This window comes from Lactuca serriola, chromosome 9, assembly GCF_051521515.1.
Source record: "Lactuca serriola cultivar US96UC23 chromosome 9, Lser_US96UC23_V15, whole genome shotgun sequence".
In the NCBI taxonomy this organism is placed as follows: domain Eukaryota; kingdom Viridiplantae; phylum Streptophyta; class Magnoliopsida; order Asterales; family Asteraceae; genus Lactuca; species Lactuca serriola.
In genome coordinates, this window is record NC_136416.1 from 59452 (window position 1) to 131540 (window position 72089).

Here is a 72089-nt window from a genome sequence, read left to right on the forward strand (position 1 = left end):
CTTGTAATTTTTTTGGGATTAAAATTACTATTGGGAGGTGAAATCAATGTTTTTATAAGTATGCACACCAAGTGTTTGTGCTTTTGCCTCTATGAAATCAATAATTCCTCTGCCTTTACCAAGTCTACGTGCAATATGCATACCTTCTTATTTGCCCATTTAGTCCACTCCTGCAAATGGTTCTGAAGCTTATATACCCTTGGAACCAGTTATATAACTTTTTCATCTTTTTAGCACGTGAAATCCATTTGTCATATGGGTTGGTTGAAAAACTAGGATTGGAAGAAACAGTAACATCATTTTGTTTTGATGGGGTTGAAAGAGATAAATCATGTACAGATTTCATCATGTAATCTTTTGGTAGTAGCAATCTTCCTACATTACCAAAAACTAATAATACCCATATTAACCTTCTTACGTTGTTTGCAGCATCTCAAATTGAGTCATGCCTTTCAAACCCACCAATGTAAATTCACAAAATGATGTTGGCAGATTTGTTACTTTCATGTATTTACAATTTGATTAACATGTTGGTTGATTTCTTTATTTAACCAAATAACAAATATAATGTGAAAAACTTTATGTTGTACACGAGATGAGGAAAAGAAAAAAAGCTATATGTAGCCTTTCATACACCATACAATGCTACAGGTTGTTTGATTGAATTTTGTCTTTTTTACTTATTGCATCATATGCATCATATGCCTTCTAAATATGTTAAATACAAATTTACTCCCTTGAATTTATATTTACCCATGAAGTCTTCTATTGAATTATTTTTCTAGTCGTTTGATCATGTGTTGTACTAATGGACACCATCTTTTTTGTATAATGTGACAATTAATTAACGATTAAAGTAATAATATTATGTCTTTTAAGTGAATAATTTTCTTTTTTATGGGAGATGATCAGGAAATGGCACGACTTAGTCTAACTATAAGCAAACATCAAAAAGTATAAGTCAAATAGTCGTTACATTTTGGAATGAAGTTATGACAATTGTTACATGGTTTTTTTTTATCACGGTATGCAAGTTACTACAAATATATAGGAGTGGTAAATCACGTATCAAAAACATATCGACGAATGTGGATCGGCAAGCAATATTGCATAAATATGCTTACAAAAGCGACACGACATGCATATCACACCTTAGGATGACCCGCAGTTGTTTAACAAAGTTGTGTGAAATGCTTCACACATTAGGTGGGTTAAGAACAACTAGACATACGGATATTTATGAGTAAGTGGCCATATTTCTTCACATTATTGCACATAATGTGAAGAATTAGGTCATGATAGGTCGTTTCCAGCGTTCGGGAGAAACAATTAGCAAAATTGTCACCAGAGTTTGCAATGCGGTGAAAAGGTTGCATCCACATTTGCTTAAGAAACCCGAAACTGTTACAGAAAACTCTACAGATCAAAGATGGAAGTGGTTCAAGGTATAAGTACCCATTCTAAAATTTTCAATCAGTACACGAGTTGCTTGATATGACATAAAACCATTTTTTGTATTTCGTGTAGAACTGTCTAGGAGTTTTAGATGGAACACACATAAAGTGCTTAGTGCCACTTAAAGACAAGCCTAAATACAGGACAAGAAAAAATGATATTGCCACAAATGTCTTAGGGGTGTGTTCACAAGATATGCAATTTATCTATGTTTTACCGGGATGGGAGGGCTCAGCTGCGGATGGTAGAGTGCTTCGAGATGCCCTACTTAGGCCACATGGATTGAAGGTCCCGAGACCAGGTATGTATAATAATTGGTTTTGTAGATAACTATTAGTTATTAATTATTAGTTACACTAACTATACTACATATATAGGTTATTATTTGGTAGATGTTGGTTATACAAATGGTGAAGGTTTCTTAGCCCCGTATAGATGTCAAAGATATCATTTGAATGATTGGCGTGCTGGACACCAACCAACTACACCTAAAGAATTATTTAACATGAGACATTCATCTGCGAGAAATGTTATAGAAAGATGTTTTTGTATTTTGAAGGCAAGATGGGGAATTTTAAGGGACAACTCATATTATCCAATTGATCTAAAAAATAAGATTATAACGGCATGTTGTCTTCTTCATAATTATATAAGGAAGGAAATGACAATTGATCTAATTGAGAACCGATTTGAAGTAGACGAGGGAACCGGAGATGTCGGCGGTGGAGACGATGATCATATCACTTATGTAGGTGTATCAACCGAGTGGACTACATTTAGAAACAACTTAACGCAAACTATGTTTGATTCTTGGAATACTACACATTGATCCTTCCTCCTTTTTTTATGTTTATCATTTACTATGAACGAATATGTGCCACATTTGTTATTTTTAATAATGAACTTTAATTTGTTTTGTCTATTTATATTTGTTATATATATGGTTGGGTATTTTTTTATTGCATTCATTGTTTCGTCTAATTTTTTTGTTTATAATTGTAGGTGTGATGGAAAAAGGCAGAAACTATCGCAACTGGACAATAACCGAAGATGCCAAGCTGGTGGAAGCATTGGTAAATATGGTGAACATGGGAGGTTTTAAAGCTGATAATGGTTTTAAATCTGGATACTGACAATATCTAGAAACTGCATTGAAGGAAAAAAATTCCTAACTCTGGCATATTGGATAAACCCCACATTGAGTCAAGGATCAAAACCATGAAAAAAGATTGACAAGTCGTTTATGATATGGTGAATGGTACGAACACTAGTGGTTTTGGCTATGATAGCTCCACTCATTCTATAATAGCTGAACCAGCGGTTTGGGATTCTTACATACAGGTACATTATTAAATTTTTTTTATCTATTTGTTACTTCTTAATTATTTTATATTATAATTTAATGTGCTAACCTTTTATGATACAAAATAGGTTCATAAAGAGGCAGGAAAATGGAGAAATAAGATATTTCCTCATTACGAGGATTTATGTATCATCTTTGGGAAGGATAGAGCTCAAGGGAATAAAGCCAAGGATTTTGCCCAAATGGAAGAAGATGCAAACAATGAAGAACAATCTGAACAAATAGAAGGTGGTTTTGAAGAACAAACCACAGAAAATGAAGATTCTCCAAACATAGGCTCAAAGAAGAGAAAATAAGTTGATGATGTTATTAAGGGAATAACTATTGCAGCTAACCTTCTTCGAGAAAAACTTGAAAAAGCAGCGAATAGCATGAATCAAGCAATACTAGGAGAAATAGAAGTACAAAAAAAGCTTTGATGGTGATTCCTGAAATTTCAAAGATGCAATCATTGAGTGCCTTGGATAGGTTCAAAGCAAGTAGGAAAATAATGCGTGATCCGGAAACCGTGTTAAGTTTTTGGAATTTGGAAGGATAAGATCGGGAGGATTTTGTGAGGTTCATGTTGGAAGAGTGATATGATTATGAACTAGGTATCCAGACATTATTTTCAATATTGCTTGTTTAACTTTTTTTTTCTTTTTTTAATTTTAGATTGGAAATAATGAATGACATTTGTTGCTTTATATTATATATAATCGGTTTATTTGTTTTAAAAAAATATTTTTATGATTTTTATGTGTTCGATGAAATACAAGTTAGTTATTTTTTTATTTATATTTTATAGAAGAGTTCAATAAAAAATGTTGTAATTATATAAAATTTTGCTATGTTTATTATAAATATGAATAAGGTACAAAAAAAATCACTACAAAGTGTATTTTTGTCAAATTACTAAAATCATTTTCCAATTCCTTTGGCAATCAACAAACAAAACAGAAAACAGATTCCATTCCATGTCAACCAAACGCATTTAAGTTTCTGGTACAATCAAATTCCAATTCCTCCAGATTCCAATTCCTTTGACAGATTTCATTTATTTCAAAAACATTCTGCAAAACAAACCCAACCTTAAGGGTTTTACCTTTTGAAGTGGATTTAATAATGCAAAAGGGTTTTTCCCCATTATTTGTTGTTTTACTCCTAGGCAACTAAGAATCTCCACCTCGTTGGGTGTCACTGTTGTTTCTATTAGCAAGTTGTGGGATATTTGCCCGTCGGTACACGGGCTTGAGTACGTCATCCTTAGACTGTACTACTTTTGGGTTAGTTTTTTCCTTTTTTATGATAAAAACAACCATTTATTGATCTTTTAGTTTTTCCTAAAGATTTTTTATGTCCGGTTTATCCCAAATAATTGGATTTTTATCCTTTAATGTGGAAATTAAGGGATCTAATTCTATTTGTTTTGGATTTAGGTTTCTTGGATATTATTTGAATATCTTTAAAATAAAAGGAATTGACGGCAAACGGTTTAGCAATTTTCCTTCAAAATTTGCTTTGCATGTCGGTATGATCCCGGTTTTCTTTAGGTTCTTTCCTTTTGAAGTGGTTCTTATCTTATTGCAAATGGGTTTTAACCCCATTATTTGTTGTTTTCTTCCTAGGCAACTAGGAATCTCCATGTTTGTGGATGCCACTGCTATTTCCGTTAGCAAGTGGTGGGATATTCCTAACTCTGGCATATTGGGTAAACCCCACAATATCTAAATCCTAAACCCTAAACCCTAAATCCTAAACCCTAAACCCTAAACCCTAAACCCTAAACCCTAATCCCTAAACCTTAAACCCTAAACCCTAAACCCTAAACCCTATGGTTTCTTTGGATAAAGTATCAAGAATTCTCTATACATGTATACAGACTTGTAATTTTTTTGGGATTAAAATTACTATTAGGAGGTGAAATCAATGTTTTTATAAGTATGCACACCAAGTGTTTGTGCTTTTGCCTCTATGAAATCAATAATTCCTCTGCCTTTACCAAGTCTACGTGCAATATGCATACCTTCTTATTTGCCCATTTAGTCCACTCCTGCAAATGGTTCTGAAGCTTATGTACCCTTGGAACCAGTTATATAATTTTTTCATCTTTTTAGCACGTGAAATCCATTTGTCATATGGGTTGGTTGAAAAACTAGGATAGGAAGAAACAGTAACATCATTTTGTTTTGGTGGGGTTGAAAGAGATAAATCATGTACAGATTTCATCATGTAATCTTTTGGTAGTAGCAATCTTCCTACATTACCAAAAACTAATAATACCCATAATAACCTTCTTACGTTGTTTGCAGCATCTCAAATTGAGTCATGCCTTTCAAACCCACCAATGGAAATTCACAAAATGATGTTGGCAGATTTGTTACTTTCATGTATTTACAATTTGATTAACATGTTGGTTGATTTCTTTATTTAACCAAATAACAAATATAATGTGAAAAACTTTATGTTGTACACAAGATGAGGAAAAGAAAAAAAGCTATATGTAGCCTTTCATACACCATACAATGCTACAGGTTGTTTGATTGAATTTTGTCTTTTTTACTTATTGCATCATATGCATCATATGCCTTCTAAATATGTTACATACAAATTTACTCCCTTGAATTTATATTTACCCATGAAGTCTTCTATTGAATTATTTTTCTAGTCGTTTGATCATGTGTTGTACTAATGGACACCATCTTTTTTGTATAATGTGACAATTAATTAACGATTAAAGTAATAATATTATGTCTTTTAAGTGAATAATTTTCTTTTTTATGGGAGAAGATCAGGAAATGGCACGACTTAGTCTAACTATAAGCAAACATCAAAAAGTATAAGTCAAATAGTCGTTACATTTTGGAATGAAGTTATGACAATTTGTACATGGTTTTTTTATCACGGTATGCAAGTTACTACAAATATATAGGAGAGGTAAATCACGTATCAAAGACATATCGACGAATGTGGATCGGCAAGCAATATTGCATAAATACGCTTACAAAAGCGACACTACATGCATATCACACCTTAGGATGACCCGCAGTTGTTTAACAAAGTTGTGTGAAATGCTTCACACATTAGGTGGGTTAAGAACAACTAGACATACGGATATTTATGAGTAAGTGGCCATATTTCTTCACATTATTGCACATAATGTGAAGAATTAGGTCATGATAGGTCGTTTCCAGCGTTCGGGAGAAACAATTAGCAAAATTGTCACCAGAGTTTGCAATGCGGTGAAAAGGTTGCATCCACATTTGCTTAAGAAACCCGAAACTGTTACAGAAAACTCTACAGATCAAAGATGGAAGTGGTTCAAGGTATAAGTACCCATTCTAAAATTTTCAATCAGTACACGAGTTGCTTGATATGACATAAAACCATTTTTTGTATTTCGTGTAGAACTGTCTAGGAGTTTTAGATGGAACACACATAAAGTGCTTAGTGCCACTTAAAGACAAGCCTAAATACAGGACAAGAAAAAATGATATTGCCACAAATGTCTTAGGGGTGTGTTCACAAGATATGCAATTTATCTATGTTTTACCGGGATGGGAGGGCTCAGCTGCGGATGGTAGAGTGCTTCGAGATGCCCTACTTAGGCCACATGGATTGAAGGTCCCGAGACCAGGTATGTATAATAATTGGTTTTGTAGATAACTATTAGTTATTAATTATTAGTTACACTAACTATACTACATATATAGGTTATTATTTGGTAGATGTTGGTTATACAAATGGTGAAGGTTTCTTAGCCCCGTATAGATGTCAAAGATATCATTTGAATGATTGGCGTGCTGGACACCAACCAACTACACCTAAAGAATTATTTAACATGAGACATTCATCTGCGAGAAATGTTATAGAAAGATGTTTTTGTATTTTGAAGGCAAGATGGGGAATTTTAAGGGACAACTCATATTATCCAATTGATCTAAAAAATAAGATTATAACGGCATGTTGTCTTCTTCATAATTATATAAGGAAGGAAATGACAATTGATCTAATTGAGAACCGATTTGAAGTAGACGAGGGAACCGGAGATGTCGGCGGTGGAGACGATGATCATATCACTTATGTAGGTGTATCAACCGAGTGGACTACATTTAGAAACAACTTAACGCAAACTATGTTTGATTCTTGGAATACTACACATTGATCCTTCCTCCTTTTTTTATGTTTATCATTTACTATGAACGAATATGTGCCACATTTGTTATTTTTAATAATGAACTTTAATTTGTTTTGTCTATTTATATTTGTTATATATATGGTTGGGTATTTTTTTATTGCATTCATTGTTTCGTCTAATTTTTTTGTTTATAATTGTAGGTGTGATGGAAAAAGGCAGAAACTATCGCAACTGGACAATAACCGAAGATGCCAAGCTGGTGGAAGCATTGGTAAATATGGTGAACATGGGAGGTTTTAAAGCTGATAATGGTTTTAAATCTGGATACTGACAATATCTAGAAACTGCATTGAAGGAAAAAAATTCCTAACTCTGGCATATTGGATAAACCCCACATTGAGTCAAGGATCAAAACCATGAAAAAAGATTGACAAGTCGTTTATGATATGGTGAATGGTACGAACACTAGTGGTTTTGGCTATGATAGCTCCACTCATTCTATAATAGCTGAACCAGCGGTTTGGGATTCTTACATACAGGTACATTATTAAATTTTTTTTATCTATTTGTTACTTCTTAATTATTTTATATTATAATTTAATGTGCTAACCTTTTATGATACAAAATAGGTTCATAAAGAGGCAGGAAAATGGAGAAATAAGATATTTCCTCATTACGAGGATTTATGTATCATCTTTGGGAAGGATAGAGCTCAAGGGAATAAAGCCAAGGATTTTGCCCAAATGGAAGAAGATGCAAACAATGAAGAACAATCTGAACAAATAGAAGGTGGTTTTGAAGAACAAACCACAGAAAATGAAGATTCTCCAAACATAGGCTCAAAGAAGAGAAAATAAGTTGATGATGTTATTAAGGGAATAACTATTGCAGCTAACCTTCTTCGAGAAAAACTTGAAAAAGCAGCGAATAGCATGAATCAAGCAATACTAGGAGAAATAGAAGTACAAAAAAAGCTTTGATGGTGATTCCTGAAATTTCAAAGATGCAATCATTGAGTGCCTTGGATAGGTTCAAAGCAAGTAGGAAAATAATGCGTGATCCGGAAACCGTGTTAAGTTTTTGGAATTTGGAAGGATAAGATCGGGAGGATTTTGTGAGGTTCATGTTGGAAGAGTGATATGATTATGAACTAGGTATCCAGACATTATTTTCAATATTGCTTGTTTAACTTTTTTTTTTCTTTTTTTAATTTTAGATTGGAAATAATGAATGACATTTGTTGCTTTATATTATATATAATCGGTTTATTTGTTTTAAAAAAATATTTTTATGATTTTTATGTGTTCGATGAAATACAAGTTAGTTATTTTTTTATTTATATTTTATAGAAGAGTTCAATAAAAAATGTTGTAATTATATAAAATTTTGCTATGTTTATTATAAATATGAATAAGGTACAAAAAAAATCACTACAAAGTGTATTTTTGTCAAATTACTAAAATCATTTTCCAATTCCTTTGGCAATCAACAAACAAAACAGAAAACAGATTCCATTCCATGTCAACCAAACGCATTTAAGTTTCTGGTACAATCAAATTCCAATTCCTCCAGATTCCAATTCCTTTGACAGATTTCATTTATTTCAAAAACATTCTGCAAAACAAACGCAACCTTAAGGGTTTTACCTTTTGAAGTGGATTTAATAATGCAAAAGGGTTTTTCCCCATTATTTATTGTTTTACTCCTAGGCAACTAAGAATCTCCACCTCGTTGGGTGTCACTGTTGTTTCTATTAGCAAGTTGTGGGATATTTGCCCGTCGGTACACGGGCTTGAGTACGTCATCCTTAGACTGTACTACTTTTGGGTTAGTTTTTTCCTTTTTTATGATAAAAACAACCATTTATTGATCTTTTAGTTTTTCCTAAAGATTTTTTATGTCCGGTTTATCCCAAATAATTGGATTTTTATCCTTTAATGTGGAAATTAAGGGATCTAATTCTATTTGTTTTGGATTTAGGTTTCTTGGATATTATTTGAATATCTTTAAAATAAAAGGAATTGACGGCAAACGGTTTAGCAATTTTCCTTCAAAATTTGCTTTGCATGTCGGTATGATCCCGGTTTTCTTTAGGTTCTTTCCTTTTGAAGTGGTTCTTATCTTATTGCAAATGGGTTTTAACCCCATTATTTGTTGTTTTCTTCCTAGGCAACTAGGAATCTCCATGTTTGTGGATGCCACTGCTATTTCCGTTAGCAAGTGGTGGGATATTCCTAACTCTGGCATATTGGGTAAACCCCACAATATCTAAATCCTAAACCCTAAACCCTAAATCCTAAACCCTAAACCCTAAACCCTAAACCCTAAACCCTAATCCCTAAACCTTAAACCCTAAACCCTAAACCCTAAACCCTATGGTTTCTTTGGATAAAGTATCAAGAATTCTCTATACATGTATACAGACTTGTAATTTTTTTGGGATTAAAATTACTATTAGGAGGTGAAATCAATGTTTTTATAAGTATGCACACCAAGTGTTTGTGCTTTTGCCTCTATGAAATCAATAATTCCTCTGCCTTTACCAAGTCTACGTGCAATATGCATACCTTCTTATTTGCCCATTTAGTCCACTCCTGCAAATGGTTCTGAAGCTTATGTACCCTTGGAACCAGTTATATAATTTTTTCATCTTTTTAGCACGTGAAATCCATTTGTCATATGGGTTGGTTGAAAAACTAGGATAGGAAGAAACAGTAACATCATTTTGTTTTGGTGGGGTTGAAAGAGATAAATCATGTACAGATTTCATCATGTAATCTTTTGGTAGTAGCAATCTTCCTACATTACCAAAAACTAATAATACCCATAATAACCTTCTTACGTTGTTTGCAGCATCTCAAATTGAGTCATGCCTTTCAAACCCACCAATGGAAATTCACAAAATGATGTTGGCAGATTTGTTACTTTCATGTATTTACAATTTGATTAACATGTTGGTTGATTTCTTTATTTAACCAAATAACAAATATAATGTGAAAAACTTTATGTTGTACACAAGATGAGGAAAAGAAAAAAAGCTATATGTAGCCTTTCATACACCATACAATGCTACAGGTTGTTTGATTGAATTTTGTCTTTTTTACTTATTGCATCATATGCATCATATGCCTTCTAAATATGTTACATACAAATTTACTCCCTTGAATTTATATTTACCCATGAAGTCTTCTATTGAATTATTTTTCTAGTCGTTTGATCATGTGTTGTACTAATGGACACCATCTTTTTTGTATAATGTGACAATTAATTAACGATTAAAGTAATAATATTATGTCTTTTAAGTGAATAATTTTCTTTTTTATGGGAGAAGATCAGGAAATGGCACGACTTAGTCTAACTATAAGCAAACATCAAAAAGTATAAGTCAAATAGTCGTTACATTTTGGAATGAAGTTATGACAATTTGTACATGGTTTTTTTATCACGGTATGCAAGTTACTACAAATATATAGGAGAGGTAAATCACGTATCAAAGACATATCGACGAATGTGGATCGGCAAGCAATATTGCATAAATACGCTTACAAAAGCGACACTACATGCATATCACACCTTAGGATGACCCGCAGATGTTTAACAAAGTTGTGTGAAATGCTTCACATATTAGGTGGGTTAAGAACAACTAGACATACAGATATTGATGAGAAAGTGGCCATATTTCTTCACATTATTGCACATAATGTGAAGAATCAGGTCATGATAGGTCGTTTCCAGCGTTCGGGAGAAACAATTAGCAAAATTGTCACCAGAGTTTGCAATGCGGTGAAAAGGTTGCATCCACATTTGCTTAAGAAACCCGAACCTGTTACAGAAAACTCTACAGATCAAAGATGGAAGTGGTTCAAGGTATAAGTACTCCTTCTAAAATTTTCAATCAGTACACGAGTTGCTTGATATGACATAAAACCATTTTTTGTATTTCGTGTAGAACTGTCTAGGAGCTTTAGATGGAACACACATAAAGTGCTTAGTGCCACTTAAAGACAAGCCTAAATACAGGACAAGAAAAAATGATATTGCCACAAATATCTTAGGGGTGTGTTCACAAGATATGCAATTTATCTATGTTTTACCGGGATGGGAGGGCTCAGCTGCGGATGGTAGAGTGCTTTGAGATGCCCTACTTAGGCCACATGGATTGAAGGTCCCGAGACCAGGTATGTATAATAATTGGTTTTGTAGATAACTATTAGTTATTAATTATTAGTTACACTAACTATACTACATATATAGGTTATTATTTGGTAGATGTTGGTTATACAAATGGTGAAGGTTTCTTAGCCCCGTATAGATGTCAAAGATATCATTTGAATGATTGGCGTGCTGGATACCAAGCAACTACACCTAAAGAATTATTTAACACGAGACATTCATCTGCGAGAAATGTTATAGAAAGATGTTTTTGTATTTTGAAGGCAAGATGGGGAATTTTAAGGGACAACTCATATTATCCAATTGATCTAAAAAATAAGATTATAATGGCATGTTGTCTTCTTCATAATTATATAAGGAAGGAAATGACAATTGATCCAATTGAGAACCGATTTGAAGTAGACGAGGGAACCGGAGATGTCGGCGGTGGAGACGATGATCATATCACTTATGTAGGTGTATCAACCGAGTGGACTACATTTAGAAACAACTTAACGCAAACTATGTTTGATTCTTGGAATACTACACATTGATCCTTCCTCCTTTTTTTATGTTTATCATTTACTATGAACGAATATGTGCCACATTTGTTATTTTTAATAATGAACTTTAATTTGTTTTGTCTATTTATATTTGTTATATATATGGTTGGGTATTTTTTTATTGCATTCATTGTTTCGTCTAATTTTTTTGTTTATAATTGTAGGTGTGATGGAAAAAGGCAGAAACTATCGCAACTGGACGATAACCGAAGATGCCAAGCTCGTGGAAGCATTGGTAAATATGGTGAACATGGGAGGTTTTAAAGCTGATAATGGTTTTAAATCTGGATACTTACAATATCTAGAAACTGCATTGAAGGAAAAAAATTCCTAACTCTGGCATATTGGGTAAACCTCACATTGAGTCAAGGATCAAAACCATGAAAAAAGATTGACAAGTCGTTTATGATATGGTGAATGGTACGAACACTAGTGGTTTTGGCTATGATAGCTCCACTCATTCGGTAATAGCTGAACCAGCGGTTTGGGATTCTTACATACAGGTACATTATTAAATTTATTTTATATATTTGTTACTTCTTAATTATTTTATATTATAATTTAATGTGCTAACCTTTTATGATACAAAATAGGTTCATAAAGAGGCAGGAAAATGGAGAAATAAGATATTTCATCATTACGAGGATTTATGTATCATCTTTGGGAAGGATAGAGCTCAAGGGAATAAAGCCAAGGATTTTGCCCAAATGGAAGAAGATGCAAACAATGAAGAACAATCTGAACAAATAGAAGGTGGTTTTGAAGAACAAACCACAGAAAATGAAGATTCTCCAAACATAGGCTCAAAGAAGAGAAAAAAAGTTGATGATGTTATTAAGGGAATAACTATTGCAGCTAACCTTCTTCGAGAAAAACTTGAAAAAGCAGCGAATAGCATGAATCAAGCAATACTAGGAGAAACAGAAGTACAAAAAAGCTTTGATGGTGATTCCTGAAATTTCAAAGATGCAATCATTGAGTGCCTTGGATAAGTTCAAAGCAAGTAGGAAAATAATGCGTGATCCGGAAACCGTGTTAAGTTTTTGGAATTTGGAAGGATAAGATCGAGAGGATTTTGTGAGGTTCATGTTGGAAGAGTGATATGATTATGAACTAGGTATCCAGACATTATTTTCAATATTGCTTGTTTAACTTTTTTTTTCTTTTTTTAATTTTAGATTGGAAATAATGAATGACATTTGTTGCTTTATATTATATATAATCGGTTTATTTGTTTTAAAAAAATATTTTTATGATTTTTATGTGTTCGATGAAATACAAGTTAGTTATTTTTTTATTTATATTTTATAGAAGAGTTCAATAAAAAATGTTGTAATTATATAAAATTTTGCTATGTTTATTATAAATATGAATAAGGTACAAAAAAAATCACTACAAAGTGTATTTTTGTCAAATTACTAAAATCATTTTCCAATTCCTTTGGCAATCAACAAACAAAACAGAAAACAGATTCCATTCCATGTCAACCAAACGCATTTAAGTTTCTGGTACAATCAAATTCCAATTCCTCCAGATTCCAATTCCTTTGACAGATTTCATTCATTTCAAAAACATTCTGCAAAACAAACGCAACCTTAAGGTTTTTATCTTTTGAAGTGGATTTAATAATGCAAAAGGGTTTTTCCCCATTATTTGTTGTTTTACTCCTACGCAACTAAGAATCTCCACCTCGTTGGGTGTCACTGTTGTTTCTATTAGCAAGTTGTGGGATATTTGCCCGTCGGTACACGGGCTTGAGTACGTCATCCTTAGACTGTACTACTTTTGGGTTAGTTGTTTCCTTTTTTATGATAAAAACAACCATTTATTGATCTTTTAGTTTTTCCTAAAGATTTTTGATGTCCGGCTTATCCCAAATAATTGGATTTTTATCCTTTAATGTGGAAATTAAGGGATCTAATTCTATTTGTTTTGGATTTAGGTTTCTTGGATATTATTTGAATATCTTTAAAATAAAAGGAATTGACAGCAAACGGTTTAGCAATTTTCCTTCAAAATGTGCTTTGCATGTCAGTTTGATCCCGGTTTTCTTAAGGTTCTTTCCTTTTAAAGTGGTTCTTATCTTATTGAAATGGGTTTTAACCCCATTATTTGTTGTTTTCTTCCTAGGCAACTAGGAATCTCCATGTTTGTGGATGCCACAGCTATTTCCGTTAGCAAATGGTGGGATATTCCTAACTCTGGCATATTGGGTAAACCCCACAATATCTAAATCCTAAACCCTAAACCCTAAACCCTAAACCCTAAACCCTAATCCCTAAACCCTAAACCCTAAACCCTAAACCCTATGGTTTCTTTGGATAAAGTATCAAGAATTCTCTATACATGTATACAGACTTGTAATTTTTTTGGGATTAAAATTACTATTGGGAGGTGAAATCAATGTTTTTATAAGTATGCACACCAAGTGTTTGTGCTTTTGCCTCTATGAAATCAATAATTCCTCTGCCTTTACCAAGTCTACGTGCAATATGCATACCTTCTTATTTGCCCATTTAGTCCACTCCTGCAAATGGTTCTGAAGCTTATGTACCCTTGGAACCAGTTATATAATTTTTTCATCTTTTTAGCACGTGAAATCCATTTGTCATATGGGTTGGTTGAAAAACTAGGATTGGAAGAAACAGTAACATCATTTTGTTTTGGTGGGGTTGAAAGAGATAAATCATGTACAGATTTCATCATGTAATCTGTTGGTAGTAGCAATCTTCCTACATTACCAAAAACTAATAATACCCATAATAACCTTCTTACGTTGTTTGCAGCATCTCAAATTGAGTCATGCCTTTCAAACCCACCAATGTAAATTCACAAAATGATGTTGGCAGATTTGTTACTTTCATGTATTTACAATTTGATTAACATGTTGGTTGATTTCTTTATTTAACCAAATAACAAATATAATGTGAAAAACTTTATGTTGTACACGAGATGAGGAAAAGAAAAAAAGCTATAGGTAGCCTTTCATACACCATACAATGCTACAGGTTGTTTGATTGAATTTTGTCTTTTTTACTTATTGCATCATATGCATCATATGCCTTCTAAATATGTTAAATACAAATTTACTCCTTTGAATTTATATTTACCCATGAAGTCTTCTATTGAATTATTTTTCTAGTCGTTTGATCATATGTTGTACTAATGGACACCATCTTTTTTGTACAATGTGAAAATTAATTAACGATTAAAGTAATAATATTATGTCTTTTAAGTGAATAATTTTCTTTTTTATGGGAGATGAGCAGGAAATGGCACGACTTAGTCTAACTATAAGCAAACATAAAAAAGTATAAGTCAAATAGTCGTTACATTTTGGAATGAAGTTATGACAATTGTTACATGGTTTTTTTATCACGGTATGCAAGTTACTACAAATATATAGGAGTGGTAAATCACGTATCAAAAACATATCGACGAATGTGGATCGGCAACCAATATTGCATAAATACGCTTACAAAAGCGACACTATATGCATATCACACCTTAGGATGACCCGCAGTTGTTTAACAAAGTTGTGTGAAATGCTTCACACATTAGGTGGGTTAAGAACAACTAGACATACGGATATTGATGAGAAAGTGGCCATATTTCTTCACATTATTGCACATAATGTGGAGAATCAGGTCATGATAGGTCGTTTCCAGCGTTCGGGAGAAACAATTAGCAAAATTGTCACCAGAGTTTGCAATGCGGTGAAAAGGTTGCATCCACATTTGCTTAAGAAACCCGAACCTGTTACAGAAAACTCTACAGATCAAAGATGGAAGTGGTTCAAGGTATAAGTACTCCTTCTAAAATTTTCAATCAGTACACGAGTTGCTTGATATGACATAAAACCATTTTTTGTATTTCGTGTAGAACTGTCTAGGAGCTTTAGAAATGTTATAGAAAGATGTTTTTGTATTTTGAAGGCAAGATGGGGAATTTTAAGGGACAACTCATATTATCCAATTGATCTAAAAAATAAGATTATAATGGCATGTTGTCTTCTTCATAATTATATAAGGAAGGAAATGACAATTGATCCAATTGAGAACCGATTTGAAGTAGACGAGGGAACCGGAGATGTCGGCGGTGGAGACGATGATCATATCACTTATGTAGGTGTATCAACCGAGTGGACTACATTTAGAAACAACTTAACGCAAACTATGTTTGATTCTTGGAATACTACACATTGATCCTTCCTCCTTTTTTATGTTTATCATTTACTATGAACGAATATGTGCCACATTTGTTATTTTTAATAATGAACTTTAATTTGTTTTGTCTATTTATATTTGTTATATATATGGTTGGGTATTTTTTTTTATTGCATTCATTGTTTCGTCTAATTTTTTTGTTTATAATTGTAGGTGTGATGGAAAAAGGCAGAAACTATCGCAACTGGACGATAACCGAAGATGCCAAGCTCGTGGAAGCATTGGTAAATATGGTGAACATGGGAGGTTTTAAAGCTGATAATGGTTTTAAATCTGGATACTGACAATATCTAGAAACTGCATTGAAGGAAAAAAATTCCTAACTCTGGCATATTGGGTAAACCCCACATTGAGTCAAGGATCAAAACCATGAAAAAAGATTGACAAGTCGTTTATGATATGGTGAATGGTACGAACACTAGTGGTTTTGGCTATGATAGCTCCACTCATTCGGTAATAGCTGAACCAGCGGTTTGGGATTCTTACATACAGGTACATTATTAAATTTATTTTATATATTTGTTACTTCTTAATTATTTTATATTATAATTTAATGTGCTAACCTTTTATGATACAAAATAGGTTCATAAAGAGGCAGGAAAATGGAGAAATAAGATATTTCCTCATTACGAGGATTTATGTATCATCTTTGGGAAGGATAGAGCTCAAGGGAATAAAGCCAAGGATTTTGCCCAAATGGAAGAAGATGCAAACAATGAAGAACAATCTGAACAAATAGAAGGTGGTTTTGAAGAACAAACCACAGAAAATGAAGATTCTCCAAACATAGGCTCAAAGAAGAGAAAAAAAGTTGATGATGTTATTAAGGGAATAACTATTGCAGCTAACCTTCTTCGAGAAAAACTTGAAAAAGCAGCGAATAGCATGAATCAAGCAATACTAGGAGAAATAGAAGTACAAAAAAAGCTTCGATGGTGATTCCTGAAATTTCAAAGATGCAATCATTGACTGCCTTGGATAGGTTCAAAGCAAGTAGGAAAATAATGCGTGATCCGGAAACCGTGTTAAGTTTTTGGAATTTGGAAGGATAAGATCGGGAGGATTTTGTGAGGTTCATGTTGGAAGAGTGATATGATTATGAACTAGGTATCCAGACATAATTTTCAATATTGCTTGGTTAACTTTTTTTTTTCTTTTTTTAATTTTAGATTGGAAATAATGAATGACATTTGTTGCTTTATATTATATATAATCGGTTTACTTGTTTTAAAAAAATATTTTTATGATTTTTATGTGTTCGATGAAATACAAGTTAGTTATTTTTTTATTTATATTTTATAGAAGAGTTCAATAAAAAAATGTTGTAATTATATAAAATTTTGCTATGTTTATTATAAATATGAATAAGGTACAAAAAAAATCACTACAAAGTGTATTTTTGTCAAATTACTAAAATCATTTTCCAATTCCTTTGGCAATCAACAAACAAAACAGAAAACAGATTTCATTCCATGTCAACCAAACGCATTTAAGTTTCTGGTACAATCAAATTCCAATTCCTCCAGATTCCAATTCCTTTGACAGATTTCATTCCTTTCAAAAACATTCTGCAAAACAAACGCAACCTTAAGGTTTTTACCTTTTGAAGTGGATTTAATAATGCAAAAGGGTTTTTCCCCATTATTTGTTGTTTTACTCCTAGGCAACTAAGAATCTCCACCTCGTTGGGTGTCACTGTTGTTTCTATTAGCAAGTTGTGGGATATTTGCCCGTCGGTACACGGGCTTAAGTACGTCATCCTTAGACTGTACTACTTTTGGGTTAGTTGTTTCCTTTTTTATGATAAAAACAACCATTTATTGATATTTTGGTTTTTCCTAAAGATTTTTGATGTCCGGTTTATCCCAAATAATTGGATTTTTATCCTTTAATGTGGAAATTAAGGGATCTAATTCTATTTGTTTTGGATTTAGGTTTCTTGGATATTATGTGAATATCTTTAAAATAAAAGGAATTGACGGCAAACGGTTTAGCAATTTTCCTTCAAAATTTGCTTTGCATGTCGGTTTGATCCCGGTTTTCTTAAGGTTCTTTCCATTTAAAATGGTTCTTATCTTATTGAAATGGGTTTTAACCCCATTATTTTTTGTTTTCTTCCTAGGCAACTAGGAATCTCCATGTTTGTGGATGCCACTGCTATTTCCGTTAGCAAGTGGTGGGATATTCCTAACTCTGGCATATTGGGTAAACCCCACAATATCTAAATCCTAAACCCTAAACCCTAAACCCTAAACCCTAAACCCTAAACCCTAAACCCTAAACCCTAAACCCTATGGTTTCTTTGGATAAAGTATCAAGAATTCTCTATACATGTATACAGACTTGTAATTTTTTTGGGATTAAAATTACTATTGGGAGGTGAAATCAATGTTTTTATAAGTATGCACACCAAGTGTTTGTGCTTTTGCCTCTATGAAATCAATAATTCCTCTGCCTTTACCAAGTCTACGTGCAATATGCATACCTTCTTATTTGCCCATTTAGTCCACTCCTGCAAATGGTTCTGAAGCTTATGTACCCTTGGAACCAGTTATATAATTTTTTCATCTTTTTAGCACGTGAAATCCATTTGTCATATGGGTTGGTTGAAAAACTAGGATTGGAAGAAACAGTAACATCATTTTGTTTTGGTGGGGTTGAAAGAGATAAATCATGTACAGATTTCATCATGTAATCTTTTGGTAGTAGCAATCTTCCTACATTACCAAAAACTAATAATACCCATAATAACCTTCTTACGTTGTTTGCAGCATCTCAAATTGAGTCATGCCTTTCAAACCCACCAATGTAAATTCACAAAATGATGTTGGCAGATTTGTTACTTTCATGTATTTACAATTTGATTAACATGTTGGTTGATTTCTTTATTTAACCAAATAACAAATATAATGTGAAAAACTTTATGTTGTACACGAGATGAGGAAAAGAAAAAAAGCTATATGTAGCCTTTCATACACCATACAATGCTACAGGTTGTTTGATTGAATTTTGTCTTTTTTACTTATTGCATCATATGCATCATATGCCTTCTAAATATGTTAAATACAAATTTACTCCCTTGAATTTATATTTACCCATGAAGTCTTCTATTGAATTATTTTTCTAGTCGTTTGATCATGTGTTGTACTAATGGACACCATCTTTTTTGTATAATGTGACAACTAATTAACGATTAAAGTAATAATATTATGTCTTTTAAGTGAATAATTTTCTTTTTTTATGGGAGATGATCAGGAAATGGCACGACTTAGTCTAACTATAAGCAAACATCAAAAAGTATAAGTCAAATAGTCGTTACATTTTGGAATGAAGTTATGACAATTGTTACATGGTTTTTTTATCACGGTATGCAAGTTACTACAAATATATAGGAGAGGTAAATCACGTATCAAAAACATATCGACGAATGTGGATCGGCAAGCAATATTGCATAAATACGCTTACAAAAGCGACACTACATGCATATCACACCTTAGGATGACCCGCAGTTGTTTAACAAAGTTGTGTGAAATGCTTCACACATTAGGTGGGTTAAGAACAACTAGACATACGGATATTGATGAGCAAGTGGCCATATTTCTTCACATTATTGCACATAATGTGGAGAATCAGGTCATGATAGGTCGTTTCCAGCGTTCGGGAGAAACAATTAGCAAAATTGTCACCAGAGTTTGCAATGCGGTGAAAAGGTTGCATCCACATTTGCTTAAGAAACCCGAACCTGTTACAGAAAACTCTACAGATCAAAGATGGAAGTGGTTCAAGGTATAAGTACTCCTTCTAAAATTTTCAATCAATACACGAGTTGCTTGATATGACATAAAACCATTTTTTGTATTTCGTGTAGAACTGTCTAGGAGCTTTAGATGGAACACACATAAAGTGCTTAGTGCCACTTAAAGACAAGCCTAAATACAGGACAAGAAAAAATGATATTGCCACAAATGTCTTAGGGGTGAGTTCACAAGATATGCAATTTATCTATGTTTTACCGGGATGGGAGGGCTCAGCTGCGGATGGTAGAGTGCTTCGAGATGCCCTACTTAGGCCACATGGATTGAAGGTCCCGAGACCAGGTATGTATAATAATTGGTTTTGTAGATAACTATTAGTTATTAATTATTAGTTACACTAACTATACTACATATATAGGTTATTATTTGGTAGATGTTGGTTATACAAATGGTGAAGGTTTCTTAGCCCCGTATAGATGTCAAAGATATCATTTGAATGATTGGCGTGCTGGATACCAAGCAACTACACCTAAAGAATTATTTAACACGAGACATTCAACTGCGAGAAATGTTATAGAAAGATGTTTTTGTATTTTTAAGGCAAGATGGGGAATTTTAAGGGACAACTCATATAGTCCAATTGATCTAAAAAATAAGATTATAATGGCATGTTGTCTTCTTCATAATTATATAAGGAAGGAAATGACAATTGATCCAATTGAGAACCGATTTGAAGTAGACGAGGGAACCGGAGATGTCGGCGGTGGAGACGATGATCATATCACTTATGTGGGTGTATCAACCGAGTGGACTACATTTAGAAACAACTTAACGCAAACTATGTTTGATTCTTGGAATACTACACATTGATCCTTCCTCCTTTTTTTATGTTTATCATTTACTATGAACGAATATGTGCCACATTTGTTATTTTTAATAATGAACTTTAATTTGTTTTGTCTATTTATATTTGTTATATATATGGTTGGGTATTTTTTTATTGCATTCATTGTTTCGTCTAATTTTTTTGTTTATAATTGTAGGTGTGATGGAAAAAGGCAGAAACTATCGCAACTGGACGATAACCGAAGATGCCAAGCTCGTGGAAGCATTGGTAAATATGGTGAACATGGGAGGTTTTAAAGCTGATAATGGTTTTAAATCTGGATACTTACAATATCTAGAAACTGCATTGAAGGAAAAAAATTCCTAACTCTGGCATATTGGGTAAACCTCACATTGAGTCAAGGATCAAAACCATGAAAAAAGATTGACAGGTCGTTTATGATATGGTGAATGGTACGAACACTAGTGGTTTTGGCTATGATAGCTCCACTCATTCGGTAATAGCTGAACCAGCGGTTTGGGATTCTTACATACAGGTACATTATTAAATTTATTTTATATATTTGTTACTTCTTAATTATTTTATATTATAATTTAATGTGCTAACCTTTTATGATACAAAATAGGTTCATAAAGAGGCAGGAAAATGGAGAAATAAGATATTTCCTCATTACGAGGATTTATGTATCATCTTTGGGAAGGATAGAGCTCAAGGGAATAAAGCCAAGGATTTTGCCCAAATGGAAGAAGATGCAAACAATGAAGAACAATCTGAACAAATAGAAGGTGGTTTTGAAGAACAAACCACAGAAAATGAAGATTCTCCAAACATAGGCTCAAAGAAGAGAAAAAAAGTTGATGATGTTATTAAGGGAATAACTATTGCAGCTAACCTTCTTCGAGAAAAACTTGAAAAAGCAGCGAATAGCATGAATCAAGCAATACTAGGAGAAATAGAAGTACAAAAAAAGCTTCGATGGTGATTCCTGAAATTTCAAAGATGCAATCATTGACTGCCTTGGATAGGTTCAAAGCAAGTAGGAAAATAATGCGTGATCCGGAAACCGTGTTAAGTTTTTGGAATTTGGAAGGATAAGATCGGGAGGATTTTGTGAGGTTCATGTTGGAAGAGTGATATGATTATGAACTAGGTATCCAGACATAATTTTCAATATTGCTTGGTTAACTTTTTTTTTTCTTTTTTTAATTTTAGATTGGAAATAATGAATGACATTTGTTGCTTTATATTATATATAATCGGTTTACTTGTTTTAAAAAAATATTTTTATGATTTTTATGTGTTCGATGAAATACAAGTTAGTTATTTTTTTATTTATATTTTATAGAAGAGTTCAATAAAAAAATGTTGTAATTATATAAAATTTTGCTATGTTTATTATAAATATGAATAAGGTACAAAAAAAATCACTACAAAGTGTATTTTTGTCAAATTACTAAAATCATTTTCCAATTCCTTTGGCAATCAACAAACAAAACAAAAAACAGATTTCATTCCATGTCAACCAAACGCATTTAAGTTTCTGGTACAATCAAATTCCAATTCCTCCAGATTCCAATTCCTTTGACAGATTTCATTCCTTTCAAAAACATTCTGCAAAACAAACGCAACCTTAAGGTTTTTACCTTTTGAAGTGGATTTAATAATGCAAAAGGGTTTTTCCCCATTATTTGTTGTTTTACTCCTAGGCAACTAAGAATCTCCACCTCGTTGGGTGTCACTGTTGTTTCTATTAGCAAGTTGTGGGATATTTGCCCGTCGGTACACGGGCTTAAGTACGTCATCCTTAGACTGTACTACTTTTGGGTTAGTTGTTTCCTTTTTTATGATAAAAACAACCATTTATTGATATTTTGGTTTTTCCTAAAGATTTTTGATGTCCGGTTTATCCCAAATAATTGGATTTTTATCCTTTAATGTGGAAATTAAGGGATCTAATTCTATTTGTTTTGGATTTAGGTTTCTTGGATATTATGTGAATATCTTTAAAATAAAAGGAATTGACGGCAAACGGTTTAGCAATTTTCCTTCAAAATTTGCTTTGCATGTCGGTTTGATCCCGGTTTTCTTAAGGTTCTTTCCATTTAAAATGGTTCTTATCTTATTGAAATGGGTTTTAACCCCATTATTTTTTGTTTTCTTCCTAGGCAACTAGGAATCTCCATGTTTGTGGATGCCACTGCTATTTCCGTTAGCAAGTGGTGGGATATTCCTAACTCTGGCATATTGGGTAAACCCCACAATATCTAAACCCTAAACCCTAAACCCTAAACCCTAAACCCTAAACCCTAAACCCTAAACCCTATGGTTTCTTTGGATAAAGTATCAAGAATTCTCTATACATGTATACAGACTTGTAATTTTTTTGGGATTAAAATTACTATTGGGAGGTGAAATCAATGTTTTTATAAGTATGCACACCAAGTGTTTGTGCTTTTGCCTCTATGAAATCAATAATTCCTCTGCCTTTACCAAGTCTACGTGCAATATGCATACCTTCTTATTTGCCCATTTAGTCCACTCCTGCAAATGGTTCTGAAGCTTATGTACCCTTGGAACCAGTTATATAATTTTTTCATCTTTTTAGCACGTGAAATCCATTTGTCATATGGGTTGGTTGAAAAACTAGGATTGGAAGAAACAGTAACATCATTTTGTTTTGGTGGGGTTGAAAGAGATAAATCATGTACAGATTTCATCATGTAATCTTTTGGTAGTAGCAATCTTCCTACATTACCAAAAACTAATAATACCCATAATAACCTTCTTACGTTGTTTGCAGCATCTCAAATTGAGTCATGCCTTTCAAACCCACCAATGTAAATTCACAAAATGATGTTGGCAGATTTGTTACTTTCATGTATTTACAATTTGATTAACATGTTGGTTGATTTCTTTATTTAACCAAATAACAAATATAATGTGAAAAACTTTATGTTGTACACGAGATGAGGAAAAGAAAAAAAGCTATATGTAGCCTTTCATACACCATACAATGCTACAGGTTGTTTGATTGAATTTTGTCTTTTTTACTTATTGCATCATATGCATCATATGCCTTCTAAATATGTTAAATACAAATTTACTCCCTTGAATTTATATTTACCCATGAAGTCTTCTATTGAATTATTTTTCTAGTCGTTTGATCATGTGTTGTACTAATGGACACCATCTTTTTTGTATAATGTGACAATTAATTAACGATTAAAGTAATAATATTATGTCTTTTAAGTGAATAATTTTCTTTTTTATGGGAGATGATCAGGAAATGGCACGACTTAGTCTAACTATAAGCAAACATCAAAAAGTATAAGTCAAATAGTCGTTACATTTTGGAATGAAGTTATGACAATTGTTACATGGTTTTTTTATCACGGTATGCAAGTTACTACAAATATATAGGAGAGGTAAATCACGTATCAAAAACATATCGACGAATGTGGATCGGCAAGCAATATTGCATAAATACGCTTACAAAAGCGACACTACATGCATATCACACCTTAGGATGACCCGCAGTTGTTTAACAAAGTTGTGTGAAATGCTTCACACATTAGGTGGGTTAAGAACAACTAGACATACGGATATTGATGAGCAAGTGGCCATATTTCTTCACATTATTGCACATAATGTGGAGAATCAGGTCATGATAGGTCGTTTCCAGCGTTCGGGAGAAACAATTAGCAAAATTGTCACCAGAGTTTGCAATGCGGTGAAAAGGTTGCATCCACATTTGCTTAAGAAACCCGAACCTGTTACAGAAAACTCTACAGATCAAAGATGGAAGTGGTTCAAGGTATAAGTACTCCTTCTAAAATTTTCAATCAATACACGAGTTGCTTGATATGACATAAAACCATTTTTTGTATTTCGTGTAGAACTGTCTAGGAGCTTTAGATGGAACACACATAAAGTGCTTAGTGCCACTTAAAGACAAGCCTAAATACAGGACAAGAAAAAATGATATTGCCACAAATGTCTTAGGGGTGAGTTCACAAGATATGCAATTTATCTATGTTTTACCGGGATGGGAGGGCTCAGCTGCGGATGGTAGAGTGCTTCGAGATGCCCTACTTAGGCCACATGGATTGAAGGTCCCGAGACCAGGTATGTATAATAATTGGTTTTGTAGATAACTATTAGTTATTAATTATTAGTTACACTAACTATACTACATATATAGGTTATTATTTGGTAGATGTTGGTTATACAAATGGTGAAGGTTTCTTAGCCCCGTATAGATGTCAAAGATATCATTTGAATGATTGGCGTGCTGGATACCAAGCAACTACACCTAAAGAATTATTTAACACGAGACATTCAACTGCGAGAAATGTTATAGAAAGATGTTTTTGTATTTTTAAGGCAAGATGGGGAATTTTAAGGGACAACTCATATAGTCCAATTGATCTAAAAAATAAGATTATAATGGCATGTTGTCTTCTTCATAATTATATAAGGAAGGAAATGACAATTGATCCAATTGAGAACCGATTTGAAGTAGACGAGGGAACCGGAGATGTCGGCGGTGGAGACGATGATCATATCACTTATGTGGGTGTATCAACCGAGTGGACTACATTTAGAAACAACTTAACGCAAACTATGTTTGATTCTTGGAATACTACACATTGATCCTTCCTCCTTTTTTTATGTTTATCATTTACTATGAACGAATATGTGCCACATTTGTTATTTTTAATAATGAACTTTAATTTGTTTTGTCTATTTATATTTGTTATATATATGGTTGGGTATTTTTTTATTGCATTCATTGTTTCGTCTAATTTTTTTGTTTATAATTGTAGGTGTGATGGAAAAAGGCAGAAACTATCGCAACTGGACGATAACCGAAGATGCCAAGCTCGTGGAAGCATTGGTAAATATGGTGAACATGGGAGGTTTTAAAGCTGATAATGGTTTTAAATCTGGATACTTACAATATCTAGAAACTGCATTGAAGGAAAAAAATTCCTAACTCTGGCATATTGGGTAAACCTCACATTGAGTCAAGGATCAAAACCATGAAAAAAGATTGACAAGTCGTTTATGATATGGTGAATGGTACGAACACTAGTGGTTTTGGCTATGATAGCTCCACTCATTCGGTAATAGCTGAACCAGCGGTTTGGGATTCTTACATACAGGTACATTATTAAATTTATTTTATATATTTGTTACTTCTTAATTATTTTATATTATAATTTAATGTGCTAACCTTTTATGATACAAAATAGGTTCATAAAGAGGCAGGAAAATGGCGAAATAAGATATTTCCTCATTACGAGGATTTATGTATCATCTTTGGGAAGGATAGAGCTCAAGGGAATAAAGCCAAGGATTTTGCCCAAATGGAAGAAGATGCAAACAATGAAGAACAATCTGAACAAATAGAAGGTGGTTTTGAAGAACAAACCACAGAAAATGAAGATTCTCCAAACATAGGCTCAAAGAAGAGAAAAAAAGTTGATGATGTTATTAAGGGAATAACTATTGCAGCTAACCTTCTTCGAGAAAAACTTGAAAAAGCAGCGAATAGCATGAATCAAGCAATACTAGGAGAAACAGAAGTACAAAAAAGCTTTGATGGTGATTCCTGAAATTTCAAAGATGCAATCATTGAGTGCCTTGGATAAGTTCAAAGCAAGTAGGAAAATAATGCGTGATCCGGAAACCGTGTTAAGTTTTTGGAATTTGGAAGGATAAGATCGAGAGGATTTTGTGAGGTTCATGTTGGAAGAGTGATATGATTATGAACTAGGTATCCAGACATTATTTTCAATATTGCTTGTTTAACTTTTTTTTTTCTTTTTTTAATTTTAGATTGGAAATAATGAATGACATTTGTTGCTTTATATTATATATAATCGGTTTATTTGTTTTAAAAAAATATTTTTATGATTTTTATGTGTTCGATGAAATACAAGTTAGTTATTTTTTTATTTATATTTTATAGAAGAGTTCAATAAAAAAATGTTGTAATTATATAAAATTTTGCTATGTTTATTATAAATATGAATAAGGTACAAAAAAAATCACTACAAAGTGTATTTTTGTCAAATTACTAAAATCATTTTCCAATTCCTTTGGCAATCAACAAACAAAACAGAAAACAGATTCCATTCCATGTCAACCAAACGCATTTAAGTTTCTGGTACAATCAAATTCCAATTCCTCCAGATTCCAATTCCTTTGACAGATTTCATTCATTTCAAAAACATTCTGCAAAACAAACGCAACCTTAAGGTTTTTATCTTTTGAAGTGGATTTAATAATGCAAAAGGGTTTTTCCCCATTATTTGTTGTTTTACTCCTACGCAACTAAGAATCTCCACCTCGTTGGGTGTCACTGTTGTTTCTATTAGCAAGTTGTGGGATATTTGCCCGTCGGTACACGGGCTTGAGTACGTCATCCTTAGACTGTACTACTTTTGGGTTAGTTGTTTCCTTTTTTATGATAAAAACAACCATTTATTGATCTTTTAGTTTTTCCTAAAGATTTTTGATGTCCGGTTTATCCCAAATAATTGGATTTTTATCCTTTAATGTGGAAATTAAGGGATCTAATTCTATTTGTTTTGGATTTAGGTTTCTTGGATATTATTTGAATATCTTTAAAATAAAAGGAATTGACAGCAAACGGTTTAGCAATTTTCCTTCAAAATGTGCTTTGCATGTCAGTTTGATCCCGGTTTTCTTAAGGTTCTTTCCTTTTAAAGTGGTTCTTATCTTATTGAAATGGGTTTTAACCCCATTATTTGTTGTTTTCTTCCTAGGCAACTAGGAATCTCCATGTTTGTGGATGCCACAGCTATTTCCGTTAGCAAATGGTGGGATATTCCTAACTCTGGCATATTGGGTAAACCCCACAATATCTAAATCCTAAACCCTAAACCCTAAACCCTAAACCCTAAACCCTAATCCCTAAACCCTAAACCCTAAACCCTAAACCCTATGGTTTCTTTGGATAAAGTATCAAGAATTCTCTATACATGTATACAGACTTGTAATTTTTTTGGGATTAAAATTACTATTGGGAGGTGAAATCAATGTTTTTATAAGTATGCACACCAAGTGTTTGTGCTTTTGCCTCTATGAAATCAATAATTCCTCTGCCTTTACCAAGTCTACGTGCAATATGCATACCTTCTTATTTGCCCATTTAGTCCACTCCTGCAAATGGTTCTGAAGCTTATGTACCCTTGGAACCAGTTATATAATTTTTTCATCTTTTTAGCACGTGAAATCCATTTGTCATATGGGTTGGTTGAAAAACTAGGATTGGAAGAAACAGTAACATCATTTTGTTTTGGTGGGGTTGAAAGAGATAAATCATGTACAGATTTCATCATGTAATCTGTTGGTAGTAGCAATCTTCCTACATTACCAAAAACTAATAATACCCATAATAACCTTCTTACGTTGTTTGCAGCATCTCAAATTGAGTCATGCCTTTCAAACCCACCAATGTAAATTCACAAAATGATGTTGGCAGATTTGTTACTTTCATGTATTTACAATTTGATTAACATGTTGGTTGATTTCTTTATTTAACCAAATAACAAATATAATGTGAAAAACTTTATGTTGTACACGAGATGAGGAAAAGAAAAAAAGCTATAGGTAGCCTTTCATACACCATACAATGCTACAGGTTGTTTGATTGAATTTTGTCTTTTTTACTTATTGCATCATATGCATCATATGCCTTCTAAATATGTTAAATACAAATTTACTCCTTTGAATTTATATTTACCCATGAAGTCTTCTATTGAATTATTTTTCTAGTCGTTTGATCATATGTTGTACTAATGGACACCATCTTTTTTGTACAATGTGAAAATTAATTAACGATTAAAGTAATAATATTATGTCTTTTAAGTGAATAATTTTCTTTTTTATGGGAGATGAGCAGGAAATGGCACGACTTAGTCTAACTATAAGCAAACATAAAAAAGTATAAGTCAAATAGTCGTTACATTTTGGAATGAAGTTATGACAATTGTTACATGGTTTTTTTATCACGGTATGCAAGTTACTACAAATATATAGGAGTGGTAAATCACGTATCAAAAACATATCGACGAATGTGGATCGGCAACCAATATTGCATAAATACGCTTACAAAAGCGACACTACATGCATATCACACCTTAGGATGACCCGCAGTTGTTTAACAAAGTTGTGTGAAATGCTTCACACATTAGGTGGGTTAAGAACAACTAGACATACGGATATTGATGAGAAAGTGGCCATATTTCTTCACATTATTGCACATAATGTGGAGAATCAGGTCATGATAGGTCGTTTCCAGCGTTCGGGAGAAACAATTAGCAAAATTGTCACCAGAGTTTGCAATGCGGTGAAAAGGTTGCATCCACATTTGCTTAAGAAACCCGAACCTGTTACAGAAAACTCTACAGATCAAAGATGGAAGTGGTTCAAGGTATAAGTACTCCTTCTAAAATTTTCAATCAGTACACGAGTTGCTTGATATGACATAAAACCATTTTTTGTATTTCGTGTAGAACTGTCTAGGAGCTTTAGAAATGTTATAGAAAGATGTTTTTGTATTTTGAAGGCAAGATGGGGAATTTTAAGGGACAACTCATATTATCCAATTGATCTAAAAAATAAGATTATAATGGCATGTTGTCTTCTTCATAATTATATAAGGAAGGAAATGACAATTGATCCAATTGAGAACCGATTTGAAGTAGACGAGGGAACCGGAGATGTCGGCGGTGGAGACGATGATCATATCACTTATGTAGGTGTATCAACCGAGTGGACTACATTTAGAAACAACTTAACGCAAACTATGTTTGATTCTTGGAATACTACACATTGATCCTTCCTCCTTTTTTTATGTTTATCATTTACTATGAACGAATATGTGCCACATTTGTTATTTTTAATAATGAACTTTAATTTGTTTTGTCTATTTATATTTGTTATATATATGGTTGGGTATTTTTTTTTATTGCATTCATTGTTTCGTCTAATTTTTTTGTTTATAATTGTAGGTGTGATGGAAAAAGGCAGAAACTATCGCAACTGGACGATAACCGAAGATGCCAAGCTCGTGGAAGCATTGGTAAATATGGTGAACATGGGAGGTTTTAAAGCTGATAATGGTTTTAAATCTGGATACTGACAATATCTAGAAACTGCATTGAAGGAAAAAAATTCCTAACTCTGGCATATTGGATAAACCCCACATTGAGTCAAGGATCAAAACCATGAAAAAAGATTGACAAGTCGTTTATGATATGGTGAATGGTACGAACACTAGTGGTTTTGGCTATGATAGCTCCACTCATTCTATAATAGCTGAACCAGCGGTTTGGGATTCTTACATACAGGTACATTATTAAATTTTTTTTATCTATTTGTTACTTCTTAATTATTTTATATTATAATTTAATGTGCTAACCTTTTATGATACAAAATAGGTTCATAAAGAGGCAGGAAAATGGAGAAATAAGATATTTCCTCATTACGAGGATTTATGGATCATCTTTGGGAAGGATAGAGCTCAAGGGAATAAAGCCAAGGATTTTGCCCAAATGGAAGAAGATGCAAACAATGAAGAACAATCTGAACAAATAGAAGGTGGTTTTGAAGAACAAACCACAGAAAATGAAGATTCTCCAAACATAGGCTCAAAGAAGAGAAAAAAAGTTGATGATGTTATTAAGGGAATAACTATTGCAGCTAACCTTCTTCGAGAAAAACTTGAAAAAGCAGCGAATAGCATGAATCAAGCAATACTAGGAGAAATAGAAGTACAAAAAAAGCTTCGATGGTGATTCCTGAAATTTCAAAGATGCAATCATTGACTGCCTTGGATAGGTTCAAAGCAAGTAGGAAAATAATGCGTGATCCGGAAACCGTGTTAAGTTTTTGGAATTTGGAAGGATAAGATCGGGAGGATTTTGTGAGGTTCATGTTGGAAGAGTGATATGATTATGAACTAGGTATCCAGACATTATTTTCAATATTGCTTGGTTAACTTTTTTTTTCTTTTTTTAATTTTAGATTGGAAATAATGAATGACATTTGTTGCTTTATATTATATATAATCGGTTTACTTGTTTTAAAAAAATATTTTTATGATTTTTATGTGTTCGATGAAATACAAGTTAGTTATTTTTTTATTTATATTTTATAGAAGAGTCCAATAAAAAAATGTTGTAATTATATAAAATTTTGCTATGTTTATTATAAATATGAATAAGGTACAAAAAAAATCACTACAAAGTGTATTTTTGTCAAATTACTAAAATCATTTTCCAATTCCTTTGGCAATCAACAAACAAAACAGAAAACAGATTTCATTCCATGTCAACCAAACGCATTTAAGTTTCTGGTACAATCAAATTCCAATTCCTCCAGATTCCAATTCCTTTGACAGATTTCATTCCTTTCAAAAACATTCTGCAAAACAAACGCAACCTTAAGGTTTTTACCTTTTGAAGTGGATTTAATAATGCAAAAGGGTTTTTCCCCATTATTTGTTGTTTTACTCCTAGGCAACTAAGAATCTCCACCTCGTTGGGTGTCACTGTTGTTTCTATTAGCAAGTTGTGGGATATTTGTCCGTCGGTACACGGGCTTGAGTACGTCATCCTTAGACTGTACTACTTTTGGGTTAGTTGTTTCCTTTTTTATGATAAAATAAACCATTTATTGATCTTTTAGTTTTTCCTAAAGATTTTTGATGTCCGGTTTATCCCAAATAATTGGATTTTTATCCTTTAATGTGGAAATTAAGGGATCTAATTCTATTTGTTTTGGATTTAGGTTTCTTGGATATTATTTGAATATCTTTAAAATAAAAGGAATTGACGGCAAACGGTTTAGCAATTTTCCTTCAAAATGTGCTTTGCATGTCGGTTTGATCCCGGTTTTCTTAAGGTTCTTTCCTTTTAAAGTGGTTCTTATCTTATTGAAATGGGTTTTAACCCCGTTATTTGTTGTTTTCTTCCTAGGCAACTAGGAATCTCCATGTTTGTGGATGCCACAGCTATTTCCGTTAGCAAATGGTGGGATATTCCTAACTCTGGCATATTGGGTAAACCCCACAATATCTAAATCCTAAACCCTAAACCCTAAACCCTAAACCCTAAACCCTAATCCCTAAACCCTATGGTTTCTTTGGATAAAGTATCAAGAATTCTCTATACATGTATACAGACTTGTAATTTTTTTGGGATTAAAATTACTATTGGGAGGTGAAATCAATGTTTTTATAAGTATGCACACCAAGTGTTTGTGCTTTTGCCTCTATGAAATCAATAATTCCTCTGCCTTTACCAAGTCTACGTGCAATATGCATACCTTCTTATTTGCCCATTTAGTCCACTCCTGCAAATGGTTCTGAAGCTTATGTACCCTTGGAACCAGTTATATAATTTTTTCATCTTTTTAGCACGTGAAATCCATTTGTCATATGGGTTGGTTGAAAAACTAGAATTGGAAGAAACAGTAACATCATTTTGTTTTGGTGGGGTTGAAAGAGATAAATCATGTACAGATTTCATCATGTAATGTCGACTATAAACGATTACATTACCAAAAACTAATAATACCCATAATAACCTTCTTACGTATGATTTGGCGAGGTCAAATCATACGAGGTGATCATGAAATGTCGACTATAAACGATCTATGGTTTTGGTATGCATCTTTTGGCATGGTGGGGTCAAACAATGATATGAATGTGTTAGGTGTGTCACTGATATTCAATGACATTCTGCAGGGTAAAGAACCTAATTTACCGTATGTTGTGCATGGAAATAAATACAAGTTTGGGTATTACTTTGGAGATGAGATATATTCAGAGTATGCTACATTTGTCAAATCATACACATATCCACAAGATGAAAAAGTAAAACTGTTCAAGCTAGCACAAGAATCGACAAGGAAGGATGTTGAACAGGTACCTTGGAGATGGGGTATACTCGGAGTATGCTACATTTATCAAATCATACACATATAAACAAGTACCTTGGAAATAGGATATATTCAAAGTATGCTACATTTGTCAAATTTTACACATATCTACAAGATGGAAAAGTAAAATTATTCAAGTTAGCAAAAGAATCAACAAAGAAGGATGTTTAACATGCTTTTGGTGTGCTTTAAGAAAATGCCACGTAATAAAACACCCGATACGATCAAATGATAGGGCAAAAATAAATAAGGCAATGACTGTTTGTGTCATTTTACATAATATGAAAATAAAAGATAATGGTTAGACTATTTGTATGTATAATACGAACAATTTACTTCCTCCACTTGTACAAATACAAGTTGGCATTATGGAATACTACACGAGAGTTTTGAATTTTTTTATTTTTAATTAGACTATTTATTTTTTAAAAAGATTATATTTATTTTAATTATGTAATTAATTAATTTTTGTTTTGTATAGTTTTAATAATGTAATATTATATTAAAATAATAATAATAATAATAATAATAATAATAATAATAATCACTATTCTAATAAATGAATAGTTTTAATCTACTTTTGTCAAGTGTCACTCTAATACAACTTCTTATTAATATTATGTCATGTGTCATGTAGATATATTAAACAACTTATTTCAAAATTCAAATTTATATTTTCTAATTATATGTTAAATTTGAAGTTTTAATAACTATAAAATTTTGATATATCTCTTAATTAATAATTTATTTAAAATGACTTATTTAAAATCACTGATTAATAATTATAATTTTTTTTTATAAAAATTTAATTAATTTTATAACCGTGATTTTCACGGGTTATAAACCTGTAATAATAATAATAATAATAATAATAATAATAATAATAATAATAATGTGGGGTTGAAGTAAATATTCTGTGAGGAACGATGTAGTGGACTAGACTCCTTCCGTTAGTTTATGAGGTTGATTTACATCCGGTCATCCATATGATAATGGAGATGAGAAAATCGATCCATATGGTTACTATCTGGGGGAATGCAGATACGCGGGTTACCCATTACTTTGGACTGCTGCCATCCAGTGAACGTGGTGGAGGCTGCCGTTACCATTTCCGATGTTGTCTATAGCCCCATTTATGCTGCTGCTTTTTCATCCACCAAAATCAAATACCCTCCAATTTACAGTTACAAACCAATACCCCTTGGAGCGACTTCACGAATTTCAGTACCTTTCGCTGCATCCTGTTCCAAGGGAGATTCCGGCGAGTCATTGAACGATTGCAGCGATACTGACTTGCAACAAGTGTCCGAACCACCTCCCACTGGAGCTGATGATATTGAGGTTAAGATAGAAAAATTAAGCAAAAACCGAAGGAGAATCCGGTCCAAGGTAGCCGTCGAGGCCAGTCTCGAAACCATTTGGGGCATCCTGACCGATTATGATAGGCTGGCCGACTTTATCCCTGGTCTCGCTGTAAGCCAGGTGCTTGATAAAAAAATTAATTTTGCCCGTCTTCTTCAGGTAACTCCAATTTTGGCTTGATCCTGGTATATATTCTTACTCTAATCAAGGCCTTTACGTTGGATTTGATCAAACCATATGTAAACACTAAACCCCAAAATAGGATCGTTACTAAATTAGTCAGCAGGACACACGATGTTGTTGATACTAATAGTCCTAGCCTAGGTAACACATTACGTTTTTTCTTGAGTTGAAGGACTGGTGAGTAACTTTTTAGAATGGTTTTATTTATTATGGCAAATGACAGGATATAGCAACCTACTTTACTCTTTTTACCAATATAAGCAACATACTTTATATCTTCATAGATTGGGGAGCAAAAACTGGCATTTGGTTTGGTTTTCAATGCTAAAGGCATTGTTGATTGTTATGAAAAAGATTTTGAAAGGCTTCCATGTGGTCAAAGGCGTGATATAGAGTTTAAAATGATTGAGGGTGATTTTTCACTCTTTGAAGGGAAGTGGTCTATTGAGCAGGTCAGGCCTTTCCATATATCTTTTTAGTTCCTTTCCTTATGATGGTTTTGATTTTGAAATGAAATGTGTATTTATTAATGGTGCAGTTGACTGATGAAAAGAGGTTTGACCAACAGTATCATACAACTCTTTCATATGCAGTTGATGTGGAGCCCAAAATGTGGTTGCCTGTTCAACTTGTTGAAGGCCGGCTTTGTAAAGAGATAAAAATGAACCTTTTCTCCATCAGAGAAGTAGCACAAAAAGCATCTGATAATATTTCTTCTTTTTAGTGTCTGAAAAATTCTTTTGTCTTGGCTTGTTTTAGCTTTCAATGTAGTTTTGTAAACTTGTTCTATTGTTAGTGAAAGAAATTTTGTTTATGGTGCTTAAATAAAGCAACCGTGTACAAAATTCTACTAATGCCTGCTTTGTAATGATAAATAGATGATTTTAGGCTAAGTTGCACGGAAACGGATACGGCAACGAGAAACGGATACGGAATGAAAACGGGAAACAGCAAAACTCAAAAATTCAAGATACGGATACGACAAAGATACGTCAATATAAAAATATTAAAAAACATGTATATATATTAAATAATTACAACATCCTCCTGCTTCATGTGTAATTTACTTAATGTTTACTGATATAATATCTAAAGGACTAAAAGCGTATTTAGGTAATTTCCCAGAAATCAAAAACGTAATTAAGCAATTTCCTAGAGGCAATTTCCTGAAAATCAACAGGATACTATAAAAAGAAAAAACTGTGAATCCTCTCTTGGAGTATCTCTTCCTCGTTGACTGGCCGTTTACCTTACACCCTGCTCCTGAGTATCACTTAATGAAAGAAGGGAACGGAATTGAGAGGATTTGGAAGGAAAGAAGAGAAGTTTGGGTGCTCCCGAGTATTTTTTTTTTGAAGAGAAGAGACGAAGAGAGCAGATTTGGGAGGATTTGTATCGTTCCAAACTTTCCTCCCAAAATGGGCGGAATTGGAGAGAAAGAAAACGGCTGGAAGATAAAAAGGTAGATTATGACGAAAATACCCTTTAGCCTAACAATAAAAAGATATGCTCACTGATTCTACTAATCGATTAGCTTCTGCCTCGTCTTCTTCTCTGTTACAAACACCAGGTACCCAATTTCTTCTTCAACTGTTTTTTTTTTTTTTTTTTTTTTTTGATATCCTTCTGTATTCTACCTGATTAGGCTTCTGCCTTATGTTTGTTGCCCAATTTCTTCTTATTTGTGTTACGGATTCTGCTTCTGTTATGACTTCTGCCATTTTTTTTTGTTAGACTATGTATCTGTGTTGTATTATAGCACTAATTAATCCCATCAAACTGCTTACAAATTTTTTTTATCAATGGGACAAAAAATTGTAATATTTTGTCCCTCCTAAAAATTGTAATATTTTGTCCATCTTTTGTTTATAATAACAGAGAATTTTACCTGTAACAGGTAATACCCTTAACTTGAAATGTTCAAACTGCTTAAAGATAATATAGAGTTAATAGGTTATAAACTAACCCATCTGTAGGGACATTTGCAATACTCAGTTTCACAGGATATAAAGGATGTCCCATGGTTACCCAGAATCTGCATATAAAGTTTTTAAAAAATTAAACAAGGTTTTAAACAGAAGATGAGTTATATAGTTTGTATCTATTACATGGATTTTAAGAAAAAATATATATAATTTTATGGAGTAAACTTATGGATCTGCATGTCTAAGTCTACAAATTTCACAAACAATATGCTGCCACAGGTTGCATTTTTTTATCTTCACACAAAGATGAAAAAGTGAAATTTTCAAGATTATTAGCATATAGAGATTCTCGTTTTAGAAAAAGAAAGAAAAATTGTTTTTTGAAGCTAATTACATGTTATTTTTATCAAAATGACTGTTTTGCCCCTAGATTACATTTAACTTTTATAACAAAAAAAGTTTATTAATTATAATTAATAAATCAACTCTTTATAATTACATGTTATTTTTATCAAAATGACTGTTTTGCCCCTAGATTACATTTAACTTTTATAACAAAAAAAGTTTATTAATTATAATTAATAAATCAACTCTTTATAATTACATGTTATTTTTATCAAAACGGCTGTTTTGCCCCTAGATTACATTTAACTTTTATAACAAAAAAAGTTTATTAATTATAATTAATAAATCAACTCTTTATAATTACATGTTATTTTTATCAAAACGGCTGTTTTGCCCCTAGATTACATTTAACTTTTATAACAAAAAAAGTTTATTAATTATAATTAATAAATCAACTCTTTATAATTACATGTTATTTTTATCAAAACGGCTGTTTTGCCCTTAGATTACATTTAACTTTTATAACAAAAAAAGTTTATTAATTATAATTAATAAATCAACTCTTTATAATTACATGTTATTTTTATCAAAACGGCTGTTTTGCCCCTAGATTACATTTAACTTTTATAACAAAAAAGTTTATTAATTATAATTAATAAATCAACTCTTTATAATTACATGTTATTTTTATCAATGTTGTTTAAATTTAACTTAAACTATTTGATCATGTATCAGAAAAAAGGATTAGTTCATATTTAGTCCTTATGGATGCTCCGGTACTCAACCCTGCTCATGCTTTAAGAGCCTGACAATTGCAAGTCGTTAACTTGATTTGCTTGTTGTTGACTTTTATTACACAACGTAATATGGCCAACAAAAATCGGGTTAGATTACCCACTAGAAAAGTTATTTTAGAAAGACAAGCTGTACGGGAAGAGTTGCTCCACAATCTTTTAGAAGGTGGTCAATGTCGTGACCTTATTCGTATGAGTGAAAACGCTTTTAGGAGATTGTGTGAAATCTTACAAACTGTAGGTGGTCTACAACGTACGCAACACATGTCCGTTGAGGAACATGTTGCTAGATTTTTGCATATTGTAAGTAATGATTTGCGAACTCGGTTTACCTCGTGGATGTATCGTCGCTCTAGATCAACAACGAGTAGGTGCTTCCATAGAGTATTACGATCAATTATAGCAATAGAAGGTCTTTATATTCATCAACCTACAGGTGATGTTGTCCCGAGAGAAATTCAAGAAAGTACAAGATTTTATCCTTTTTTCAAGGATTGTATAGGGGCAATAGATGGGACACATGTTCGTGTCCATGTGCCTAATAGAGATGCCCCTAGATACCGTGGTCGTAAGGGATACCCGACAATAAATGTATTAGCTGCTTGTATATTTGATTTGAAGTTTACGTATGTGTTAACGGGTTGGGAGGGTACTGCATCAGACTCGAGAATAATAAAGAACGCATTTACTAGAAATGATAAACTGATAATTCCATCAGGTAATTTATTAAACCAATGTAATTTCAATATCTAATATTTTTCAATAATATTGATTAAGCTCTTTATAGGTAAATACTGTTTAGTAGATGGGGGTTTGCCTCATACGAATAAACTAATGGCGCCATATAGAGGTGTTAGATATCATTTAAAAGAGTACTCCATGCGTGGTCCACAAAATTCTAAAGAGTTGTTTAATCTTCGTCATGCTTCTTTACGTAACACCATTGAGCGAGCTTTTGGTGTCCTTAAAAGAAGGTTTCCTATCATTTGAAGTACAACGGAACCATTTTACTCTTGTGAAACACAATCTGCCATATTTTTGGCATGTTGTATTCTACACAACTTTTTATTAGATGAAGACCGCGACATAAATCTTGAAGATGAGGTGATGCAAGAGATCTTAAACGGACCACAAGAGCAAGATCGTCGTAATTCAACAGAAACAAATGAGGCTAATAGAATGGCAGAGCAACTAAGGAATTCAATTGCAAATGAAATGTGGGCAAATTATTTGACACATTCAAACAATTAAATTAATATGTAAAACAAGTTTCATTTTGATACATTTTGTTTACAATTTCACATTGTATTGATGATTGGTTTTTGAGATTAATTATGTTATTTACCCTTCATATTTTTTATTAGTATTATCCTTCATATTGAGGTCTAACAATGTACCATTATTTAATTTTTATTCCTATGTGCAAAGTAATCATGATCAAACAGGAAGCTGGTGGTAGTGAAAAGGAACAAGTTAAATGGTCAGAAATAATGGATTATGCGTACATCCAAGCGATGATTAAACAACAAGAGACAGGCAATAGGGTGAATGGTAGTTTCACACCAACTGCATATGCTCAAATGGTTGAGGAATTGAACACAAACCATCAAATGGATATTACCAAAAGTCATTTGAAGAATCGCTACAAAACCTTAAAAAAACATTTTTCGCAATGGTACGATGTGTTTAGGGGAATTTCAATGAGTGGGTTCTCTTGGAATTCGTCTACTCAACTAATAGAAGCGGAGGAAGAAGTATGGGATAATTTAATAAAAGTAATTGTTCCTTTTATGTCTATGTTATTTTTTTAAAATATTTTATGTTATCGTTTGCAATACTAATTATTTTTGTGTTGTTATACAGTCAAAACCTGAGGCTGTGTCGTTAAAGACAAAAAAGATTGCATACTTCGATGAGATGTTGATGTTATTTGCAAGGGATAGGGCATCTGGTGCACATGCTGAGACAGCGAAAGAAAGAAATGCCCGATTAAATAAAAATGAAAATATTCAAGTTGAAACAATTAAAGAAGTTGATGACATGTTAGCTAACAATGAAATTCATTTGGAGAACGAATATGTTGATCTTGATGATAACATTCAGGATGTTATTCCACCTCCTTTTTCACAAGAACAGTCTTCATGTGCAAAGAAGTGTAAGAGTAAAAAGAGGAAATTTGAAGACGACGACGAAGAAGAAGATATTAACTCAAAGATAATGAAATCGGTTGATAATGTGGCTGGTGCTATCAGGGAGGGTAATATAATTTTTGAAAGAGCTTATCCTCGGGAATATACAGGGGAAGAAATTTATAGAGAATTGGAGTTGGTGGGTTTGGAACCCCATGAATTACCGAGGGCTCTAAATTTTTTGGCAACAAATCAAGCAAAAGCTAGGACATTGTTCAGTTGTCCCCTTCAGATACGGATGGGTGTCCTCAAAGATATGATGGGTGCACGTGATTAAATAACCTTGGGTGATTGTTACTGGATTGATCTAATGCGTTTATGATTTTGGTTTTTTTTATTTTTTTTGAGTTGTTTGTGGTTTTCGTTTTGCATCTTGAAAACAATTGAATAACATGCGGTTTCCCTTTTTACAATTTACTTTATGTTAAAATAAAATTGTTTTGTTAATGTTTTAAGTAGAGGGGAGGAAGGGAGAGTTGGTTTTTTTGGGGTAGGGGGTACGGTAGAATGAATGTGGGGATGTAAAGACTTAATATTTACTCAAAAACATAAAAGGGTATAATTGTCTTTTTTTACTTTCTTTTCTTTCCTTTAATGAACTCGGGAGCACCTAAAATGAATACTCTCTTTTCCTTTCTTTTGAACTCGGGAGCACTGAATACTTTATTATTTTCGTTCCCTTCCTTTTCCTTTCTCTCCTTGTTCTTCCTTTCTTTTCTTTTCTTTCCTTTAGTGAACTCGGGAGCAGGGTGTGAAAGTCTTAACCAGGGAGTAAACGATTAGAATTAACCAAGGAGGCAGCGATTAGAATTAATCCAGGGAGGTAGCGATCGGTTTAGGGTTGTAGTTGTAGGGTATTATTGATTACTATAGCCCATTACTCCATTAGCCTTTTTTTACTTGAAAAGCCCATGCAAAACAAAAAAAACATTTGGAAACTTTGTGGAAACTTACCAGAAACGTTTCTGGATTTGCCGATACGTCCAGGAAATGTTTCCCGCCGTTTCCCCCAAGTTTCCGTTTCCCCCACGTTTCAGATACGGGTACGGCTCCCTTATTGAGTTTCCATGCATCATAGATTTTAGGCATGTGACTTGACAAATCATCAATTTTATAAGTTGTTACATACTTCACAACCTGTATTCATATTCAAGTATTTAGTGATCAATTCCCTCAAAATGGCTTATCTACATTTGACTTGGGTAGCAATGATGTATTTGTTGCCAGAACTTTTTATTGCTTGTAATGGTAGTTAGCTATGGATGATCTGATCTGCATGTATTACATTGTAATAGGGGCGGTGCTTATGTTACTAGCCTAAATAAAGAACATAGGTTTGAGGTTTGTGCGGGTGAAATGAGTTTTTTTGTTAATTATTTTTCCTATATGCCAATTTTAAAGCAACATGATTTACATGTATAGACTCAAAAGCTTAAAAAACCATTGACAGTTGTCATCTATAAGCATAGCCAAATTGACGAGAAAAAAAAAGTACAAGCTGTTATGGGCCTCTTATAGAAAAAATCTCTAAACTAAAATGTAAAAGACATGCATTACATTTTACCCTTTTAATTTTATTGAAGTCCAGTTGTAAATAAAAGACACACATTAGATTTTACCCTTTTAATTTTATCGAACTCCAGTTGAGTCTAGTTGTAAATCCTATGCTAGTTAAATTCTATTATGGGGATGAAATGGTTACTAATTTATCTATATCATATTATATTATAAAGGAAACATTTTTCCTTTTATCACATTCATTTGAAACTCTCATGCATTTTTTCTTCACAACATTCATTTGAAACTCCCATGACTTTTTATTTTCTTTCTAATAATAATTATAAGTTGGTTAATAAGGTTAAATAAATATCAAGCCTAAAGTCTAATCATAAATAAACTAAATTTCAATTTTAAAATAACATATTTACTTCTACTTATAAAGTTATGTCTTTAACTTTTAACATATTATACTTAATTTATTAGATTTAAAATGTTGTTGTATGTAAATCATTATCAGTTTAAAGCTACAACTTTTGAATAATTTGAACAAAATACTTAAATTGTTAATTTAAATATAACATTAAAGTGTCAACTTAAATATAAATTTTAGTTCCACTTAAAAAACCAAATAATATTTTGTAAATAGTTAAAAGTGATAAATGTAAAAACTAAATTGTAATCTCAATTTAACTAAAATATTTCCTAAAGATATTTTTATAATCGTTAAAAGTTTTGTAACAACGTAATTTTTCAAACAAAATTTTCATTTCAAAATAAAGTATTTTCATTCAAAACAAGGCATAAACATTCCAAGTGTCATGTCAGAATACAAATTATATGAATCCCAAGATCACAAAACATCTATTAGTGTGTACAGATCATGCCGGCGCCTTCCCACGGTCCTCGCTAGTACCTGAAACACATACACAACAACTGTAAGCATAATTGCTTAGTGAGTTCCCAAAAATACAACTTACGCACATACGCCTTTCCAGGCCCCGACCTTCCGGTCCATGTGTATCAGGGGACTTCCGTCCTTGCTGGGTAAACCTTCCGGTCCTACCCACGCCAACCTTACGGTCCACATTACACGCCTTCCGGCCCATAACATAATGCCTTCCGGCCCACAATACATACATAACACGTATAACAATTAACTTATCACATATAGCACATATATCACATATCACAACCGACCTTCCGGTCACACAGTCAAACCCTTCCGGGTACGGTATAGTGAGAAGACTCACCTCGTGAATATCAAAAACTAGCAAATCCCGAAGTCACTCGTGCTCGATCCGCCGAGCTACAATCTCCCTATAACATCATACATCTTTAGTCAATACGTTTATCTTCCAAGTTTGACTATCCCTACGAAGTCAAACATAGGTCAACTCTGGTCAACGGTCAACGGTCAACTTGACCGGACTCGGCGAGTGCACAAGGGCAACTCGGAGAGTCTAGACGTATTCGCCAACTCCATAGGATTCCCTTACTCGTCGAGTACTTCCCCTGACTCGACGAGTTCCATCTGGGAGAGTCGCGGGGCCACCCCGACTCAACTCGCCGAGTCTCAAAAACAACTCGGCGAGTCCCAACTCGACTCAGACCACCTGTCGACCCTCTCTCACTCGTCCTGACTCACTGAGTCAACCCGTGACTCGACTGGATCACTCACTGGCCGATCTAAGGCAATCTTCAAGCTACTCGCCGAGTCTGCTCATCGGACTCGGCGAGTCCATGCCATGCAATTACTCAAACTCGTTTCTAAGGTCAGATCTGTTCCATCAATTCATAGATCTAGCCTTACAAAACTGATTCACCACGTAAAGTCCCTATCTTGGTGTCCAAAACACACCCCATGGCTTATAATGAACATTTTGATCTAAAGCATAAGGGTTCCAACCCAAAACTTCCATTGACTCCCAAAAAGCTTGGGCAAAGGGATACTCTGGACCTTTAGGGGTCCAGATCTATAGTCTAAATCTCTTAGGGGTCCAAGGGAGCACAAGATCTAGTCACAAAAAGGGGTTCAATAAACCCTAAATCAATGAAACACCAACATAGAAAAGAATAGCTCGAAATATTACCCCAATAGAGATGCTCTGGCCTCCAAATCCTCAGAAGATGGCTCCTCTTGCTTTCCCCTTGGCTGATTTCCTCTTTCCTTGCAAAATGACACCTCCAAGATCAATAATAGCCTCCTTCTATGCTCCAAACGCTCACACTCGATTAGGGTTTCACTCAAGGGACTGGTGAGCACAAAAGACGGCCATAAGGCCCTTTAAATAGGTCCCAAACCCGAGAAATTAGGGTTTCATGAAACAGCGCAGACTCGCCGAGTCCATATCCTGGACTCGCCGAGTCCAAACAAATCCCGCGTCCAGAATCGCGACCCTACTCGGCGAGTCTGAGCTCCAACTCGCCGAGTCCCCTCTCAAAACACAAAATAAACAAATCAATAAAGATACCTGGAATTCCGGGCTGTTACAATTCTCCCCCACTAGAACTAGACTTCGTCCTCGAAGTCTCGCTCTGGAAATAACTCCGGATGCTGCTCCCGCATCTCGCGCTCCGGCTCCCAGGTCATCTCTGATCCCTTCCGGTGTTGCCACTGAACCAACACCAGAGGTACCTCCTTGTTCCTCAGAACCTTGATCTTCCGATCCCTGATGGCCACAGGCCTCTCGGCATAATTCAGACTCGCATCCACATGAATATCCTCTAGTGGAACCACTGCCGACTCATCGGCTATACACTTCCTCAATTGCGACACGTGAAAAGTGTCGTGGATCTGTCCCAACTCGGCTGGCAACTCCAAACGATAGGCTACCCGGCCTACCCTAGCAATCACACGAAATGGTCCAATATACCGGGCCCCAACTTGCCCCTCTTCCTGAATCGAATCACTCCTTTCCAAGGAGAAACTTTCAGGAGAACGAAGTCGCCGACCTGAAACTCAAGCTCGGACCGACGTCTGTCTGCATAACTCTTCTGTCGGCTCTGGGCGGTCAATAACCTCTGTCTGACCTGCTGAATCTGCTCTGTCGTCTGAAGCACGATCTCTGTACTGCCCATCACTCTCTGCCCAACCTCCCCCCAGCAAATGGGGGTCCGACACCTCCTACCATACAACAGCTCAAAGGGTGGCATACCAATGCTCGAATGATGGCTGTTGTTGTAGGAAAACTCTGCCAAGGGTAAATACGCATCCCAGCTACCCCCGAAATCCAACACACATGCTCGAAGCATGTCCTCAAGCGTCTGAATCGTCCGTTCACTCTGACCGTCTGTCTGGGGATGATATGCGGTACTAAAATGCAATCTAGTACCCAATTCCTCATGAAATCTCTTCCAGAATCTGGAAGTGAAGCGCACATCACGGTCTGAAACAATCGAGATCGGCACCCCATGCCGAGATACCACTTCCCTCACATATAACTCCGCCAACTTCTCCGCTGAAGAGCTCTCGCTGATGGCAAGGAAGTGAGCGCTCTTCGTCAACCTATCCACAATCACCCAAATTGCATCAACTCCTCTGGCAGTCCTCGGCAATTTGGTGATGAAATCCATAGTGATCTGTTCCCACTTCCATTCGGGAACCTCCAATGGCTGCAACTTGCCATGCGGTCTCTGGTGCTCGGCCTTAACCCTGCGGCAGGTCAAACACCTCTCAACAAACCAGGCTACGTCCCTCTTCATACAGGGCCACCAATACTCTTTCCTCAAATCCCGATACATCTTCGTAGCCCCCGGATGGATCGAAAACTTCGACCGATGAGCCTCTTCCATCAAAGTAATACGCGTACCACCCACAAACGGTACCCAAATCCGACCCTGAAACGTCATAAGCCCTCGACCATCCGTAACGAACTCTGAAACCAAACCAACGACCCGTTCCCTCTTCTGCATCTCCGGCTGCACAGCCTCGGCCTGTGCCCCACGAATGGCATCCAATACCGGGGCTATCATGGTCAATCTCAAACATACATCTCGCAATGGAGTGCTCTCCGCCCTGCGGCTCAACGCATCGGCCACCACGTTGGCCTTGCCCGGGTGGTACAGGATCTCACAATCATAATCCTTGACCACATCTAACCACCTCCTCTGACGCATATTTAGATTGGGCTGATCCATCAAGTACTTCAAGCTCTTATGGTCCGTGTATATCGTACACCGAACCCCATATAAGTAGTGACGCCAAATCTTGAGAGCGAACACTACTGCCCCCAACTCTAAATCATGTGTGGGATATCTCGACTCATGAGGCTTCAGCTGCCTCGACGCATAAGCTATCACATGACCCCTCTGCATCAACACTGCACCCAGCCCCAAAATCGATGCATCGCAATATACTACGAAATCCTCCATCCCTTCCAGGAGAGCTAATACCGGGGCTTCGCACAACCTTTGGCGAAGTGTCTCAAAGGAGGTCTGCTGCTCGGGACCCCATGAGAATGCAACACCCTTCCGGGTCAATCTGGTGAGTGGCACTGTGATCTTTGAGAAATCCTTGATAAATCTCCGATAATACCCTGCCAACCCGAGGAAACTCCTGATCTCAGATGGTGACTTCGGCACTTCCCAACTCATCACCGCCTCAACCTTGGCCGGATCGACCAGAATCCCTTCCTGGTTAACGAGATGTCCTAGGAACTGGACCTCCCGCAACCAGAAATCACATTTGGAGAACTTTGCATAAAGCTTCTCCGATCTCAATACCTCAAGGACCTCCCTCAAATGTTCCTCATGCTGCTCTCTAGATCTCGAATACACCAGAATATCATCGATAAATACAATCACCGACCGATCCAACATCGGCCTGCATACCCTGTTCATGAGATCCATGAACACAGCCGGGGCATTGGTGAGCCCAAAAGGCATCACCACAAACTCATAATGCCCATATCGCGTCCTGAATGTTGTCTTCTGGATGTCCTCATCCCGCACTCTCACCTGATGATATCCCGACCTCAAGTCGATCTTGGAAAACCAAGATGCTCCCTGCAACTGATCAAATAAATCGTCGATCCTCGGCAACGGGTAACGGTTCTTGACCATCAGCTTGTTCAACTCCTGGTAATCAATACACATCCGGTGTGAACCATCCTTCTTCTTGACGAACAGAATAGGTGCTCCCCACGGCGAGCTGCTCGGCCGAATGAATCCCTTCCCCAGCAACTCCTGAAGCTGCGAGGATAACTCTTGCATCTCTGGAGGTGCAAGACGATAAGGCACCTTAGCTATGGGCGCGGCCCCCGGGACCAAATCAATACCAAACTCCACTTGCCTCACAGGCGGTACCCCCGGTAGCTCCTCGGGAAAAACATCTGGAAACTCACGCACCACTGGAACCTCCTCAACTGATCTCGGTCTCTCGGAAGCCTCCCGCGTATCCATCACGTACGCCACAAAACCCTTACAGCCCTGCTGTAAGCACTGCCTCGCCCTAGCGGCCGAACAAAAAGCTGATCCTGAACGGGTACCCTCGCCGTACACCGAAAGAACTCCCCCACTAGGGTCTCGTATAGTCACCAGCTGACGCTCACAGTCGATGACGGCGCCGGATCGGCTCAGCCAGTCCATGCCCACAATGACACAGACATCACCCATCGCAATAGGAATCAGATCAATCGGAAACTCGACCCCGAATATCTCTAACACACATCCCCGGAGAATCTCCGTGGCACAAATCACCCTCTCGTCAGCTATAGAAACTCTCAGAGGCCGACTCAACGGCTCACGGCCAACGCTGATATGCTGACTAAAGGCCAAAGATACAAAAGACCGACTCGCACCCGAGTCAAATAGCACTAAAGCAGGCACAGAGTTCACAAGGAAAGTACCTACGCATAATATAACATAAGCATAACATCTCAACATCAAAATAAATACATGGAATAAAGCATACCTGCCACAACATCGGGCGCAGCGCGGACCTCCTCCGCAGTCAGCTGAAAGGCTCTCCCACGAGCCCTCGGGGCCTTGACCTTCACCGGTCAAGTCTCAGCAGCCCTGGCAGCAGGTGCAGATCCCTGAAGAAGCTGAGGGCACTCGGCCTTCCGATGGCCTGTCTGGTTGCAATGAAAGCAAACCATGAACCCCTTGGGGCAATCCCTGGCGATGTGCCCCTCCTTGCCACACTTGTAGCAAGCACCAGATCGACATGTCCCCTCATGACCCTTGCCGCACTTTCCGCAAGTGCGGCCCTTCGGACCTCCCGTCCTCGAATCGGCGGACTTAGTCCGCTTGGCTGCCGGCTGAGACTGAGCCGGCCGCCGGTCCACCCGCTGAGACTCGGCCTCCTCCCTGGCCTGGGTCTCCAACTCGATCTCGCGCTTCCTGGCATTCGCCTGAAGCTCAGCAAAGGTATGATAGGTGGAGTTTGACACAAACTCCCGGATATCCCTCCTCAGAACACCCAAGTACCGGCTCATCCGGGCCTGCTCTGTGGACACCAGCTCGGGGCAGAACATCGCCCTCTCATGAAACTTCCGCGTGATCACCGCGACCGAATCAGTACCCTGCTTGAGGGTCAAGAACTCCTGAACCAATCGTTCCCTCTCCACCGGGGGAACGTACTCGTCTCTGAACATGGAGGTGAACCTCTCCCATGTCACTACTGAAATCTCTGCCAAAGTGAAGTTCGCCGTCACGAACGTCCACCAATCCTTCGCTCCCAGACGGAGCTGGTTCAAAGCGAACCGTACCCTCAGATGCTCCGGACAAGAACAAGTGTAGAAGCACCCCTCAATATCAGCGACCCACCTCATCGCAGCAATCGGATCCTGCGTCCCATCAAACTCAGGTGGCTTCGTGTTGCTGAACTCCCGAAACAGCAACGAGTCACCCCCCCTGTGGCCTGGCAGCGGCCACAGCTGCGGTAGCTGCAGCGGTTGCAGCCTCAGTCAATGCGGCGTACCGCTCATCAAAAGTCTCCATCAAGGTGGTCTTAATAGACCCAAACATCTCCGGAATCTCAGCCCGGATCGCTGCAGCCACCTCCTCATGAATCATCTGACGAATCTCCTCGTCACTCACACTGCTCGTACTCGGTCTGTGGCGTGGTCCAACCATGATGTCTCTGAAATACAACATAAAACTATCAGAGACTCCATCGAGTATAATCGCACTCGATAACGCAACCCTACTCAGTCTCCGATATCTAGGGATTCTTACTTGGGTTTCCCCCTGACCCGGTGTCTTCGGTAGTACGGGCCCAATACTACCGTCCACACCGCATCAGCATTCATCCCAAGTCTTCCTCCCCAAACCCCGGATAGTGAGTACTCTACTTTTGTTATGCACTATCTACCCGCACGCTATCAAAGCACCTCATATCGGCAAACCCTCCCTAGACTAAGGCATCACAATTCAGGCCACTCTAGTCCTATCATGAATACCTAGTCTTCTAGCATGCATAACAATTCATATCATATCTTATCTCTTAACATAACATTGTAAGGTATTTTGGGGATCTTTACCGTTCGGGCGCTGACTGATCGTACACACTGCTTCATTCTTGCTTACCACAAAAATCATTTATAAAAGTTTATGCCTTTATTTAAAAAGTTTTCCTCAAATCCTCGGTTTGAGTTCAGTTACGCCCGAAGGTGCACCCGAATCCCTCAAACCAAGGCTCTGATACCAATTTGTAACAATGTAATTTTTCAAACAAAATTTTCATTTCAAAATAAAGTATTTTCATTCAAAACAAGGCATAAACATTCCAAGTGTCATGTCAGAATACAAATTATATGAATCCCAAGATCACAAAACATCTATTAGTGTGTACAGATCATGCCGGCGCCTTCCCACGGTCCTCGCTAGTACCAGAAACACATACACAACAACTGTAAGCATAATTGCTTAGTGAGTTCCCAAAAATACAACTTACGCACATACGCCTTTCCAGGCCCCGACCTTCCGGTCCATGTGTATCAGGGGACTTCCGTCCTTGCTGGGTAAACCTTCCGGTCCTACCCACGCCAACCTTACGGTCCACATTACACGCCTTCCGGCCCATAACATAATGCCTTCCGGCCCACAATACATACATAGCACGTATAACAATTAACTTATCACATATAGCACATATATCACATATCACAACCGACCTTCCGGTCACACAGTCAAACCCTTCCGGGTACGGTATAGTGAGAAGACTCACCTCGTGAATATCAAAAACTAGCAAATCCCGAAGTCACTCGTGCTCGATCCGCCGAGCTACAATCTCCCTATAACATCATACATCTTTAGTCAATACGTTTATCTTCCAAGTTTGACTATCCCTACGAAGTCAAACATAGGTCAACTCTGGTCAACGGTCAACGGTCAACTTGACCGGACTCGGCGAGTGCACAAGGGCAACTCGGAGAGTCTAGACGTATTCGCCAACTCCATAGGATTCCCTTACTCGTCGATTACTTCCCCTGACTCGACGAGTTCCATCTGGGAGAGTCGCGGGGCCACCCCGACTCAACTCGCCGAGTCTCAAAAACAACTCGGCGAGTCCCAACTCGACTCAGACCACCTGTCGACCCTCTCTCACTCGTCCTGACTCACTGAGTCAACCCGTGACTCGACTGGATCACTCACTGGCCGATCTAAGGCAATCTTCAAGCTACTCGCCGAGTCTGCTCATCGGACTCGGCGAGTCCATGCCATGCAATTACTCAAACTCGTTTCTAAGGTCAGATCTGTTCCATCAATTCATAGATCTAGCCTTACAAAACTGATTCACCACGTAAAGTCCCTATCTTGGTGTCCAAAACACACCCCATGGCTTATAATGAACATTTTGATCTAAAGCATAAGGGTTCCAACCCAAAACTTCCATTGACTCCCAAAAAGCTTGGGCAAAGGGATACTCTGGACCTTTAGGGGTCCAGATCTATAGTCTAAATCTCTTAGGGGTCCAAGGGAGCACAAGATCTAGTCACAAAAAGGGGTTCAATAAACCCTAAATCAATGAAACACCAACATAGAAAAGAATAGCTCGAAATATTACCCCAATAGAGATGCTCTGGCCTCCAAATCCTCAGAAGATGGCTCCTCTTGCTTTCCCCTTGGCTGATTTCCTCTTTCCTTGCAAAATGACACCTCCAAGATCAATAATAGCCTCCTTCTATGCTCCAAACGCTCACACTCGATTAGGGTTTCACTCAAGGGACTGGTGAGCACAAAAGACGGCCATAAGGCCCTTTAAATAGGTCCCAAACCCGAGAAATTAGGGTTTCATGAAACAGCGCAGACTCGCCGAGTCCATATCCTGGACTCGCCGAGTCCAAACAAATCCCGCGTCCAGAATCGCGACCCTACTCGGCGAGTCTGAGCTCCAACTCGCCGAGTCCCCTCTCAAAACACAAAATAAACAAATCAATAAAGATACCTGGAATTCCGGGCTGTTACAATTCTCCCCCACTAGAACTAGACTTCGTCCTCGAAGTCTCGCTCTGGAAATAACTCCGGATGCTGCTCCCGCATCTCGCGCTCCGGCTCCCAGGTCATCTCTGATCCCTTCCGGTGTTGCCACTGAACCAACACCAGAGGTACCTCCTTGTTCCTCAGAACCTTGATCTTCCGATCCCTGATGGCCACAGGCCTCTCGGCATAATTCAGACTCGCATCCACATGAATATCCTCTAGTGGAACCACTGCCGACTCATCGGCTATACACTTCCTCAATTGCGACACGTGAAAAGTGTCGTGGATCTGTCCCAACTCGGCTGGCAACTCCAAACGATAGGCTACCCGGCCTACCCTAGCAATCACACGAAATGGTCCAATATACCGGGCCCCAACTTGCCCCTCTTCCTGAATCGAATCACTCCTTTCCAAGGAGAAACTTTCAGGAGAACGAAGTCGCCGACCTGAAACTCAAGCTCGGACCGACGTCTGTCTGCATAACTCTTCTGTCGGCTCTGGGCGGTCAATAACCTCTGTCTGACCTGCTAAATCTGCTCTGTCGTCTGAAGCACGATCTCTGTACTGCCCATCACTCTCTGCCCAACCTCCCCCCAGCAAATGGGGGTCCGACACCTCCTACCATACAACAGCTCAAAGGGTGGCATACCAATGCTCGAATGATGGCTGTTGTTGTAGGAAAACTCTGCCAAGGGTAAATACGCATCCCAGCTACCCCCGAAATCCAACACACATGCTCGAAGCATGTCCTCAAGCGTCTGAATCGTCCGTTCACTCTGACCGTCTGTCTGGGGATGATATGCGGTACTAAAATGCAATCTAGTACCCAATTCCTCATGAAATCTCTTCCAGAATCTGGAAGTGAAGCGCACATCACGGTCTGAAACAATCGAGATCGGCACCCCATGCCGAGATACCACTTCCCTCACATATAACTCCGCCAACTTCTCCGCTGAAGAGCTCTCGCTGATGGCAAGGAAGTGAGCGCTCTTCGTCAACCTATCCACAATCACCCAAATTGCATCAACTCCTCTGGCAGTCCTCGGCAATTTGGTGATGAAATCCATAGTGATCTGTTCCCACTTCCATTCGGGAACCTCCAATGGCTGCAACTTGCCATGCGGTCTCTGGTGCTCGGCCTTAACCCTGCGGCAGGTCAAACACCTCTCAACAAACCAGGCTACGTCCCTCTTCATACAGGGCCACCAATACTCTTTCCTCAAATCCCGATACATCTTCGTAGCCCCCGGATGGATCGAAAACTTCGACCGATGAGCCTCTTCCATCAAAGTAATACGCGTACCACCCACAAACGGTACCCAAATCCGACCCTGAAACGTCATAAGCCCTCGACCATCCGTAACGAACTCTGAAACCAAACCAACGACCCGTTCCCTCTTCTGCATCTCCGGCTGCACAGCCTCGGCCTGTGCCCCACGAATGGCATCCAATACCGGGGCTATCATGGTCAATCTCAAACATACATCTCGCAATGGAGTGCTCTCCGCCCTGCGGCTCAACGCATCGGCCACCACGTTGGCCTTGCCCGGGTGGTACAGGATCTCACAATCATAATCCTTGACCACATCTAACCACCTCCTCTGACGCATATTTAGATTGGGCTGATCCATCAAGTACTTCAAGCTCTTATGGTCCGTGTATATCGTACACCGAACCCCATATAAGTAGTGACGCCAAATCTTGAGAGCGAACACTACTGCCCCCAACTCTAAATCATGTGTGGGATATCTCGACTCATGAGGCTTCAGCTGCCTCGACGCATAAGCTATCACATGACCCCTCTGCATCAACACTGCACCCAGCCCCAAAATCGATGCATCGCAATATACTACGAAATCCTCCATCCCTTCCAGGAGAGCTAATACCGGGGCTTCGCACAACCTTTGGCGAAGTGTCTCAAAGGAGGTCTGCTGCTCGGGACCCCATGAGAATGCAACACCCTTCCGGGTCAATCTGGTGAGTGGCACTGTGATCTTTGAGAAATCCTTGATAAATCTCCGATAATACCCTGCCAACCCGAGGAAACTCCTGATCTCAGATGGTGACTTCGGCACTTCCCAACTCATCACCGCCTCAACCTTGGCCGGATCGACCAGAATCCCTTCCTGGTTAACGAGATGTCCTAGGAACTGGACCTCCCGCAACCAGAAATCACATTTGGAGAACTTTGCATAAAGCTTCTCCGATCTCAATACCTCAAGGACCTCCCTCAAATGTTCCTCATGCTGCTCTCTAGATCTCGAATACACCAGAATATCATCGATAAATACAATCACCGACCGATCCAACATCGGCCTGCATACCCTGTTCATGAGATCCATGAACACAGCCGGGGCATTGGTGAGCCCAAAAGGCATCACCACAAACTCATAATGCCCATATCGCGTCCTGAATGTTGTCTTCTGGATGTCCTCATCCCGCACTCTCACCTGATGATATCCCGACCTCAAGTCGATCTTGGAAAACCAAGATGCTCCCTGCAACTGATCAAATAAATCGTCGATCCTCGGCAACGGGTAACGGTTCTTGACCATCAGCTTGTTCAACTCCTGGTAATCAATACACATCCGGTGTGAACCATCCTTCTTCTTGACGAACAGAATAGGTGCTCCCCACGGCGAGCTGCTCGGCCGAATGAATCCCTTCCCCAGCAACTCCTGAAGCTGCGAGGATAACTCTTGCATCTCTGGAGGTGCAAGACGATAAGGCACCTTAGCTATGGGCGCGGCCCCCGGGACCAAATCAATACCAAACTCCACTTGCCTCACAGGCGGTACCCCCGGTAGCTCCTCGGGAAAAACATCTGGAAACTCACGCACCACTGGAACCTCCTCAACTGATCTCGGTCTCTCGGAAGCCTCCCGCGTATCCATCACGTACGCCACAAAACCCTTACAGCCCTGCTGTAAGCACTGCCTCGCCCTAGCGGCCGAACAAAAAGCTGATCCTGAACGGGTACCCTCGCCGTACACCGAAAGAACTCCCCCACTAGGGTCTCGTATAGTCACCAGCTGACGCTCACAGTCGATGACGGCGCCGGATCGGCTCAGCCAGTCCATGCCCACAATGACACAGACATCACCCATCGCAATAGGAATCAGATCAATCGGAAACTCGACCCCGAATATCTCTAACACACATCCCCGGAGAATCTCCGTGGCACAAATCACCCTCTCGTCAGCTATAGAAACTCTCAGAGGCCGACTCAACGGCTCACGGCCAACGCTGATATGCTGACTAAAGGCCAAAGATACAAAAGACCGACTCGCACCCGAGTCAAATAGCACTAAAGCAGGCACAGAGTTCACAAGGAAAGTACCTACGCATAATATAACATAAGCATAACATCTCAACATCAAAATAAATACATGGAATAAAGCATACCTGCCACAACATCGGGCGCAGCGCGGACCTCCTCCGCAGTCAGCTGAAAGGCTCTCCCACGAGCCCTCGGGGCCTTGACCTTCACCGGTCAAGTCTCAGCAGCCCTGGCAGCAGGTGCAGATCCCTGAAGAAGCTGAGGGCACTCGGCCTTCCGATGGCCTGTCTGGTTGCAATGAAAGCAAACCATGAACCCCTTGGGGCAATCCCTGGCGATGTGCCCCTCCTTGCCACACTTGTAGCAAGCACCAGATCGACATGTCCCCTCATGACCCTTGCCGCACTTTCCGCAAGTGCGGCCCTTCGGACCTCCCGTCCTCGAATCGGCGGACTTAGTCCGCTTGGCTGCCGGCTGAGACTGAGCCGGCCGCCGGTCCACCCGCTGAGACTCGGCCTCCTCCCTGGCCTGGGTCTCCAACTCGATCTCGCGCTTCCTGGCATTCGCCTGAAGCTCAGCAAAGGTATGATAGGTGGAGTTTGACACAAACTCCCGGATATCCCTCCTCAGAACACCCAAGTACCGGCTCATCCGGGCCTGCTCTGTGGACACCAGCTCGGGGCAGAACATCGCCCTCTCATGAAACTTCCGCGTGATCACCGCGACCGAATCAGTACCCTGCTTGAGGGTCAAGAACTCCTGAACCAATCGTTCCCTCTCCACCGGGGGAACGTACTCGTCTCTGAACATGGAGGTGAACCTCTCCCATGTCACTACTGAAATCTCTGCCAAAGTGAAGTTCGCCGTCACGAACGTCCACCAATCCTTCGCTCCCAGACGGAGCTGGTTCAAAGCGAACCGTACCCTCAGATGCTCCGGACAAGAACAAGTGTAGAAGCACCCCTCAATATCAGCGACCCACCTCATCGCAGCAATCGGATCCTGCGTCCCATCAAACTCAGGTGGCTTCGTGTTGCTGAACTCCCGAAACAGCAACGAGTCACCCCCCTGTGGCCTGGCAGCGGCCACAGCTGCGGTAGCTGCAGCGGTTGCAGCCTCAGTCAATGCGGCGTACCGCTCATCAAAAGTCTCCATCAAGGTGGTCTTAATAGACCCAAACATCTCCGGAATCTCAGCCCGGATCGCTGCAGCCACCTCCTCATGAATCATCTGACGAATCTCCTCGTCACTCACACTGCTCGTACTCGGTCTGTGGCGTGGTCCAACCATGATGTCTCTGAAATACAACATAAAACTATCAGAGACTCCATCGAGTATAATCGCACTCGATAACGCAACCCTACTCAGTCTCCGATATCTAGGGATTCTTACTTGGGTTTCCCCCTGACCCGGTGTCTTCGGTAGTACGGGCCCAATACTACCGTCCACACCGCATCAGCATTCATCCCAAGTCTTCCTCCCCAAACCCCGGATAGTGAGTACTCTACTTTTGTTATGCACTATCTACCCGCACGCTATCAAAGCACCTCATATCGGCAAACCCTCCCTAGACTAAGGCATCACAATTCAGGCCACTCTAGTCCTATCATGAATACCTAGTCTTCTAGCATGCATAACAATTCATATCATATCTTATCTCTTAACATAACATTGTAAGGTATTTTGGGGATCTTTACCGTTCGGGCGCTGACTGATCGTACACACTGCTTCATTCTTGCTTACCACAAAAATCATTTATAAAAGTTTATGCCTTTATTTAAAAAGTTTTCCTCAAATCCTCGGTTTGAGTTCAGTTACGCCCGAAGGTGCACCCGAATCCCTCAAACCAAGGCTCTGATACCAATTTGTAACAATGTAATTTTTCAAACAAAATTTTCATTTCAAAATAAAGTATTTTCATTCAAAACAAGGCATAAACATTCCAAGTGTCATGTCAGAATACAAATTATATGAATCCCAAGATCACAAAACATCTATTAGTGTGTACAGATCATGCCGGCGCCTTCCCACGGTCCTCGCTAGTACCAGAAACACATACACAACAACTGTAAGCATAATTGCTTAGTGAGTTCCCAAAAATACAACTTACGCACATACGCCTTTCCAGGCCCCGACCTTCCGGTCCATGTGTATCAGGGGACTTCCGTCCTTGCTGGGTAAACCTTCCGGTCCTACCCACGCCAACCTTACGGTCCACATTACACGCCTTCCGGCCCATAACATAATGCCTTCCGGCCCACAATACATACATAGCACGTATAACAATTAACTTATCACATATAGCACATATATCACATATCACAACCGACCTTCCGGTCACACAGTCAAACCCTTCCGGGTACGGTATAGTGAGAAGACTCACCTCGTGAATATCAAAAACTAGCAAATCCCGAAGTCACTCGTGCTCGATCCGCCGAGCTACAATCTCCCTATAACATCATACATCTTTAGTCAATACGTTTATCTTCCAAGTTTGACTATCCCTACGAAGTCAAACATAGGTCAACTCTGGTCAACGGTTAACGGTCAACTTGACCGGACTCGGCGAGTGCACAAGGGCAACTCGGAGAGTCTAGACGTATTCGCCAACTCCATAGGATTCCCTTACTCGTCGAGTACTTCCCCTGACTCGACGAGTTCCATCTGGGAGAGTCGCGGGGCCACCCCGACTCAACTCGCCGAGTCTCAAAAACAACTCGGCGAGTCCCAACTCGACTCAGACCACCTGTCGACCCTCTCTCACTCGTCCTGACTCACTGAGTCAACCCGTGACTCGACTGGATCACTCACTGGCCGATCTAAGGCAATCTTCAAGCTACTCGCCGAGTCTGCTCATCGGACTCGGCGAGTCCATGCCATGCAATTACTCAAACTCGTTTCTAAGGTCAGATCTGTTCCATCAATTCATAGATCTAGCCTTACAAAACTGATTCACCACGTAAAGTCCCTATCTTGGTGTCCAAAACACACCCCATGGCTTATAATGAACATTTTGATCTAAAGCATAAGGGTTCCAACCCAAAACTTCCATTGACTCCCAAAAAGCTTGGGCAAAGGGATACTCTGGACCTTTAGGGGTCCAGATCTATAGTCTAAATCTCTTAGGGGTCCAAGGGAGCACAAGATCTAGTCACAAAAAGGGGTTCAATAAACCCTAAATCAATGAAACACCAACATAGAAAAGAATAGCTCGAAATATTACCCCAATAGAGATGCTCTGGCCTCCAAATCCTCAGAAGATGGCTCCTCTTGCTTTCCCCTTGGCTGATTTCCTCTTTCCTTGCAAAATGACACCTCCAAGATCAATAATAGCCTCCTTCTATGCTCCAAACGCTCACACTCGATTAGGGTTTCACTCAAGGGACTGGTGAGCACAAAAGACGGCCATAAGGCCCTTTAAATAGGTCCCAAACCCGAGAAATTAGGGTTTCATGAAACAGCGCAGACTCGCCGAGTCCATATCCTGGACTCGCCGAGTCCAAACAAATCCCGCGTCCAGAATCGCGACCCTACTCGGCGAGTCTGAGCTCCAACTCGCCGAGTCCCCTCTCAAAACACAAAATAAACAAATCAATAAAGATACCTGGAATTCCGGGCTGTTACAAGTTTTCAAATAAGTAGCTTAAAATAACTTACAATAAGAATAGTTAAAAATGACTCTATATAAATGATTATATTGTTACGTTTAAAATCAAAAAATAACGTTTGTTGTTTTAAATAATTATAATGATAAAAATTAAAACATTAAGCAAATAAATTTTAAAAAAATAATTAACAATAACAACAACTATAAATAACTTTAAATCATATTAATCATGTGTAACTCGCGGGTAGAAGTCGTTCAAACGATTAAGATTATGCAGTTATATTAGATGTATATATTATCATATAATTCAAAATAATCAATATATTATATCAATTTAGTATACGAATTATTATATCAAATTTAACAACAATGTTATTGTTATATTTAAAAAACATATATTTGTAAAGACTTCAACTATATAGGTGTTTCTGCGCAACGCGCGGGCATTCGCCTAGTACTATACTATAAAAGAAGCATTTTTCCTTTCACCACATCAATTTGAAACTCCCAACTCTTCATATTTCCATATAATTTACTTAATTTATTAACTTAAATATGTTGTTACTTATAAACATTATCATAAATGAAAGACATCTTAAATTATCAATATGATATACTAATTTTGTTGACTTCAATATAGTGTTAAATACATAACCTAAATTAATATATTAAATAAACTTAAAAATATAGTGTAAAAATTAAAACCTAAACTAAAATATCAAATAAAGTTTTAAAAATTCAACATATATTTTTCTTAAAATAAAAAGGAAAATATTAGATACGATAAATATAAAAATCTTAAATCTAAAAGTCGAATTAACTAAAAGATGTCCAAAAACTATTTTTTATAATTACTAAAACTCAATGAAGTTGTTTTAAAATTAATTTATAATAATAATTAAAAATAACATCATACTATGTTATAAGGGAAACATTTTTCCTTTCACCACATCAATTTGAAACTTCCAACTCTTCATATTTCCATATAATTTACTTAATTTATTAACTTAAATATGTTGGTTCTTATAAACATTATCATAAATGAAAGACATCTTGAATTATCAATATGATATAGTACGTTTGTTGACTTCAATATAATGTTAAATACATAACCTAAATTAATATATTAAATAAACTTAAAAATATAGTGTAAAAATTAAAACCTAAATTAAAATACCAAATAAAGTTTTGAAAATTCAATGTATATTTTTAAAATAATTAAATGGAAAATATTAGATACTACATTACAATAGTGGTTGATAATTTAAATAATTCATGAGGCATTTTGTCATTTACCACATCATTTTGAAACTCCTAACTCTTCATATTTCCACATAATATATTTAATTTATTAACTTAAATATGTTGTTAATTATAAATATTATCATAAGTTGAAGATTTCTTGAATTATCAATATGATATACTAAATTCGTTGACTTCAATATAGTGTTAAATGCATAACCTAAATTAATATATCAAACAAACTTAAAAATAAAATGTAAAGTTTAAAAACTAAAGTAATAAAAATCCAACATATGTTTTTAAAATAGTTGAAAGGAAATTACTAAATATGATAAATACAAAAACTAAAATTGAATTAAGTTTTTTATAAAGTAATTTATAATAATAATAATAATAGTCAAAAATAATACTAAATTATAAAATTAATTATGTTACATTACAAACAGTGGTTGATAATTTAAATAATATTAATGATGAAATTAAAACATCATCAAAAAAAAAATTAATTTAATAAATTATAACAATAATTAATTACAATAGTGAGTATTATACTTTTTTTTCTCTAGAAAGAGAACTTTCTTAACGAGGGTTCCATGCCCGAATAATCCTTCGATGAAAATATAAAGTTATGCATCATGCCCTAGAGTAGTGCAATAATTTAAATATGGGTCAATAATTTATTCTATATATATTTCATATGTCTTACTAAGTCACCACAACTAATTATATCATACATACTTATAAAGCTAACATTTTTCCTTGAACCTCATGCATTTGAAACCCCCATAAAAATTTACAAACACCTCATGCATTTGAAACCTCATATTTTAATGAATATCACTCAAAAGTCTCTTAATAATGATTAACAATTCAAAGGTTTTATAACTTATATAATATATTTAATAAACAATTAATGAATACTCTACTATAAAAATGTCAATCTTTTTTAGTAGACACACAAATACAAATCACATACAAAATTCACAAAGAAAACAAGTTTAAAGTTTTTTGTGTTGGTTTGAGGCTTTGAACAATTTCTCGAGCTATGTTATTATGTTGAAGTTTTTAAGTTTTAAGTTTGTTATATATTATTTTTTTTGTATATTCTTGATTGAAGTATTTTTTTTAAGAATATCATTGTATGTTGTGGTTGAAATTTTAATGTAAATTAGATTAGATTCATGTTATCGATCATATGTTATGGATGGTGATATATATAATATTTAATTAACTATTGTATACATGTTTGTATGTTCATGTTGCTTCAAAATAATAATTAATTAAAAATCATGGATATGTAATATTATCCATATTATCCATGTAAGCCTTTTTAAAAATGCAAATTGTCTATTTTATCACTTTATATTTTAGTATATGTTTAACATTTTAATTATAATAATATGTGTTTTTTAAAAGTTTCTTTCACTTATTAATAATAACAAGTGGTTTTAAAATTAATAAGCAATAATTATAGATAATAAAATTAAATTACATGGACAAGTTTTGAACTTTTCAAAACACAAGGGATCAAATAACAAATAATATAAATTAAACAATTAATTTTATGATTATCTATATTTGACCTAATCCAATTTTAGTAACAAGATAATTACCAAATAATTTAAATAATCCATATTTATCACATAAAGAAACTATTATTTAAAAGATTTGAAATTATCTTTTGTTTTGGTAAGGATAATCTTCCAATAACAGTAAAATTCGTATTTTATCAGTTTAAAACAAATTAGGTAATTATATTTAATTCTATTAATGAGGTATGTGGGTTGATATCAATGAATATTATTGTTCAAAATAATAGAGATTACATATATATATATATATATATATATATATATATATATATATATATATATATATATATATTAGTGTAAAACAATTATCTCAAAGTTAATGTCAATAATATAACCATTTTAAACATATATTTTTCAATATTTTAACAATATATTTTTAATCTTCGCTGTGTAACGCGCGACAATTCGTCTAGTACATACTTATAAAGCTTGCATTTTCCCTTGATTGTCATGCATTTGAAACCCCCCATAATAATTTGCTAAAACCTCATGTATTTGAAACCCCTAAACCTTTTCACCTTCTTAATAATTAATCACACATAATCAATGGTAATTCATATGAGATAATAATTTGCTAAAACCTCATGCATTTGTATGATACTAAAACATGTTTGAGTTTTTGGGTTTTAGACTTTAGTAAATGGGTAATCCGTTTGATACGTTGGATTTGAAGCTATCTTATTCGAATTACCCAAAACAAGAGATAAATTAATAATATATGCTCATGCATGTTTTGTACAAGCCCCAATCAAAATACAATATATCATGATCATACAATTAAGTGTCTTTTATTCCATTTTTGGCTTTATAACAAAAGTTTGTTTACGTGGCGAAAAAAGAAAACTTGAAGATGAATATTTAGGTTAGATGTTTATATAAGATTTGTTTTAAATATATAATATAGATATAAATAAACAAATGTGTGTCAAATACAGCCCATCACAAATTTAATGTTATAAACTACAATATAACTCAAAGTGGTTTTCCAAATATAATGTTTATACTATAATATAATATATTAGAAGAATACCATATAGTAGACGAATCCCACATGTTGTGCAGAAATTTAGTTGCATAGATAATATATTATAATTATATTTCATTTAAAATATGTTAGGGTCATTTGGTTATTACATTGTTGTATTAGGCACTATAGTCTCATATATTTTGAATGACTCTTCCAAAAATAATGTCTGTAATTTGAATATAACGTAATATCTTATGATGTTTATTGAATGATATTATCTTCGATTGAACACTTTTTAATTGGAATCAACTTTATTATAGTTAAAAAATTTGGCTCCCTTTTTTCTTTTCATTAGTTCTAGAATATGATTTTTTATATTAACTTAAAATATGTCACTATCTTAAAATAGATTGAGAATGAGATTTTTTATATTTACTTAAAATACAGCACCATTTTCTATTCAATAGTAAAACTAACAAAAGTCGTTAAATATGTATTTTTATGAGGTTCAACATAAATAGACGACCACATATAAGAATCCATATCTAATCAATCATCAACTAATTACATTAGATACTAATGTGTACATAAAAATTACATTTAAAATTTTAAAATAATAGTAAAAAAATTTCATTATTTATTATGATAAAAAATCTGTAAATCAAAAAATATGCATGCTATTTAATCGCATACAGGTTTTATGTATGGCTTATTCACAGTACATTAAACCATATATAATCATATTAAACTACATAATTATCTCACTGCGCAACGCGCGGTCATTCGCCTAGTACATATGTAAAGTGTGAGCAAAGACCGTTAAATGATTTAATTTTAATAAGTGTTATATTATTTATTGTTCAAATTAATTATAATTTTTCATCAACTAAATGTAATTATTATTATTTTATAGTTAATAAAAAATGACATAAATATTTGCAATAACGTATGATTACCGAAAATTTAACTGTATAATTTTATTTCGCACAACACGCAAATATTCGTTTAGTATCTTATAAAGCTAGCATTTTTCATTGAACCTCATGCGTTTGAAACTCCGAAGATTATATCGAAGCATTTTTCTTAAACCATATTCATTTGAAACCCCCATCTTTAACAAATACAACTCAAAAGTATTCCTAATAATGATTTAGCACTCAAAGATTTCATAACTTATATTATGATTAATAAGCACTTAATGAAATGTTTACTATAAAAGGATCAATCTTTTTTTTAGGTAGACATGCATATAAATCACATACAAACTTCATAAAGAAAACAAGCTTAGTTAAAGGTTTTTGTGTTTGTTTGAGGTCTTATGACCACTTTTCGAGATATATTTTTATGTTATAGCTTTTAATTTGTAAGTTTGTTATATACTAATTATATATATATATATATATATATATATATGGTTTTGGATTCTTTTAATACAAACTAGAAAGGTTACCCCCGCTACGCGGGGGCCAGAAGCTTTCAATGTTGTATCCGAATCGATAAATATGACAGACGTAGAAACTACAAAGATGAACAGCCCGGGTTTTGCCCCAGACCGCTTTTTTCATGTTTTTATGAAAAAATATAAAAGTTTTGACTGCAAGGATCAGAAGTGTCAAAACGGCTAAAGAATTAAAGGGGTGAGAATTAGCAACTTTTTAGAAAATGGATCAAAGTTTTCAAACCGTTAAAGTTTTGTGGTCAAACTTTAAATATTAAAAGGTTCCTAAAAAGTGTAAAAATATTGATTGCAATGACCAAAAGTGACAAAATGGGTAAAGAATGAGGAGCAAAGTGTAGGGACCAATTCTGCCAAAAATGGTAAGTTCACTATTCCTTTTCTTGAGAACTTTAATATATATAAGAAAATGGATCGAAGTTGTCAAACCGTTTAAGTTTTGTGGCCAAACTTTAAAAATTAAAAAGTTCCTAAAAAGTGTAAAAATATTGATTGCAATGACCAAAATGGTCAAAATGGGTAAAGAATGAGGAGCAAAGTGCAGGGACCAATTTTGCCAAAAAAATGGTAAGTTCACTATTCCTTTTGTTGAGAACTTTAATATATATATATATATATATATATATATATATATATATATATATATATATATATATATATATATAAACATAATAATAATAATAATAATAGTAATGTTGTATGTTGTGCTTTAATCGTTAACATATATTAGATTAGATAGATGTTATCGATCATATGTTATATATCGTGATGTAGATAATATGTAATTAGATATGTTAAATATTATCGTTTGGTTTGTACTGCTTCAAAAAAATAACTAAGTAAAAGTCGTGAATATTTTAAAATTTTCATGTAAATCTGAAAGATATATTTTTTTACCGCATGTATTTGAAACTCTCATTACTTTTCAATTTATTTCTAATAATGATTATACATTAGTTAATAATGTTAAGTAGGTGTACAACGCTAATTGTAATCCTAAAATTAACTAAACTTGAATATTAAATTAACATATTATACTTATACTTAATTTTGATATGTTATTTCTTAAATTGTCAGTTTAAAGTCACAACTTTTGAATAATTTGTATAAAATACTTAAATTGATAATTTAAATACAGTGTTAAAGTACTAACTTAAATGAAAATTTTCATTTAAACATAAAGAAAATCCAATGACTATTTTGTAAATAGTTATAAATTATAAATTATAGTGTTAAACGTAAAAACTAAATTGTAATCCCAAATCAATTAAAAATATTTCCTAAAACTATTTTTATAAACATTAATAATTTCTAAATAAATATCTTACAACGATAATAGTTAAAAGTAATATTGTTACCTTTAAAAACAAAAATAATATTTGATGTTTTAAATAACTACAGTAATAGAAATTAAAAAGTTAATCAAATGTAGTTTTTAAAATCTATTTCTTTAAACTAATTAATCATAACAACGAGTATAATAACATAAATTTATATACTCTATTTAATTTTATTTATGAGTAACATGTTGATAGAGTCCACTGAGACGATTAAGCCTATATAGTTTTAATAGATTTAATATGATCATATAATTCAAAATAATTAATATTTTATACTAAATTAGTATAAGAATTATTATATCAAAGTTAACTATGACATATTTATATTTAAACAACATATATTTTAAATTTATAATTGTATTTTGCGCAACGCGCAAGCATTCACCTAGTTTCTATTATAATGAAATGCTTATGACAATAAAACGCAGACAGGCAGCAGGGACATGAAAAGGTTACTTGAAGGTACAGTGACGATTAGCCACATTAACCTCAATTGCCACATCATTTAAAGAAAATCAACACGTATAATAATAATAGCTTGTGTTCGTGTTTTTCTGTATTTTGCTTCAAAAAATTAAGCCATATAGGATTTACCAATGGTAAAACTAATGTTACTGGCAATTTGGACAAATTAAAAGGTAAAATCTCATGTATGCCTATTGCCTGTTAGACCACCCACATCGGTGGCTTGCAAATGTAATTGCAATGCCACATTCAATTATGCATTCCACATTAAGTCACTTTCTTTCAAATATAGAAAGCCTTGCAAACTTAAATTTAATATTAAACTAGAAAAGGTATCCTGCGCGTTGTGTAGGTTGGAAACATCAGCAATGTTGTAACTTATGGGTTTTGGTCAGAAGACATCCTATGTGCTCATACAAACCCTAATGCTCGGATCTAGGTTTCTCTATTGTACATACTTTGAATCCAAGACTATAAACCCTAATTCTAGCATATGGAAATCAATATTAACATATAATTAGGTTTGAGAACATACCTTGATTGTTATATAGCAATAACAATCCAATTCCTCCTTGAATTGACCTTGGAAAGCTGAGAGTCACAAGTGTCACTCCTTTAATGACTTACAAACACCATAAGCAAGTGGAGAAGGTATAAAGAGAGAGGAGAGGTGTTAGAATTCGTCCCTAGGACTTCTTGGGAAGGGTTATACGAATTCATGACCCTAGGGGTGTTTACATAGGTGTAGAGATAGGGTTTCAGTCATTATCCTTATCTAGTTGCTTATCCACCAAGCAACCAATAAGATAATCCTTGAATCCTTATCATACTCGAATTCTAAGGGATTTACACCTCAAATTCGTTCACCATATATATAAGATAATCCTTACCTTATTTTGTAACTATCACATAATTACAATTCAGCCCCTCTAGTTTAATTAATTACACTTGATCACAAAATTAATTCTTAATTAATTATCGACCAATATTAATTAAAAAAATATGATTTCTCCTTTAATATATTATTCTTATAACATATTAATAAATCATAATAATCTCTCTCTTTATTTATTTCTCCAATCAAGTTGCTTTGGTGAAAGCAACCCAAAAAGACCATGCACCATCGGGTCAAGTACATACCAAAATAGTTATGGACTTAGACACTAATCCAACAGTCTCCCACTTGGATAAGTCTAACAACTATTCTACGTATGACTTCGGATCCCAATCTGCAATCGTAGCTTTCCAAAGCCGCTGTCAACTCTGATCATATCAAATACGTGTGTCCTTAGATAAGGGATCATATATTCCTCCATTCTAGATATCATATAAGATATGATTTCAAATCATTCTCTTTGTACTATATCTCGATTCCCGATTTATGACGACTGACTAATTGAACAAATCAAATTAGCCCTAGCCCGGCCGAGCATTTACGTTTGTCATCACTAAACCATCGAGGGGCCCAAAGATATCGCTTTTATCCTACTTTGGATAAAAGGAACGGATAAACTTTGATACAATGCTTGTTTGTACTCACGCACCGAATCACACACAACAATATGTTTTATAACACCAAGTTACTGGTGTGTTTACATATTATCAATGTGCAACCGATTTGCAAAATACAACTCACACATCTTGGTTTCAAGAATATAGGATGTTATCGTCTCACCAATCACTCGTGATACAATCCAAGGAGTGATCCAAGTGAGTGTGGGTCTAATCCAATGCTCAAATCACATTCATAAGCACTCATGAATGTTGCAGCAAACACTTGCTTATGTCTAATACTCTTTTAGACAATCCACACACCAATTCACGACAGTCTTCATTCATATCTACTTCCAACATATGAACGACTGTGGCCCGTTTGAATAATTCGATTATTCTTAATAAACTCAATTATTCTGGAAGTCAAAACATGCAAATGTGAAACACAAGAATAATACTAATCCCATATGGCCTCAACCCTTTGAGCATAAATAAAACACCTTTTATTTATCACCATATTGATTACTCATTATTTTTCGTTTCGGGTAATCAACTTCTTACTTGAATTACAACACTTGTCCCATGCTCCTAGCATGCACACAATGTTTACCTATGGCTCTTACTTTGTGAAATAGATCAAATTGAACACATTTCCAATCATTCTCATTTTACAACTCCAAATCCTTTTTCATAAGTGAAAGAATATCAAATTCTTGCTACTTATAGAATATGCTAGATTCTAACATTTTATGCAATGATCTCTTTTGTAATGTTACTGTCCCAAAGTCACAAAGACTATTGCCAATGATATTACAGAGTCTTCTATCGGAGATTGTTACAAGACAATTCCATAGATGTGATGTCTCTCACTTAAAGTACTTTCTTTGAACATCCTTTTGCATAGAAGTTTCTAATCTAGTCATAGATTTCTCAATATTCAATTCTCAATATGGACACACTTCCATATGTTCCATATGACAAATCATTCTTAATAGAATCTTATCTATTTGTAATGATATCGATATGGTCCATCCAATATGGAAACATTTCCATATTTTCCAATACTATACTTCCAACTACTCACAAGCGACCAATCCTCGTCGAACTTTGGATTGTCCTTTGATAGTTGTTTAATTGTTTTAGTCAAAACCAATTCTTGTCCTTTTTCCCTCTAAATGCGCTAGACATTTGGAAAATTTTAGAATGGTCAAACATTAAAGCATTTGCAATCGATCCTATACCCGAAGCGTATGGGACACGACGCATAATGTTTTATTTGTTATGTTCTCAAAATTCGAATAGTGAAGAGGGATGCCGTAATCATAATCGAAATTTTAAGAACACACTTTGTACCTTTGACTAAATTTTATTAACATTTCTCAACCTAAACCTTTAGATTTGAAATAAAGCATAATATTCTCTCCCTTAATTATAGCAAAACAACTCTTCAACTATTGCGACTTTGCAAAGTATGACTCTTGTTTTCTATAATTAATATTGCTAACCTTGCAATACTTTCCTTAATAATCATACAATCATAACTTTTATGCTCCCACTATCTTGATGATTATTATAAAACATAACACTTATGCTCCCACTAGCTTCGACATGTATTCATAAACATCTTAACTTTCAGAAAACAATGCTTATTGAATTTCTTAAGTTCATGTTTCTAATACTTAGTGCTTTGATAATCTTTTATCAAGGATTCTTTATACACCTTTGCCTTCGATAGTTCATATGTGTGTCTAAACAATTAAGACTAATTGCCAAACCTCACAATTCAAATTATGGAAAGGGATGCCGTAACCATAATTGAATTCGAGAATGCAATTTTACAATCACTATCTTCTTAAAATCTGTCTTAGTGAAAGCATTTCCTCACAATCATTTTCATGAAGGAGGAAATCTTATGACACTTAGATTTAAACAGTGTATTTGTTCCTATCCATGTGAATTTGTCAAAACCAAAGTTTCGACAAATTCAAACTCTTATGGATCGAACTTTCTTGATCTCGATTTCTTGCCTTTACGGTAGCACAGCTGCCCACCATGTCTTCCAAGTAGTTAAGCAGCTCACCCTTTCCTATCAATGTACCTTCCATTGATTAAGGTGCTTTGCCTTTTATGCGTTCAAAATGAGAACTCATAGAACTCACATGCATAATTAACTTGATTGGATTGGCACATAATCAAAATAATGTCAACACGATAGGTTGTAAACCTCAACTCGTGTGCTAGTGATGATCGATAAGGTTTATTTGATTTGTTCTTGAAACCTTTCAAGATCATTAAGACTCCCACTGACTCCTTGACATATAAGATTCTCTTGTCAAAAACCATTTCTTGACAAACAAATATTCAAGAGTTAGTGTAGCTTTTATCAAAAGACTTCATAAATTGGTCCTAGTTGGTCTTTGTCTTATCCAAGACATCACAACTTTCCACATTTAATGAAAGTTACAAACCTTCTTAATACCTTTCACTCAATGTCACAATCTTAACTTTAAGACTTGTTATTGGAACGAAGTATGATTGACTTATTGATTTAACCATTTCTTCAATTCTTGATTCCTCTTCTTAGACATTCAATTGTACTAAGACTCACTTAGAGGATCAATTGAGATATGGTTCTTAATCATTAAGACCTATCATAAAGCATAAAAGCTACTCTCCCTTCTTCTTAGAATGGAGAAACTTTTATCTTTCTGCCTACTTGATTCTTCTTATTCGTTCTGCTATTGATCTAAACCCTTTAATCAATTCAAAATCACACCTAATCATGTAAGTATAATCATATTTACTAAACCTTTAGTAAATCATGACGAATATCATTGTTACTCTTATGGTGGACTTGATCAACACGCAACTTTGTGTATTCGATCTCCAAGTCCTTCACTTGACACTTTGTCAATGTATTAGTCTAATTTCCAAATATGAAATTTCTCATTCATCGTGCAACCAAGTTGCATGATTCCAAATTTCTGTCCAATTGAAACTTGGGCGATGAGAAACTCTCCCTATTTGGTAAATTCTCGACTTTTCCATAAACACCATAAATAAGAATCATATCCATTTGTTGTAAAAATATGCAAACACTAATTTTCATGACGATTTCATTGCAAGGAAATAAATAAATAAATAAGTAAGTCAAACGAAAATTTATTTTATTTATAAAGCAGCGGAAAACATTTGTCCTTGCAAAATCCATTGAAAACTATGTATTTCAAAAAGAAATTTCTAACAACTCTATCATAACTATCTAAGCTCAAAATCTAATCTTCAAGTCCATGCGATCAAGATCCATTCCTTGTGATTAGATTCATCTTGCTCTTTTCACCAAGCTTCCTTTTTTTTCACCGATCCTGCAAAACATTCAAATGCAATCTTATCACATTATGTATTAAGAATCAATGAATAGGAACTTGATGAAGTTAGATAGTGGATTTTGCCTGAAGCGCAGCCATACTCTTTGACTCTCCCATCTTTTGGACTCTTCAGGCTCTTTTGGCAGACTTGTATCCAACGCCCTCTCTTTTGGCAGCAAACGCAGGTCGGATCTCCTAGAACGTCCTCGGAAGCATGGTTGGTTGACTTTTCCAACAAATACGCTCCATTGCTTCGCCAAATCATTTCTGATTCAGCAGCAATGAGCATGTAAGTTAGGTCAATGAGGTTGTCGTCATGATTCATCATATAATACTTTCTTTTGAACTCATTATATGATTCAGGAAGTGACTGCAAAACCCAATTCACAGCCAACTCATCTGGGAATGACACACCCAACATTATCAACCTATCAATGTGTGATTTCATTCATAGAACGTGGGCACACACGGGTTTACCATCTTCATGTTTCATTTCCAATAGGGCTTTAGTGATATTGAACCTTTCAATTCTTCGATCTTGTGGGTTGGGGAGAACAATAGGAGGAGGAGGAGGAAGTGAAGCATGATTTCTTGTTCCTCAATTGAATCATGGAATACCATCTTCATGTGGAAAGCTTGTTCCACGGGATTTGGGAAAACCATAGTTGTCGAACTTTGACATCTACAATACGGGAGAAAACGAATTCAAGTTAGTTGATAGATTGAGTCCTTAGTAAATCACCCAAATGAGATACTAAGGCTAGGACCCAACACAATATTCTACAACTCGGGAGAGGGATGTCGTAACCCTAATTGCAGAATATTTGAAGGTAAGTGAATGACGATTCACTAATTTCCACCACGAAAAACGAAAAAGAATTTAAGTTTTAAATCTATGAAAACTCCTAGATCCTTTGAGATTCATTGAACTTTCAATGGCATGTTTAAATCTCGATATGCCCCTCTTGTTTGTGACTGGGATGCCAAGGATCACAAAGCGGGTGTGAATAACCATGCAAACTTACATGGTGCCCTCACATGTTACGGTCGCCTATTCGATGTGCCGGTAAACCACACACGCTCCACCGAACTATGAAAAACATTGAGTCACCCTTTGCTACCTTTGCTTAGACCCATTTAGTGTGCCGGTTAACCACACACGCTCCACTAACGTCTTCGCAAGGGCATAAAGTGTAATTTCATGGAATTGCATCAATTCACTTTTGCCTAAGTAACTAAGATTGGGAATCATGAAAACATTTAGTTACTTTTATAATTCATTATACTTATAATGGAAGGTTTCGTCCTATCCTACCCATTCGGCTAACGACCCTCCACTAGTCAAGAGTGCGGTGGGTAAGAGTGGATACCCATTCAATCGCCATTTTATAGGCAATTTCCTTAAACACCCCTTATAGACCAGCTTCGTGGATGAGGCCTACTAACGGTAAGACTGACTTTTACTCATACATATATATAATGTTAAACTTTTAATGTTATATATAGTATAGGGTGTATTTTACACTTTTAAAATATTAGGTGGTTCAATTTAACAATTATACTTTTAATTCACTTAAATTGTAAACCTAAACTTTTATGGATTTATTAAACCTCTTTAATTAAACACCTTAATTAGTCAATAAAACCATAAGGGTGTGATTTGAACTTTTTCAAAACTATACTAGAGTTTTAGAATTTAACATTCCTAATTAAACTTTTAATCAACTTTTAAATTCCAAAACTTGAGGGCAAGTTTTGAAACATTTCAACACATTAGGGTTTAGAATTTAAATATGCATCAAAATTAAACTATTTAATCAAAATTTAAATTCCAAAACTTGAGGGCAAGTTTTAAAACCTTTTTCAAAACATTAGGGTTTCAAATATTTAAATTTCAAAACAACAAAACTTTTGGGGTTCAAATTTAAACTATAAAACCTAAAGGGCCAAATATGAAACTTTTCACAACAACAAGGATCAAATAACAAATAATTCAAATTAACATTTAATCACATAATTATCCATATTTGATGATTTCTTGCAAAATAATTTATCAATTTACTTAAAATAATTAATCAATTATCTTATAAGGAAACAATTATCTTATTAATTGATAAATATCTTCAATTAGATTAAAAATATAGTCAAATATATCATATAATCGGATTAATATTAATCTAACATGATAAGGTAATTATCCCAATGCAAAAACAGCAAGAAATCCCGAGATAAGCACTATCTGACGCACCGACTCGCCGAGTCACCCTCTGGAACTCGCCGAGTAGGGCTGACTCGCCGAGTCCAAGAGTGACTCGCCGAGTCAGGTCGAACAGTGAGGCCAAAACACGATTTTCAGTTACATCAAGCATCAATACAATAGAAACCAATCATGGCTCTGATACCACTGATGGGTTTTGGTCAGAAGACATCCTATGTGCTCATACAAACCCTAATGCTCGGATCTAGGTTTCTCTATTGTACATACTTTGAATCCAAGACTATAAACCCTAATTCTAGCATATGGAAATCAATATTAACATATAATTAGGTTTGAGAACATACCTTGATTGTTATATAGCAATAACAATCCAATTCCTCCTTGAATTGACCTTGGAAAGCTGAGAGTCACAAGTGTCACTCCTCTAATGACTTACAAACACCATAAGCAAGTGGAGAAGGTATAAAGAGAGAGGAGAGGTGTTAGAATTCGTCCCTAGGACTTCTTGGGAAGGGTTATACGAATTCATGACCCTAGGGGTGTTTATATAGGTGTAGAGATAGGGTTTCAGTCATTATCCTTATCTAGTTGCTTATCCACCAAGCAACCAATAAGATAATCCTTGAATCCTTATCATACTCGAATTCTAAGGGATTTACACCTCAAATTCGTTCACCATATATATAAGATAGTCCTTACCTTATTTTGTAACTATCACATAATTACAATTCAGCCCCTCTAGTTTAATTAATTACACTTGATCACAAAATTAATTCTTAATTAATTATTGACCAATATTAATTAAACAAATATGATTTCTCCTTTAATATATTATTCTTATAACATATTAATAAATCATAATAACCTCTCTCTTTATTTATT

The 72089-nt window shown here is 35.6% G+C and overlaps 2 protein-coding genes and 1 pseudogene across 2 annotated transcripts; all 3 read left to right on the forward strand.

Annotated features, from left to right (window-relative positions):
• Window positions 1–7381: 7381 nt before the first annotated feature.
• LOC145072911 (uncharacterized) lies at window positions 7382–11641 on the forward strand (annotated as a pseudogene).
• Window positions 11642–33431: 21790 nt separating this feature from the next.
• On the forward strand, window positions 33432–34828 carry LOC145072439 (Polyketide cyclase / dehydrase and lipid transport protein). The gene is made up of 3 exons (XM_079018858.1): window positions 33432–33975; window positions 34284–34451; window positions 34538–34828. Exons 1-3 carry the CDS (start codon window positions 33490–33492, stop codon window positions 34721–34723), a joined length of 840 nt encoding a protein of 279 aa, XP_078874984.1. The 5' UTR covers window positions 33432–33489; the 3' UTR covers window positions 34724–34828.
• Window positions 34829–38454: 3626 nt separating this feature from the next.
• Window positions 38455–39896, forward strand: LOC145072438 (uncharacterized). The gene is made up of 2 exons (XM_079018857.1): window positions 38455–38838; window positions 38927–39896. Exons 1-2 carry the CDS (start codon window positions 38455–38457, stop codon window positions 39527–39529), a joined length of 987 nt encoding a protein of 328 aa, XP_078874983.1. The 3' UTR covers window positions 39530–39896.
• Window positions 39897–72089: the final 32193 nt, after the last annotated feature.

Coding starts and splice junctions, on each gene's coding strand:
- LOC145072439 (XM_079018858.1), top strand. CDS start 33,490: ATGCAGATACGCGGGTTACCCATTACTTTGGACTGCTGCCATCCAGTG. Junction 33,976..34,283: donor ATTTTGCCCGTCTTCTTCAG/GTAACTCCAATT, acceptor ATATCTTCATAG/ATTGGGGAGCAAAAACTGGC. Junction 34,452..34,537: donor GGAAGTGGTCTATTGAGCAG/GTCAGGCCTTTC, acceptor TTAATGGTGCAG/TTGACTGATGAAAAGAGGTT.
- LOC145072438 (XM_079018857.1), top strand. CDS start 38,455: ATGTACCATTATTTAATTTTTATTCCTATGTGCAAAGTAATCATGATC. Junction 38,839..38,926: donor TATGGGATAATTTAATAAAA/GTAATTGTTCCT, acceptor GTTGTTATACAG/TCAAAACCTGAGGCTGTGTC.